The sequence below is a fragment of the Henckelia pumila genome, chromosome 2, assembly GCF_033568475.1.
Source record: "Henckelia pumila isolate YLH828 chromosome 2, ASM3356847v2, whole genome shotgun sequence".
NCBI classification, from domain to species: domain Eukaryota; kingdom Viridiplantae; phylum Streptophyta; class Magnoliopsida; order Lamiales; family Gesneriaceae; genus Henckelia; species Henckelia pumila.
Window position 1 is genome coordinate 137,760,503 of NC_133121.1, and position 72,089 is coordinate 137,832,591.

The window sequence follows — 72,089 nt, forward strand, 5'->3', positions numbered from 1 at the left end:
TTGCACAACAGATTGAGCCCTAGGCCCAAGAGATCCACTAGGCTATCCTGGCATCATCAACAGTGCCCGCCTATTGCTGTTCTCCACTTGACGGCAACGGTTCACCAAAGTCTCATAAGATGTCGGATCATCACAGACGACAACTTGTGAGTAGATATCTTGATTCAGGCCTTGCAGAAAGATATCATACTTCGATGCATCACTGTCACTGATATGAGGACTGAAAGGTAGCAGATCAAGAAATCGTTGTTGATATTGATCAATAGCCATTGATCCTTGCCTCAGAGTCAGCAACTCCATAGATCGTGCTTGACGAACAGCTGGAGGAAAATACAGTTTCTGAAACTGCTGACAGAAATCCCCCCAAGTCACCTGTCATTTCTCATTACGTGCTTGAGTAGCCTTGGCATCCCACCATAAGCGTGCTCGATCCTCTAGAACGAATTCTAGAACTTCCAGTTTTTGCTCTTTAATGCAATCAAAAGCTTGAAACGCACTCTTGAGTTTAGACATCCAGCCTCTTGCCTGTTCAGGATTCTCACCTCCCAACAAGGGTTTCGGTTCTACTTGCATGAACTTATTGATAGAGTAGCGACGTCTACCCTCATGAGGACGATGTCGATCATCCTGATGGCAATGGTGACGATGATGATGACCACCTCCCTGGCCAACACTACCATGAGTTCGTGACTCTCGTCAGCCATATCCTGAAAAAAATTGTACATTAAAATCCCAAATGCGCAAAAATTACTCAAGACTAAACTAAATCCCAAGTACTAATTCCCAAAATCTATGCATGCTCTGATACCAAAAATGTAATGACCCTGCATGGAATTACATACTAACTGGCAACTAACAACATGCATTAAACTTAATACAGCAAAATACTTAACAGAGTAAAACGTGCGGAAACATAATCCATAAATTACATATCAGAAAAATAAATTCAGGCTTAATACTGTAGTGATACAACCATATCGAAAAACTTAAAATTAAACATTATATAGCTATATCGAATTCTGCTGTATAATTAACTCCTCAAGGCTCCTACTCCCTAGTCCTGCCTTGAACTACCAGCTCCGTCCATCCTGCGACCTGCCCCGTGGAATAGGGTGTCTAAGATAACAACTAGGACGTGAGCGCTAATTCCCAGTACATAAACATGAGAAAACATATGTATATAATGCATGCAACATGATGACTAGTAAATGGTCATCCAAAAAGTAATGCTCAGTACCGGCGCCACATGAGTGCAGCCACCGCGCGGATCAACCTCTGGGTGCAACCACACTCGTCTAGTACACTAGAGTAGTCAGACATACATGTCCCCGCCATCGCGGTACTCTCAGTGACAGACTATCGAGTATAGAGCTGAGCGGCTCTATAATCAGGTATAACAAGGTATAGGCTCAACGTGTATATGCATATGACATATGAGTATGGAAAACGATAAATCATATATCATGCCATATAATAATGCCAAATAAATGCAACATATAAACATGTATACTCGCTGGCAATCTCAGTCAATGTGTACGTACCTCTAGGCTAGTTCAAGTATAGTAGATCCTAGGTTTCAAGCCTATATTCAAAAGTTCACCGTATCACTACACAAGTTCTATAAGCCTTAACTAAGCTAATAAATACTCCCAAAACTTAAATAGATTCCCGGACCATACCTTCATCCGTAGATAGCCCTATGGATTCGCTAGTCCCGAATGACTATAACCACACTATAAAATTGATCGAAGAAGGAAACTCGGAATTCGTATTTGAAAATAAACTCCGGAGACCCCTATTTATAGCCAAAATTTTCGGACACAAACATTGCGTCCGTTCAAGGTTCGTTGCGTCCGTTCCTGCATGTTTGACACTTGTTAAAACTCGTAGCTTAGTCATCAAGCCACCTCATGCCTGCCTGTATCTCAAGGAATGTTGCGTCCGTTCTGCCCCTCCATCGTTGCGTCCGATGGCCAACGGAAGCTCCGTTCGTTAAATCATCTTTTTAGTTTATTAAGCCCCAAAATTGGTTAATTACTAACTTTTAATCATGTTTATCATATTATTATCTTAAAATGGGTTCTGGATTACTACATTTAGTAAGCATGTCAGCAGGATTATCTTCAGTTGCAATTTTCTCAATTTGGACCTTTCCATGCTCCACCAGATCTCTGATAAAATGTAATCTGACATCTATATGTTTGGTCCTCTCATGATGTGCAGGATTCTTGGCCAAATGTAGGGAACTTTGGATGTCCGTATAAATCTTTACTTCAACTATCTTCCCAAGTAATTCTGAGAGAATTCCTTTGAGCCAAATCCCTTCCTTAGCTGCATCAGTAATAGCTACATACTCTGCCTCCGTGGTGGACAAAGCTACTATAGCTTGTAATGTAGCTTTCCAGCTGATTACACATCCATTGAAAGTGAAAGTGTATCCACTTATTGATCTTCTTCTATCGATATCACCTGCATAATCTGTATCGACATATCCAATCAAACCTTCCTGGTTATCCTTGGCTTTTCCATATACCAATCAAGTAGATAAACTTCCCTTCACATATCTCAATATCCACTTAACAACATTCCAATGTGCTTTTCCTGGTTTACTCATAAATCTACTCACCAAACTGGTAGCATATGCAAGATCTGGTCTAGTACAGACCATAGCATACATTAAACTCCCTGTGGCATTTGAGTAAGGTATATGATCCATATATGACTGTTCTTCAGGTTCCTTCGGACATTGATCATTTGACAACTTGAAATGAGCATCCAGAGGAGTCATAACTCATTTTGATTCCATCATATCAAATTTAGTTACAACCCTTTTAAGGTAATCAGCTTGTGAGAGATATAACATCCTCCTGTTTCTGTTCCTCACAATTTGCATCCCAAGTATCTTTTGTGCTGGACCTATATCCTTCATTTCAAACTCAGCCTTAAGTTTACCTTTGAGTTTATCTATTTCACTCATATTCTTGCATTCTATGAGCATGTCATCGACATAGAGTAGGAGGTATATTGTACAGGTATCTGAATTCATCTTATAGTAGACGCAGCTATCATACTCACTCCTCTTGAATTAATTGCATATCATGAAGCTGTCAAAACGCTTATACTATTGTCTTGATGATTGCTTCAATCCATAACGGGACTTTTGCAGCAGACATACCTTATTCTCCTGACCCTTTATCTCAAAACCTTCGGGCTGCTTCATGAATATGATTTCATCTAAATTGCCATGTAAGAATGTTGTTCTTACATCCATTTGTTCTAGTTCCATATCCATACTTGCTGCTAATGCCAGGAGAATTCTGATAGACATGTGTTTGACAACAGGTGAGAAGACCTCATTGAAGTCTATACCTTTCTTTTGTGTAAAGCCTTTGGCTACTAGCCTTGCTTTAAATCTTGTGCCTTCAATGCCCGGTATACCTTCTTTAATCTTGAATATCCATCTGCTACCTATCAACTTTCTGTCCTTAGGTAGCTCCACCAGCTTCCAAGTATCATTCTTGTGCAATGCGTTTATTTCTTCAAGCATAGCTTCTTTCCATTTTTCCGTATGCTCACAACTCACTGCTTCCTTGTAAGAGTTTGGTTCATTGTTACACAAGGTTTTTGACACATTAAATGCATATGAAATCAAGTCTGCATATCCATATCTTTCTTATGGTTTGATTTGTCTTCTCACTATATCTTTTGCAAGATTGTATTCTCTCAATCCAGAATCATCATGTGAAGGATGAGTTACTTCATCCTCTGAATTTCCAGATTGTTCAGAAGACTTTCCTTCATAGGGCTCCACCACAATGTGATCATTCTTGTTATTTTGTTCATCTGAGCTTGTCTTGGCTTCAAAAAATGTTTCCTTCAGCATTTCATCTTCATTGAAGGTAATATCTCTACTGATAACAGCCTTTCCTCGCCCATTGTCTGAGATCCACACTCAATAGCCTTTGGTACCTTTTGGATATCCAAGAAATATTGACTTCTTGGCTCTTGGTGCAAGCTTCCCTTCTGTCACATGAATATAAGTTGTGCATCCAAAAGCTCTAAGTGTGTTATAGTCTGCTGGTTTCCCTGACCATGCTTCAATGGGTGTTTTAAAGTTCAAAGCTGCTGATGGACATCTATTTACCAGATAACATGCTGTTGTAGCTGCTTCTCCCCAAAAACTTGCATCCAGTTTTGCATTTGATAGCATACACCTCACCTTTTCTAACAATGTCCTATTCATTCTCTCAGCAAGACCATTTTGTTGAGGAGTGTGTCTCATAGTTAAGTGTCTTGCTATTCCTGAATTTTTAAAAAAATCAGTAAAATCTTGACTGAGATATTCCAAACCATTATCAGTCCTTAGTCTTTTTATCTTCTTGCATGTTTGATTTTCGACCAGAACTTTCCATTCTTTGAATTTTTGTAAAGCCTCATTCTTGTGCTTCATTGTGTATAGCCATACCCTTCTAGAGTAATTATCTATGAAGGTTATGAAATACCTAGAGCCACCGTGTGTTTGAGTTCTTGCAGGCCCCCATATATCTGAATGTATGTAATCCAAAGTGCCTTTGGTTTTGTTCTTGGCCTTCTCAAACTTTACTCTGGTATGTTTTCCCAAAACACAATGTTCACAGAAGCTTAACTTGCTTATCTGGTCCTGACCAAAAAGTCCTTGTTTGTATAACTCAACCATTCCCCTTTCATTGATATGCCCCAGCCTGATATGCCAAAGTAAAGTTCTATCAAGGCTAGCTTGTGCAGTCAGTGCTTTCTTTTCAATATATGTCTGCCCCTCCAGAACATATAATCCATTATTCCTCAATCCTTTCATAACAACCATTACACCTTTAGTGACAGTGAGAACCCCATCTTTAGCCTTGAATTCATAGCGCGATTGATCTAGCATTCAAGTGATATCAAGTTCCTCTTTAATCCTGGAACAAATCTAACTTCAGATAAAGTCTTGACAGTGCCATTAACGAGCTTAAGCTTGATAGACCCTATGCCCTCAATCTGACATGCTATGTTGTTTCCCATGAGGACTTTTCCACCATCAATCTCAGTAAAAGATGTGAATCATTCCTTAAATAGACTCATATGGTAAGAACATCCTGAATCAAGGATCCATTCCTTTTCATATTTATCAGTGGTTACCAGCAACACATCAGCGCTTTCATATCCATCTTCTGCCAAGGCTGCATCCCCTGATTCTGATTCCTTTATACCTTGTTTCTTATTTCTTTCTGGTCAATCTCTTCTGAAATGTCCTTCCTTATGACAAAAGAAACATTTCCTTTTGAACTTAGTTCTGGACTTTGATCGGGACTTGTTTCTTGGCTTAAATTCTCTCTTATCAGATCTTCCTCTAACAAAAAGCCCTTCACTCTGATCATCACTTTGGTTTCCAGATTTCCTGCTTAACTCCTTAGACATTAAGGCTGCATGTACTTCTTCCAGAGTGAGGGTTTCTTTTCCATAAATCAACATATCTCTTAGATTGTCAAATACATCAGGAAGAGAACGTAATAACATCAATGCTTGATCTTCATCTTCGACTTTAATTTCTACATTCTCAATATCCAAGATTATCTTATTGAAATAATCGATATGATCTTCGATTGATTTACCAGTTGGCATCTTGAATGTATATAGCTTTTGCTTGAGGAAAAGCCTATTCGCCAGAGATTTAGTCATATAGAGGTGCTCGAGTTTCAGCCAAATTGCAGCTGCAGATGTTTCCTTTGATATTTTGCGCAATACTTTGTCTCCAAGGCTCAAGATCAAAATGCTATGAGCTTTCGCAAGGATCTCCTTCTTTTCCATTCCTTTGATCTTTTCAGGCATGTGTTCATCTCCCAAGAGTGCATCCTCCACGCCATTTTGAACCAGCAATGCCCTCATCTTCTGTCTCCAAAGACTGAAATCATTCTTTCCCGTGAATTTCTCGATATCGAATCGCGTAGTGCTCATCTTCAAACAAGGCTCTGATGCCAGTTTGTTATGCTTTAGGCGTTCAACAAGATAATCGAGAAATACAATTCCAGAAGAATCGATCGATTGCCAATCAAAACGGATCAAAGAATTCAATAAGAACACAAACGATATATAGTGGTTCGGATTAAAATCCTACATCCACTTTTCAAGGCTCAATCACTATATTGAAAGGTGTATGAGAAATCGTTTGGATTACAATCTTCAAACACTCGATCACGTATGATCTAAACAAGCACACCCTCACATGCATAAACAAAGATACAGGACTCAGAAACCCTCCTAGCTTTCAAGCAATTTCACAGTCTCTCATACAAGGAATGGATCGAAGTAACTTCTGCATGGACTTGCATCCCTTTTTATTGCTGCTTCTCAACTGCTTCTTGGTCAGTTAGGAGGTTGGTGGAGCTGTTATCTGATGCATGACCACCCTAACTGATAATGGTGTACTACCAATCACCAACCAACCGAGCTTGAACCATCATATGCAATCCAACTTAACATGCACCATTACCACCAACTATAACTTTTGGTAAAACGAGAAGCGCTCGATCCTACAAGAATAAAAATGTTTTCCTAAGTTATATAATGATCACACTTGTTTATTATCAGACTTCGAGCGAGCTACATATATATTAATTAATCACTATATATCTTAAAAAAAAAGAGCTTAATAGTGAAATCAAGTTTATATTTGGATTCACAAGTTAAAATAGTTTTTATTTTTTATTACTCAAAAAAAAAAAAGGGTAATATTTGGTTTTGCATCACGTCTAATATTTTATTTATTTTAAGTTTTAAATTGTTTGGAAAACTTTGGAGGTGGGGAATTATAAAGCCGTGCATGTTTGAAAGCGCGTTTGCTTGCGTCAACTGCTATATGTGGAGAAACAAAGCACGAGACTAGATACATTGTATACAAGATAACTTAATTCAAACATATTTGTGTTCATTAAAATATGCATATTTAACTTTGTCCTCTTCTTAAAAATAAATTAATGCTCGTACGAGTAATTAACAAATTAATTAAACCTTAATGTTCACATTTTCTTGCACTATCACATTAGTTGTATGAATCTTATATCTTGCCACCGAAACCATATCCAAACTAGCCTAAAAAAGGAACCATTCATTTACTATTTAAAGAATTAATCTTACTAATGGATCGATGTTTTCATGTGTGATTTTGCCATTTTGGCGTCATATTGTCCCTAATTATGATGCAATAAAAATTCGGGTAAATGATTATAAATTAAAATTACTTAATGGGATGGTTCAAAATCAAAGGATGCGGCTTGTCGGGGATTAATAAATTTATATAATTAGTTTTATTCATCCATTGGAATGGAATACCTCACCCACGTTCAGTGTTTTGTCATATTTTGGTCCTTTTGCCCCTTATCTTCTATTTGTTTAATATTTGAAAAGTAATTTTTTTTTGAGAGAAAAAGTAAAATTATTACTATGGTACAATTACAGCGAAAATTAAAAATTTCGAAAAATATTAAATTAATGCGAAAAAATCTTAAAGCTTTGAAAAGTTAGGGGACTCAATTTACCCACTCTCTAGTCAATGAAACTTAATTTATATTTCCTAAAAAAAAACTTAATATATATCTATGAACATCACCCTAATATTAATTATAATTTTCATGCTTAAAACCATAAACCGGTTGCGTAAATATGTAATCAGATTACATAAATAAACATAAAAGTCAACAAAGAGTGATCTTTTAGGATCCTGGTTTTGTTGAGATTATTTTGCAGTATATTTAGGGATACATGGATATATATAAAAATATTTAAGCGTCATTTTCATCACATAACAAATGTAATTATTTTAACTTAGAGAATGTACAAGCATATATGATTCTTAAATGAGTCAAGAAAATGACGTGAGTTTTTTTTTTAAAAAAAAAACAAATGAAATGATTTTTCTTTAATTTTTTTAGCTAGATATTTCAAACATGAGAAATCAGGGAAATTTCTTTAATTTACATGTCATGAAAATATAGTGTATTGTGAAAAAATAAATAATTATATATTAAATTTAACTAAATTGTTGACCAAAAAAAGGGATAATTAATTGGTCGGTGTCGATTATCAATATGAAAGTCATGAGTCATGACGGGCCAAGGTTGCTATATAACCCATTCTCTATGGCATCCCAGATCCAAATGGTTAAAAAGTGCCACATGTTTTGCATTTCAAAATTCGAAGGAAAAAAAAGAGGAAAAGATAGTTTTTTTTATTAGACAATATCAAATATTCATATTCATGAGTTAGATTGACTCGATTCAATATAATAAAACATGGGTCATTGGATGTTGTACATGGGCAGTGCCCATATGCTAGCATAGACAAAGTCGTTCCCGAATAACACTTTTCCAATTCAAATGGAAAAAATTTCCATGTATCTATAACTTAGCAAGAAAAAATAAATTATAATGTACAGAAATTTAATCACTTTCACTTTCTCATTTACAGAAATTAAGTGCCCACCTTTGTCTTCTATATTATTAATGAGCAATACTACATGTACAATAAATTTTGTATAACAAATCTTACAACACAATGTAAAAATTATATATATCAAAATCTCACGATAAATTGAATATAAAATCTCACGATAAAATAGCAAATCTCACGATATAATTGTTGTAAATATCGTTGTATACGATATTTGTTGTACCTTTAGCATTATCCATTATTAATTAGCCAGGTTCTCACAAATTGCGTGACATTTCCAAAAATTTATAACTTACGTTATTCTTTAATTAATTCAAATTCCCCTTCCAAAAAAATTAATCTATATCTCGTAATTTAGCTCACTTTTTGGACATCGTAGTAGAAGGCCGTTCCTTCATTGAGGTTTAAAAACAAATGGAAACTTATTTTTTAAAATCCAATTTACCTTAATTACTTGAGAAGCCAAATTCAAATTCGCACTTCTCTAGGACACACAATAAATGGAAATGCTAATGTCAAGGTAATAATTAAGGAAAATCTAATTGGATTTAGCCATTGACTAAGATAGAGGCAAAATTTATTTTAATCACTACATTGAAATGAGAACTATACTTAAGTTGCCAAAAAATATTGGTATATAAGTTCTCTTTGCAATGAATTTTAAAATAAGTAAACTCAATCTCTTCTATATTTAATTTAAGTTGATCTTGGATTCTTAGTTTTGAAATTTTGATTGTTTCATTATTCCCCTCCAACAATATGTATGATACCTTAATTAAAAACGTACGAGCCTATGTTTTCTCATATTTTTCACTCATATATTGCATTTGACCGTGATTACAAAAAAAAAAAAACAAATGTTGATATTTTTTGATAGATAGTGCATATTATTTAGTTTATTATAGGCTATATTGAATATAAATTTAAATGATTGCACAATAAACTGACGTAAGTAGTAACAGAAGACAAGGTTCCTAAAACGAGGGAAAATTCAATTTCTTCCTTGAGAATTCAGAGAGAGTGAGCGATGGGGTTTCCACTTTCCATGATTTATTTTAGAAAGTTTTCAAGATTCCATATCTATTTTTTTTTTATCCCTCTTCCAAAAAATATTCAAATGTGAAATGGTTTGTTTCGTGGTTTCTTGTGAGAAATTATTTTAATTTTATAGTAATATTTAAAAAAAAAAAAGCCTTTGTTTTGTTCTAAGGTTGCTGATTCTTTGTCTTTTATTAGAGTTTCCACTCTATATAAGCCTCAAATTCTTCTCACTCACAACTCCCTTTTCTACAAAAAAGATTTCCTTTATTTCTCACAACAATTCAACAACACATCATTTCTGGAAGAATGGCGATGGGAGATATGGCTAATTTATGGGGATACGAAGAGGTGAACCCCTTAAATTTATGCTTCGTTTCTTGATTTTTTTTGTCACTTTTCTGTCTGGAATTGAGCCCCATTTCCAAGTTATGGTTATGGATTTTTCTTTGTTTTTTTTGCACTAAATGAGATTTATTAGTCTGCGATTTCGGTGTCAAGAATTGGCTTCAAACTCAATAATCCTTATCGTTCCCCATTGGTGGAGAAAACCACCGGCCCTGTATTCTGTGTGAGTGTAAGTGCAGATCTTGTGGAGTTATTTCTATATATGTAGAGATTTGAATGGTTTTTTTTGGTAAAGTTGGAATCTTTTTTGACTATTTGAGACATTTGTCGATGATTCTCGGAACAAAACTCGTTATCAATTTTGGGATCCACTCCACACTTGATACTCTGTGTCTTTTATGATAGGTGTCCAATGGTCATAGTTTTTGTCGTTCCCTTGGTGAAATTTCTAGTTTATCTTGTCAGGAATGTGTTTGTTTGGGAATCACACGTTCTTTTCTTCTTTCTGACAAGAAATTCTCTTATTTATGCAGTATCACGAAGCAGAGCAACTGGGACAGAAGCTTTTTGTGACGTCCATGGAACTGGAAAAGTTGAAGGCCGAAGCCAAGGAGGAAGTAAGGAAGAACAATGAGTTAATCTACCTGCTAAACTTTGCCTTGAAAGAAAGAGATGAAGCCAAGAACCAACTCCAAAACCTGCTCAACACCACCGAAAAGAGCCTACCCACCATCCCCCATTTCCACTCCGAAAGCCCCGTGAGAAAACCTGCGGCAAAAGCCAATTCAAGCGTAACAGAATCCAATAGTCTCTCAGAAACATACAACTACCACTCACACGGTTCCTCCCCCGTCGACTGCCTTTTCGACTCCGTCCCGTCTCCGGAGTTCACAAACATCAACTTCGTTGTTAGCAACAACACCACTTTGGTCCAAGAACCGAATGTCACCAATCCCAACAGCCGTGTCACGTCCGAGGTCATGCCGAGGTTCGACGAAGGCTCGTTCGTAATAGACAATCTGGTGAGGGGGAGACCTTTGCCTCAGCAAGGGAGGTTTCTGCAGGCTGTTCTCGATGCGGGGCCACTTCTTCACACGCTTTTCATGGCCGGCCCGCTGCCTAGGTGGCGGAATCCTCCACAGCTTCAGCCTGCTCAGATCCCTCCAGTGTCCATCAAAGGATGCGACACCGATGTTTTCGCTCAGAAACCGCCGGCTACCCCGGGACTTTTGCCTCAAAGATTGCTAAATCTTCAGCCTTACGCACAGATGTCTTGTGGGTCGTCACAAGTTCTTTCGGCGCCTATGTTGAGTTTCGCTAATGTGGCGCCTGGATCATGCCTGAGTGATGGTTCTGCTATGCCTTCTGGGTTAAATGCTGGTGCCTGTGTCCCTTTTGGTAAGAGACAGAGGCTGTGTTAAGCTGGAATTCATGAAGTTCTACAACAATTTTTGTACATTTAGGTGGGGTTTTGGTGTAAATGCTGTAGTTTGATTTTGGTCTCGAGTGGACTCGGGTTTGAGATTTCATTTCCGTTAAAGGTAGTTGATTTGAATGCTTGATAAGTTAAGGCCAACTTTTTTTCATCGTATCCTCCTTTTCAATTCATTTTAGTTACAATACATTTGACGATTTACAAATATATATATATATATATATATATAGATTATAAATAACAAGAAGTAACCGTATAATAAACGAATATGATCTTCACGTTACCAACATCCTATATAACGGTACGGTTCTATAATTTGTCCCATGAGTTCGATAACATTAATTATATTTATGTGTTCAAATATGAACGGTTGGATTCATGATTTGTGTACGATTCTTATGCTAGGATCAACGTAGCCCAAGAGAGATTTCCTTCAAATGGTTGAAGTTTCCACCTCTTGAAATAAAATTGTTAAGAACTGGGCGTGACAAGTGGTGCAAACAAGGCCTGGTAGGATGAAGTGGGCTAGTCTTTTTAAATTCCCCTGCGTATAATTGGGCTGGTCTCCAACCAAATCCAAACAATGTTATTCCAATTGAATCGTATCAACTAAAGTTTTATAAAGCATTTTTTCTTATTTAGATCACTTAAAAGTTCAATAAATTCATAAATTCACTGGTTGCACCAAAAGTAACTCTAAAAGCAAGGATAATAAAGATATATATATATATATATAGTTTCTTTCAAGTGCCCACCCATTATGCTCACCACCATACCCACCAATGATGTGGCACTATTCTATTGGATGTGATAAAGATGTGATAAACTGTAGGTCCAATAGAATAGTGCCACATCATTGGTGGGCATGGTGGTGAGCACTTGAAAAAAACTCTATATATATATATGTATATATATATATATATTATTACTATATTATTAAAGTAGAGATTAACAAACTTTCAATTAATTGATGAAACTTGATTTGAAATTACCATTATCTCCTAACTTAATTTTCAATAAAACCAAATATATTGGGCAAAAGAAAATAGTCAATTTTATACAGTTTCTCTTTTTTAGCCATTAAAAGCTTACTTTGTGTCCTTTGATATTATTTTATTTACAAATATGACACTCACTTGATAAGATATATAAATTTTTTGTGAATATTTGTTTAGTAAAACGTTATATTTTTATTATTTTTTAATTTTTTAATTTATTATTTATTGTTTTATTATTTTTTAATTTTACAATTTATTATTTATTTTCTTTTTTTTAAAAAAAACAAAACATACGAGCACGCAACGCGTGCAGCGGAATATTAGTATATATATAACTAAACTCATAATAACTAAACTACTTTATTTTTAGGAAAATAACATGAAATTCATGTAACCATTATCAACATCTGCAATTAAAATTAAAATAAAAATAATTGCTCTCTCCCTTAGGTCTTTGCAGCTCGTGCATATCCCTCGATTTAACCCCACATGAGTCAATGGGTCTCTGACTCATATGGGATGGGGTCCCCTTCGGGGTCAACCCTTTTGATAAAAATAATTGCTATCGTGAGAAATAAATTTAAAATGTAGATAGTTTATATTATAATTGAGATTTTTTTCCTCTTTTGAAATTATATATGTTGTAAGTCAAATAAGTAATATAAAACTCTAGATACAAAACATTAGATAAAGATAAAAGAGTAGCGCATGCTCATATCATAATACACTCTTTTATAATGTTAGAAAAGTTATATATTACATATATTACACAAATAATTCGTAATCCGGAAACAGAATTAATGGTAAAAAAAATTTAAATATCTTTGTCAAAAGGCCAAAAAAATTTTAAATTAATTTTAAATCTAAAAAAATCAAATTAAATCTTGGAAATAAATTTTTTTAAATCTAAAAAACAAAAGCAAAAAAGGCCATAATGATTTTGATCGTGCCTCCGCAAAATGATTTAGATCGTGCACATCCCTCGATTTAACCCTGTATGAGCCAATGAGCCTTTGACTCATGTAGGATGGGGTCCCCTTCGGGGTCAACCATTTTGATAAAAATAATTGCTATCGTGAGTAATAAATTTAAAATGTAGATAGTTGATATTATAATTGAGATTTTTTTCCTCTTTTGAAATTATATATGTTGTAAGTCAAATAAGTAATATAAAACTCTAAATACAAAACATTAGATAAAGATAAAAGAGTAGCGCATGCTCATCATAATACAATCTTGGAAAAATTGCTTTTTTGGTCCTGTATGTTTGTCAATTTGCGATTTCAGTTCTTTATATTTTCAGATTTCAGTTTTAGTCCGCTATCTTTATTTTTTTGGCAATTTTAATCATTTTCCGACATGGCGCTGATGTGGCACCAATTCAGTGCTGATGTGGAGCTGACGTGTATATTGCCACGTAAGCATTTTTGAATAAAAAGGATCAAAATTGCCAAAATTCAAAACATGCATGACTAAAACTGAAATGTGAAAATATAGAGGACCAAAATCGCAAAGTGACAAACATATAGGACTAAATTTACAATTTTTCCTACAATCTTTTATAATGTTAAAAAAGTTATATATTACACATATTACACAAATAATTCGTAATCCGGAAACATAATTAATGGTAAAAAAAATTCAAATATCTTTGTCAAAAGGCCAAAAAAAATTTAAATTAATTTTAAATCTAAAAAAATCAAATTAAATCATGGAAATCAATTTTTTTAAATCTAAAAAACAAAAGTAAAAAAGGCCATAATGATTTTGATCGTGCCTCCGCAAAATGGCCACGAAGTGCACATTCTTGGAAAATTGCTCTCGAATGCATTAATTTTTCAATTATTCTATTGTTTAATATTTAAACAACAAATTTTAATATTTCAAAAGAAAATCTTTATTTTCAAATCAAAATTAAAGCATCATCAACATTAGATAAGCTTAAATCAAATATGTAGAAATCCACTTATATATTTTAATATATTTGTTTTTCGAAACGTATTCTAATATATTTCGAAATATATTAGTCCGACAATTCTTAACCAACTAAAACATTACAAGAATTAATCTTGATGTATCTCAAAGAAATAAAATAAATCTTTCTGTTACGATCTTATTATCCGCAAAATTCGAATTTGACTAGGACTGCGCCACTTCATTCCATTCACCTCTATAAATAACTACCCAAACCCATACTCCAATCCACGCTACATTACAGTTCAGATTTATTTATTTGTTATCTGCTTTCAAAAAAACAAAGAAGACATGGAGATTGATTTGTCACCAAAGTTGGCCAAGAAGGTGCACGGCGGAGACGGTGGCGCGTACTATGCGTGGTGCCCCGACGAGCTGCCGATGCTGCGCCAGGGAAACATAGGCGCCGCCAAGCTTGCTCTCGAGAAGAACGGCTTTGCCATGCCTCGCTACTCCGACTCCGCCAAGGTTGCTTATGTTCTTCAAGGTATGATCTTTAATAATCTTCAAAAAAATTTCTTAAGAAATTTGTTCGCTTTTTTGAATGCATATATGATATATTATTGTTATGTACGTGAATGAGATCATACTTTTCCGATTTAGTTTTATGAACACAATTTTTAAAAAATAATTCTTCAATTGAACCAATCAATAATCCCTAAATTTTTCTAGGTGGAGTTCTGAATTGCTTCGAATTATTTTACTCTCACTTTGTCTGTATAGCGATTTCCTTCAAACATATTTTATAACCAATGTTTGGTTTATATATTTGTAATAGTTATCGTAAAATCCCTTTCAAATCCAAATTATTTTTTTTGGTGGCCAAGTATATAGTTGATATATTATTCCCCTTGAATATGTTTATATTAAATATTAGTTGTCATCATATCTTATATATCCTATGAAATATATCTGAATCTCAATCTAAAAAATAAATCGTGACATATATATATATAATAATTAGGTAGTGGAGTGGCTGGAATAGTTCTCCCCGAAAAAGAAGAGAAAGTTGTGGCAATCAAGAAAGGCGACGCCTTAGCCCTCCCCTTCGGCGTGGTCACATGGTGGTACAACAAACAAGACCCCGAGCTCGTGATCCTTTTCCTCGGAGACACCTCCACGGCCCACAAGTCCGGCTCCTTCACCGACTTCTTCCTCACCGGCCCCAACGGCATCTTCACCGGGTTCTCCACCGAGTTCGTGGGCCGTGCATGGGACTTGGACGAAGCCACAGTCAAAACCCTAGTGGGCACACAATCTGGCAAGGGCATCGTGAAGCTCGACCCCGGATTCAAGATGCCCGAACCCAAGAAAGAACACTACAAGGGCATGGCTCTTAACTGCGAGGAAGCTCCATTGGACGTGGATATCAAGAACGGAGGCAAAGTTGTGGTGCTCAACACTAAGAACTTGCCGTTGGTCGGGGAAGTCGGGCTCGGGGCGGACCTCGTTCGTCTGAATGGAAACTCTATGTGCTCCCCAGGGTTTTCCTGTGATTCTGCGTTGCAAGTTACTTACATTGTGAGGGGAAGTGGTAGGGTTCAGGTGGTTGGAGTCGATGGGAAGAGGGTGTTGGAGACAACCATCAAAGCTGGCAATCTTTTCATTGTTCCTAGGTTCTTTGTGGTGTCCAAGATCTCTGATCCTGAGGGCATGGATTGGTTCTCCATCATAACAACTCCCAAGTAAGTGTTTGTTGAGCTACAAGTCATCGACTTTAATTATCTCGATTTGAAAGTGATATTAATGGTGTTTGAAATATATATAATTGCAGCCCGATATTCACTCATCTGGCTGGAAGGACCTCAGTTTGGAAGGCCTTGTCTCCTCAAGTGTTGCAGGCATCATTCAATGTAGGTGCGGATGTGGAACAAAAGTTTAGCTCCAAGAGAAAGGCTGAAGAGATCTTCTTCCCTCCACCAAATTAAATCCAGCCATCATTTTATTATTATTCTCGTTTTAATTTTATTAGCAATAATTGTTAGGATTTTGGAACACTTTATTTTATTTTATTTTTCCTTTCAGATCCTTTCACTTTCCGGATTTTATTTTTATTATGGTTTTTTTGGGATGTTATGAATTTTATGATAAAAATTATTTTTTCGTTATACGGACCATAATTTTTAGCGTAGTGTGCACTCTGCCTATATCTTTACAAATATATGTGTGTATATTATAATCCTTTCTCATATTATAAAAACATTAGATTTTATTTAATAAAAACAATTCATTAATACACATTTATACAAGAATATAATTCAAATCATTATTTGTAATTAATTTAAGGTAACATATACCCTGTGTGCGTAAATATGCATATGAAATTAATATAATTAAATAGTACATTGTCATTAAAAAATTACTTGTTATTTATATTATAGTTTCGAATATTTTAATGTATCAAAACTAGAATAATTTAACATGTAAATTATGAGAGTTCTTAGAAAAAAGTACAATAAATTTTAACATTTCGGATTTTTCGGCATTCATAATTATGAATGAATTTTTTCAGGGCAAAATGAACATTTATATTTTTTAATATAAAATTAAAATTATTTATAATGGATTTTAATTATCTTAATTTTTCCAGTACTCCCACGAGCAGGAAATTTGTAACATTTATTTGTAAAGATGTGAAAAATATCAGGTTAAATTTATTCAGAGAAGTTCATACTTTTATAAAACAATGATCAATTAATGAAAGGACTTTTATTTTTTTTTAAAAAAAGAGAGAAATTACAAAAAAAATTGAAAAAAAGAAAATTTGATTGATTTTAATATGCATTGTTTTCAATTATGTTGGTACAAGAATTACACACACACAAAAAAAAAAATTAAGCAAATAAAATTTACCAAAAATATTTATTTATAAAAATGTATTCGATTGATAATGCTCCATGTCAAATAGAACAGAAGGCATAACCGCATAAATACGGCCCCCTTAGATTTATTTATATTTTCAAGGAAATTATATTAATTTATATTTTCAAGGGAAAATTGTGTCTTTGGTGCAGTGTTCTAAAAAGTTTGATTAAACCTCGCTTAATTTCGCTTAAACTTGAAATTTTTCCAAAAACGCTTCGCTTCGATCAAAAGCAGTAAAAAAACAATCAGATATAGGTTGATCATGACATCATGCCAAGTGTCATTAAATACGCTTAAATGTGACTTACTAAAATTGATTAATGAGTCGAAAAATGATCATAAATTAGCGATATTATCAGTAAGTGATTGTTAACAATGTTAGAAATGTACAATATTGGATAGTTAAGTGTAGCGATGATGTGAATGCAGTATATATTGAGGGATTTTACAGCTAATTTTTTAAAGTATACCAATTAATTTAGTTTATGTTCGATGACACGTGATATGAAATGAACGATGAAATAAATTAAATTATAATCACACAAAAATTAATGCATTACACTTGAACTTATTATATCCATTCATTATTTGCTCCGTTAATTGTTTGAGATGACTAAAATTATAGTTTAAATTAAAAATATTTTTTTATGCTTAATCTCGTACTAATCACGCTTAAACTTAAAAAATTTGAAGCTTGAATATCACGTTTCGATGCGTTTCACGTTTTTCAGTATATATGTATATATTTTGGAAAACAATATTATAATATAAATATTTGGCCCCCTCAAGTACCGCGTGGCTTATTGGTAGACCATGCTTTTAACTTGATGATTGAAATGCTCAAGTTCGTATCTCTGTCCAAATTTTTTTTCCGTTTTACCTTTTTTTTATTAAAATATGTAAATTATTGTTTTCAATATATATACAATAATAATAATAAAAAAAATTTGCAAACTAATAAAAATAAAAAGAAAGAGTACTCTATTCATTCAAACTAATAATAATAAAAATAAAAAGTGAAAACCCCTACTATTTTAATTTTCTTTTTCTAAATTTCCTCTAAAATTATATAAAATAAAAAATTTCAAACTAATAAAAATAAAAATAAAATGGGTATTCATCGTGAAAAATTAAAATACATATGCTTTTCCTATAAGTTTATATATATATATAGATATAATAAAAAATTTCAAACTAATAAAAATTAAAAGGAAAGGGTTGTTCATCTTGAAAAGTGAAAAATCGTATTATTCTAATTTCCTTCTTCTTAATCAAGAGGTTTGAAAAAGTTTCACCCGCTTGCATGGCTGCACCAAGTTTTCTAAATTCTCACAAGATTTTTTTTGTATGCTAATCGTGAGTATTTTTAATTCGTTCTAACGATATGCTGATATACATGTTTTCTGCTTACTTTGTTTGGTTGAGTTATTTTAGATTTTGTTCGGTTAATGTTTTGGATTGAATTCAATTTTTTTTTTATCATTATTAGTTGCGTTCTCATTTCAATGATTTTTTTTATATTATATATATATATATATATATATATATATATTAATCAATCTTCTTTACCTGAGAACATTTTAATTATTAATATTTCCTACTCTCCAAATCAAAAATTGTCTTGATGATCAACTGCCTAGATTTAATTTATTTGTGTCAATAGTTGGTAAAGACTAAAAAAGTTGTTATACACGACCTTGTTTTTAGTGTGATAATGTTTGTGTTCGTTCCTTTAGCTTAGCTTATACAGGTACAACGGAATTGTCATTCTCAGCTATAAATGTAGTCAAAACTAGGTTTCAGCAAAATGAATGATATTTTTTTTCGAATGCATTGATGATATGTATTTATTGAAAGAGACGTTGCCAAAAATCTTTGTATTGATTTGAAGACTTTGAAAATTTTAAAGGACATTTGAATTTCTTTTAATTAAAAATATATTTGTTAAAAACAATGTAATTTTTATCTTTTTATATTTTAATATTTTGTCTATATTTTGTAAGCTGCCCCCAAAAGTCGAAATCCTAATCCGTTTTCGGTTGCTTTTGTGTTGTATATTAATTTGTTTCATTGTTTTTTTATATATTTTTTCTATTTCGATCTCTGCACTGCCTCGTTAAATTTAAATTTTAATATATTTTTTCATTTCGAAAATTTCTGTTTTTCTTGTCTGATCGAGTTGATGGATCACTGGATCAGCGACACGCCAAGGAAAAAAATTAAAATTATATAAAAAAATAGAAATAAATATAAACAATTAGTTATAAATAAAAAGGTTAAAAACCCCATAAATGGCGACTGTAAACTGGAAATACAAAAGAGATGGCACCTCTGGAAGCTCTGGCGCTTGAATATCCTCTCATTGATTCCAATTTCAGAAAATTTTGTGCTTCTCACGGCATTTTCACCGGTCCAATTTCCTTTCCTTCGTATTCTTACTTTTGATTTTGTTCAACGCCCAATTTTTTTATTTATTTATTTTTTAATATATTTTAGATGTGCAATATTATGAGAAATCAGGTGTTCAATCGGCTGTTGGAGAACCTAGTTTCTTCACCATCTCTTTTCGTTGCAATTTTATTGTTAAAAAGAATCTCGTTTTAAGAAAGCGGGGTCATTGTGTGGGCACTTTCAGCTACTTCACTTGTGCCATTTTGAATTCGAGTGTTTTCTTTCAACTTGGTAATTGCGTTTTTGCGAGGAGTATTGAGAGTTCACTTGCTCGGGATTTTCACGCATTCCATGATTCTTTATTCATTCATTATTAGGATCACTAAAAAAAAAAAACAGTGATTGTTAGCTTTTGGCTTAAAAAAATCATTTTTGTTTGTTTTTTAAACCAAGATTATGTGTTAGCTTATGCTTAAGTTAATTGAAATTCAAAAGCTAGTCATGTGGTGATTATGATTTTTAAAATTTTGATTCTAAGAAGGTTAATGTTAAAATCATTCTAATCACTTGTTTATCAAACACTACCAAACTTTGATTTTTAGATTTTAACATTTGTTTTCAAACACTACCAACTTTTGATTTTTCTTAACTTTTTTATAATCTATAAATTAATAACTTTTACAAAAACACAATCTATTGCAAACACTTTCTTATAAAATAACGACTGATTATGTTTCTTGTCATGCCGTAGTTGAAGATTTTCTCGTACATGATCTCTATGCATTAGCGGCTTTTGCAGAACAAGATTGCTCGTCGGATGAATTGAAACAGGTTAATTTAGCTCTTTAGTAACATTTTTTGTTTTTCTATGTTTTTTTCCCCCCATTTTTCTTGGCTTTTATATGCTAGTACTGGGAAGTAATTGCTCTCCCTCTCTCTGTCTCTCAATCTGTTTTGTGGAAAAGTAGGGCATCACACAGGTTTTATCCATATTAGATAATCAGCATCGACCATGGTTAAATGGTTTGGAGTTATTAGAAAACGCTGAACAAAAGAAGCATCTATCGACAGGATGTGAAAGGTACCCTCGACGTAACTATATAACAGATGAATAGGGAACAATGTGCAAATGACAGGAGAGTTGGTGTTAAATTTTGGATTAGGATTGATGTTCTTCTGCAAGGAGGATTACGTGAAGGACATGTAACAGAGCTTGTGGGACCATCATCCTCCGGTAAAACTCAAGTATGAGTGTTTTTTTTGCATGATTAATGTTGATCTCCAACTGATCACGATCAATTGGTCCATGAATTTGATGTTTTTATTTTTTTTGACCTTCAGTAATGTTTTTGTATTGTGTTGCATAGATTTGCCTGCAAGCGGCGGCAAATGTTGCTAAAAAATACGCGGGCATGGTCGTGTACCTTGACTCGGGCAACTCCTTCTCACCAAAAAGAATGGCACAGTTTCTCAGTCGGTCTTTCAATCCTGCTAATTCAGAGGTTAAAAATTTAATTTTTCAGGATTGGTTTGCTATCTCTTCAAAAATTTAAAAATTTAATTAGTAGAAGGAAATCAAAGAAATTTTTGATTGAATTGTCTAGATGCTCATTGATCTGGATTTATGTGGTCAAGATTTTTTGCTGTTGTCTTTCCATATATTCAATGACAGCATATGACTCAGTTGATAGTGAATCTAGTTTATATCCAGAGTCTAGACACAAATATGTTTGCAGAGAGTAGAATCGATATTACATGTCACAAAAACAACCAATAACCATTTCTATTTTTATTTTTATAATCATTTTGTAGGTTAACCAAATTCTTGAACGAGTAATGAGCAGCATAATGCACCACTCTGTCTTTGACATGTTTACTCTACTGGATCTGCTTCATCAGTTATTGCACGATTTTAAATCTCAGGTTTTCATGATGCAACATCGTTCTAATTTTTTTTCCATATTCTTAATTTTTTGGACTCCTGATTCTGAGCACCTGGAATCTGATTCATGGTGTATACCAAAAACTTTCATTCAGATATGTTGCCAGGTCAGGATGGTTATAATTGATTCACTTTCATCACTTATATCCCCAGTTCTTGGAGGTGGTGGTGCACATGGTATATGTTCTATAAACACCATTGGCACTTCATTATCTAGTATTGGTACAGTCTAATTTCTTGTGAATCACAATTGTGTTTCATACTTCCTGTATTTTTAGATAAACCTTTCACTGACCAACTTGGACTATTTGTGCAAATAGTCATCCGAGTAAATGCGTTATATAAATATATTTTAGGATAAAAAGGAGTATCCTTGTCTTTACCAAATAATATTGTTCAATATTTTCTGTATGTCTTAAGATTACCTTTAATTTAAGTCAGCGGAGCATGAATATGCATTTGCAGTACAATCTGTATGTGCATGTCATTTAATCATACTTGGGATATTGGTAGCGCTTAGTGGTGTCGCGCCCAAATTAACCCAACTCAGATTAAACAATGAAAAATATAGTAGTGCGAGTAGGGATCATTCCCACGAGGAAAGGTAAATTTAATTGTGTTCTTAAAATACTGAAAATAATAAAAGGGGATTTGATAATTTTAGAATTAACTACTATGCAAGAATTAAAATAAGAAAATCAAAAAAATAACGAGACTTGGTATCGGTCGACTACACCCTTGAAATCATTCACTCGATCATCGATTCCCTAAAAATAATTAATTCACATCGAATATTCATCATTGGAAATCAAATTCATGTTTCACCTTAATTTTAGTTAATTAGAAAACAGCTTTCTAAATTAACCCTTACCAATAAATTAACCCGATAAAAGCAATCTAGATTTAAACTTACGGTAGCATTCAAATGAGTAAAACTAACGAAGCTAGACAACACAAACACCAGCGGTTGTATTTAACCTAGTCAATTGTTGTTCCTACGATTTAACAAATTCAACAGCAGAAAATATCAAACGTAGTTGCTTCACAAATTAGATGATTCAAATAATTACGGATTTGAATTCTAATTTAGCGGTAGATTGTAAGAAATAATTATCAGGTGATCAATCTAATAATCAAACACACAAGCATGAAATAAACCAGAACAACTCTTGATACTCGATAAAAATCAAACAATGAAAATCTGAATCTCACAAGATAAATAAATTCAAGAGTTCTTCTTCCTCAACCAAGAATAAAAACTAAAAGAATTAAAATCTAAGAACAAGAAAGATAAAACCTAGCCGCCAGATCGTTCTTCGCGTTCCAAGCCGTCAAGAGATCTTCAGAATAATCCCTAAGACTCTAAAATTCGAGATATATATTTTAATTAAGGCTAGAGTCCTTAATAATAAAAATTCCTAAATTACAGATTTTTTCCCGAACAGCATGTCTCGCTCGATCGGCAATATGTTGCGGATCGAGCGAGCAACTTTTCCAAACTCTCTGCCCCGATTTCTTAAGTGTCCCGCTCGATCGGTAAAGAACACCCGATCGATCGGTGGAATTTATTCTTCAATTCTGCAATGCGCTATCGCGTAACAACCATCATGCGCCCTTCCCATCCGCCATTCTTCAATCCCTTGCGCGTTTGCGCTCTCCTATGCGCTAACCAAAATCCTCCAGCGCGATTGCGCTTCCTTCTTCCTTTTCTACAGCCCTTCGTTAGAGCGATAGCACTCCTTCAAGGGCTGTTCGTTAGAGCTGTTGGGTAGAGCTGTTCGTTAACAGCTCTAACGAACCGCTCTACTTTTTCATCTTCTTTATTTGCTTCTTTTCTTCAATTCTTTTGCACTCCAAACTTTCTTCATAAAATGTTTTTTCCTACACAATAAATCCGGGAGCATGTTATGTAGACATGATGCATGAAATATAAACAAAATACTTAAATTAACTAAATAAATGCATGCTAAACGACAGTAAAAATTCATTAGAATATGCAACTAAAACACACCTATCAAATACCCCCACACTTAATCCTTGCTCGCCCTCGAGCAAGTCATGCAAAAACAGAATGAAACAACAAACAAACATGTAAGTAAGGACGATCATGCATAATATAACCTCAGAGAAAACCACTTTCATCCAAAATAAGTTCATAGCTACTCTCAATCATCAATGATACACCTTCAGTCGAATGCGAACGTGCGTGTGTGCCATGTTACCCCAGTTACATGCAACTTCAAAAGAACAAAGTTTTAAGACTGTTCGCCGACCTATAACAATTCAGTGCAAGTCTCACTTCAAGTGGCCATTCCTTCCAATGACCTCTATATACATCCACCTCCCTTGAGATAATGAATTACACACCTCCGGATTTTGCACCCGGTATTGCTTTAGCCCCAATAATTACCCGCAAACTTAGCTACAACTAAGACAGGATTAGAATTTCAATCCACTCGTCTATAGCCCGGATGGAGCATCAACCCATTTTATCCGCATACTTAGCCTTGAATTTAATCTTTTAGGATTAAGATTTCAATCTTTTCTAGGCCCGGATGGAGTTGTATATAAATTTTTTTTTTTTTTTTACTAGGTGCGCCCAAGATCATAAGTGTCTTACTAGAGTTTCATCAAAATTCATAGAACACAATCAAGATCCACAAACCACCTATTGTCAAGCAATAGTCCAACAGACATCCACGATATCTAATACATCGCTACACTTCACTGGTTAAACATGCGTGTTTAAGAATATTCAACAAACAACCTACGGTTTCTCAAATCCAATCAAGAGTTAAATTTTTTCAAAAATCATCATTTTTCAACTATCTCGTCATAGGCTAGAAAGGCTAGAAATCATCCTTTACTTATGCACACAAAACACTCATGAAACAATTTACGAACTAAATGCATGTACGCAACAAACACAATGCAAAACAAACAACAAAACACTGAATGCACCCCCCCACACTTATCTAAAGCATTGCCCTCAATGCTCTAGCATTAAAAACACAACACACAACACAAATAACAAAATGATAACGAGATGCAAAATTAAAACAGAACTCCCCTGGTTCAAGTATTGACATTGTCGTCCTCTTTGGCCTCAGGTTGAATAATGAAAGACTTCTATTGAAAATTGGACGGCAGATGGGGTGGCTAGGCTCCTGAAAACAAAACAAAACAAAACAAAACAAAGCAAAAAACAAAAATGAAATAAAGGAAAAATACACTGGGTTGCCTCCCAGCCAGCGCTTGATTTTCAGTCATCGGCTTGACTCTCAGAAGCACTGCTCAAAGAGCGGCTGACGCCCAAAATAAGTGTCATATGACACCACAAATGGGTCTTGGTTCCATAAGCCCTCAAGCTTGGCCAGATATAAACAGTTAAAACTCGTCACCGCAACAACACTCCAAAGTAGCTGATAAACATGGGAAGAGAACGTCTCGGTGGGCTCTTGAAAACTAACATCTTTTGAGGCTGGTACGAATGGAAAGGAAGGATCTTGGGGATGTGTGTATGATAATACTATCGATGAGCTCATATTGATAGACTCTTGAATTCCGTCATCCTCAAACTCAAGTGGTAACATATTTCCATCATACACTATTTCTTCCAGAACATCTTCCGACTGCGGTTCAATAAGAAGAGAAGACTCAAACGCCTCTGAATCTTCAGCAGGAATTGATGCGCGCTCCCAATTCTGGTTCTCTGAGTCATCATCATTAAACCAAATTGGGTTGGTCAATGCTTGAGTATCTTGCTTCACTTCATGTTCTCGGTCTTCATGGACGAATGATCTCTTGATATTCTCCATGTGCTCCGCAAGGTCACATCTAGACTTTTTCAGAACTTCTATAGTTTCCACAGTCGATGCCACAAACTTGCTCATGATATCTTCCAGCGAATGTAAAATCAATTGCGAACAACTTCCCTCCTCTTTTTGAAGCTCAAATGGTTGGTCTGTAAAATCTGGGTATTGAGATTGTGAATACCAGTAATAGTCAAACTCTGCCATATCATCTAACAGGGGTCTCATGGTATCAGCATCTCGGCAAAATATTGATATACCGGTTGTGAAAGCTCCATCAATTACCCATCTTCTTGTCACTGCATCCAAACCACCAAGAAAATATGTTAGGAGAGAATAGTTAGAAAAATCACGATACCGGAAGATGGTTGCCAAATCCTTGAATCTCCCCCATGCTGCGTAGAATGGCTCTCCGTGTTGCTGAATAAAACTTGGGAATACTTGTTGATTTAACATCTCGAAGTATTACACCGCAATAATCCTCCTTCGCCTATGCAAAATTCTTTCTATCTCTGGGTCGTAGGGAAATTCTTTTTCTTCCGAAGATTCACCTGCACGCACGAACAAACCAGAGTAGCACTAGGAGAAATAATAATAAAAAAAAACAAAACACAAATAAATTAAACGCCTTTCCCCTGCAACGGCGCCAAAATTTGGTAGCGCTTAGTCGTATCACGCCCAAATTAACCCAACTCAGATTAACTAAATAAACATGTAGTAGCGAGAGTAGGGATCGTTCCCACGAGAAAAGTGAAATTTATTTGTGTTATTAAAAATACTAAAAATAAATAAAAGGGGATTTGGAAATTTTAGAATTAACTACTATGCAAGAATTAAAATAAGAAAATAAATAAATTAACGAAACTTGGTATCGATCGACTACACCCTTGAAATCATTCACTCGATCATTGATTCCCTAAAAATAATTAATTCACATCGAATATTCATCATTGGAAATTAAATTCCTGATTCACCTTAATTTTAGTTAATTAGAAAACAACATTCAAAATTAATCCTTACCAATGAATTAACCCGATAACAGCAATCTAGATTTAAATCCACGGTAGCATTCAAATGAGTAAAACTAATGAAGCTAGACAACACAAACACCAGCGGTTGTATTTAGCCTAGTCAATTGTTGTTCCTAAGAATTAATAAATTCAACAGCAGAAAATATTAAACGTAGTTGCTTTACAAATTAGATGATTCAAACAATTACGGATTTGAATTCTAATTTAGCGGTAGATTGTACGAAAGAATTATCAGGTGATCAATCTAATAATCAAACACACAAGCATGAAATAAACCAGAACAACTCTTGATACTCGATAAAAATCAAACAATGAAAATCTGAATTTCACAAAGTAAATAAAATCAAGGGTTTTGTCTTCCTTAACCAAGTACAAAAACTAGAAAGATTAAAATCTAAGAACAGAGAAGATAGAACCTAGCCGCCAGATGTTTCCTCTGTGTTCTTCAGCCGTCTCCAATCTCTCGTTCGATCTCTCCTTCGATCTGATAATCCCTATTTTGCGTCTAAATATCATGTATTTATATTGCTTTGAAAAGCCCACAAAATAAAGCCCGCAAAATTATATTTTAAATTTTCGAAATTCTATTTTTTTCCTCTGCGCGATATCCTGCTCGATCGGACAAAGTCAGCGGATCGAGCGAGACATTTTCCCAAACTCTCTGTCCCGATTTCTCAAGTGGCCCGCTCGATCGGACAAGTTCCGCGGATCGAGCGGATGCTTTTCTTCTCGCAAATCTGTACGCACAGATCATTAAGCGCACTTCATTCTCTTTATGCGCGATTGCGCTCAACAGCTGCGCCCTTCATCTCATTGCTGCGCGATAGCGCTCCATATTGCGCCTTTCACCAAGTATCAAGCGCGATAGCGCTTAAGACTAGCGCTAACCACAACTCCAACAGCGCATCATCCTTTCTTTCTTCCTTTTCTACAGTAAGAGCCCTTCGTTAAAGGATAGCACTCCTTCAAGGGCTGTTATTTAGAGCTGTTGGGTAGAGCTGTTCGTTAACAGCTCTAACGAACCGCTCTACTTTTTCATCTTCTTTATTTGCTTTTTTCTACAATTCTTTTGCACTCCAAACTTTCTTCATAAAATGTTGTTTCCTACACAATAAATCCGGGAGCATGTTATGTAGACATGATGCATGAAATATAAACAAAATACTTAAATCAACTAAATAAATGCATGCTAAACGACAGTAAAAATTCATTAGAATATGCAACTAAAACACACCTATCAAATACCCCCACAAGTTTGGATTAACTACTAAAAACTTTAAGCAATCAAAATTCACTAGCATGCAAAATTTAAATAAAAGGCTGGAGAAATTCAATAAGAGACGAGACTTGGTATCGGTCGACTACACCCTTGATATTCATTCATTCAATCATCGATTCTCTAAAATAATTAATCTTATTAAATATTCGTCATTGAAAATTCAATTCCTGTTTCACCGTAATATTAGTTAATTAGAAAACAACATTCTTAATTAACCCTTACCAATGGACCAACCCGATAACAGCAATCTAGATTTAAATACACGGTAGCATTCAAACTAGTAAAACTGACGAATCTAGACAATACAAACACCAGCGGTTGTATTTAGCCTAGTCAATAATTGATCCTACGAAGTAATAAATTCAACAGCAGAAATTATCACACGTAGTTGCTTCGCAAATTAGTTTATTCAAATAATTACGGATTTGAACTCTAATTTAGCTATTGCTCGCAATACAAAATCCTAAGATGGCAAATCCTAAAATCTCGCATACAAACATAAAATAAAACAGATCAAAGATTGATACTTAATAAAGATTAAACACTACAAATCAAATCTCATAAATGAAGTATACCAAGGGTTCGTCTCCCTCAACCAAGTAAAAAGAGTTTAGCTACAACGATTCATAGCAAAATTCACAAAATTCAAAGAAAAAAAGAAGAAAACTAGAATTAAGAATTCATGAAGAAAACCTAGCCTCCAATGTGTCTCCACAAGTTTGATAAAAAATCCTACTAAAACGGAATAGTAGTCTAATAAAAGCTAGGAACTAAATTAACAAAGTTTTCAAAAATATATTTTTTTCCGAAACATAACGCCCGCTCGATCTGCAGGAAATAGCGGATCGAGCGGCGTGAATATCCAACTGCTACTGCCTCGCGTAAATAGGGCTCGCTCGATCGGTAAACATCTGCGGATCGAGCGAGAGAAATTGTCCTTCCTACTGTCCTCAAAATATAAGCGCTCGCTCGATCTGCATACTCTTGCGGATCGATCGAGAGAGAATTTCCAGAAATTGTCCAGCATTTCCCTTGCTTCAAATCTCCGTTCCTCCGAGGTTCCATCTTAGTCCGCAAAATAAGTGACCTAACCACAAAAACAAGAATCCCATCATGCAAACACGGAAAATGCAATACGAACAAAATGCTAAAATAAAACATGCAACTAATGCGAAACAACAACAAAAATGATACTAACAAATGCAACAAAAACACAACTATCAAATATCCCCACACTTAATCCTTGCTCGCCCTCGAGCAAGTTATGCAAAAACAAAATGAAACAGAACAAACATCTAAGCAAGGATGAATCACACAATTCATAGCCTCAGAGAAAACCATTTTCACCTCAAAAAAATAAGTTCATAGCAACTCTCAATTATCAATGATGCACCTTCAGTCGAATGCGAACGTGTGTGTGTGTCATGTTACCCCAGTTACATGCAACTTCAAAAGAACAAAGTTTCAAGACTGTTCGCCGACCTATACCAATTCAGTGCAATCTACACCATCAAGAATTCTCCTCCCAACAATCCTTCAACACAACACAATTTTCTTGAGAATAATTACGCACCTCTGGATTTTACACCCGGTATTGCTTTAGCCCCAATAATTACCCGCAAACTTCGCTACAACTAAGACAGGATTAGGATTTCAATCCCCTCGTCTATAGCCCGGATGGAGCATCAACCCCATTTTATCCGCATACTTAGCCTTGATCTTGCTCTTTTAGGATTTCAATCATGTCAAGGCCCGGATGGAGTTATGAATTTTATTATTATTATTATTATTATTATTATTTTTTAGGTGTGCCCAAGATCATTTATGTCATATCAAAGAAATCATCAAGATTCAAACACTATCAAGTTTCACAAACACCTATTGTCGTGCAATGGTCCAACATACATCCACGATATCTAATACATCGCTACACTTCACTGGTTAAACATGCGTGCTTAAGAATATTCAACAAACAACCTACGGTTTCTCATATCCAATCGAGAGTTAAATTTTTTCAAAAATCCATTTTTCAACTATCTCGTCATAGGCTAATGATTTCATCCTCAACTCATGCATTTGGATAACTCAAACGAAAATAACAACAATAAGATGCATAAACAACACAAGAAAATGTAACGAAACAAAATGCATGTAATGTAACCCCCCACACTTAAACAACACATTGTCCTCAATGCAAAAACAAAAGAAGAACAAAACCAAACAACGAAACAAAATGAAATGCAAGAACGCAAAACGGGACTCCCCTGGTTCACAGGTCTCTGGCATCTTCCTCTTCAGCCTCCGGAGGAAGGAAAGGGGCGGCGTATTGGAATGGGAAAGGTGGTGGATACGGCAGAGCGGCTGGCACAACATTTGGATCAAGACCATGGTGGATTGTCAGATTGCGCAACAAAGAATCCAAAGCCTGCGAATTATGCGCCGCCACTATATTGTATGCATCCTGATGTTGGGCGAAGGCCGTGAGCTCGCGGATGGCATCAGCTTGAGATCGCCGAGGAGGAGGAGGTGGCCTTGGCTGGGCTTGCGGTGGTGGTTGAAAGTGACCATCCCGTATAAAATGCTTGACACGGTGCACCCTCTTAGCTTCGATGAAAGCGGAGTCGAGTGGTCGCTGAGGTGACAACCACTCTTCATCATTCCGAACTGAAATGCCGGCGCGTAAGCATAAACAGGAGATGATCATGGGGAAATAGAGACCCACGGTGACATTATGGATGGACTTTTGGATCTCGCTATGAAGAACCCGCCCCACATTAATGGGTGCTCCTACTTCCAGCGCATAAAGAATGGTGGCGCGCTCTAAACTGACGTCGCTTGAATGCAAGATCGGCATCAGACGCCGATTCACAAAAGCATACCATGTTGCAGGAATCACACGCAAGAACCGCTCCTTGAAGTTCAAAATAAAAGCTGGATTGACCCATGTAGCACCGAGGTACGCTAGTTGTTCAAGTAATTCATCCAAATGCGGGCCGTTTTGCAGGCTTTGGTAGAGTGAGTCGTCCACCTCCGGTATTTCCAATAAATCATTCAGCTCATGGGGCAGAAAAGAGATCAGTTTCCCCCGAACAAATGTCTTGCTATCTGTTCGTTCAGCTGCATTTGCATAGAATTCGCGGACAAGCGGCACTACAGCTGGCGGAGGATCATCGCAGAATTTCGTCCACCCACGCTCATGAATAGTCTGGACAATATCTGGATAGGCCAAGTTTTCTTCAAAACCACGTTCAGGGATGGGTGAACGACTTACCTTGGCTTCGAAGTACCGATGACGAGCGGCGTCATTGACAAAGTGGCCGACGAACTCGGCATAAGTACGATCAGCAGCCCGAGAAGAGGATTCGCCTTGGTGTCGGGTGCGTTTGGGACCCATGAAGAGTAGGGAGATGAGAGTAAAAGTGATAGGTGCAATTCGTCGAACACCTTGCGTGCGAATAAAAATCCTTTAACTCCTTGAAAAACACAAGATCAACAATGAAAAACTACGTCGATGCCTAAGGAGAATCAAATTAAATAACCCACGACGACAAAAAATTGAGGATGGTGACCGGCGGTGGACGTGAGGTCCGACGTGAGAGAGGCCGGAGAAGAGGGCAGAGAAGATGGCGTCCGAAGAGTTGTGGCGGAACTTTCGAGAGATTTGCCTGCGAATTAAAAGATGGAAATATAAAATTAGGGAGGAAAATTAGCTAAAAACGAAAGGTGGGGCTGTAGGGAGGCACAAGAGAGAAAAGAGAGAATAAGAAGGAAAGAAAGAAAGAAGGGGAAGGGAGTCGGCGTTTTAATTAAGGTAAAAGTACTCTCGCTCGATCCGCAAGATGTTGTGGATCGAGCGCAACAAATGTGCAAACTCACTGTCCCGACTAAAAGTGCTCTCGCTCGATCCGCAAGATGTTGCGGATCGAGCGAGACAAAAGTATAAACTTACTGTCCCGAGCAAAATAGCACTCGCTCGATCTGCAGGAAATAGCGGATCGGGCGAGACAAATTGAAATATATATATTTTTTTTTCGATTTTTCAAAAAACGAGCAGAAGTAAAAATGAAAGAAACACTGGGTTGCCTCCCAGTCAGCGCTAAATTTGCAGTCAGTCTATAGCTCGACTGCATGCCGTGATTTATTCGACATTTGGCGGGGCATCGAGAGTGATATCATGCTCTTTCACTCCGACGTTCACTTGGACTCCTTCATAATAGTGCTTAAGCTGATGGTCATTCACCTTGAATGTTTTGGATGTGTCCAAACTTTGGATTTCCACTGCACTATGAGGAAAGACATTAGTTACAACAAAAGGTCCATTCCAACGCGAACGTAACTTACCTGGAAACAACCGAAGTCGTGAATGATAGAGCAAAACTTTCTAACCGACTTCGAAGTACCGTCGGGAGATCATCTTGTCATGGAAAGCCTTTGTTTTGTCCTTGTAAATTTTAGAGCTAGCATAGGCATCATTCCGGATCTCTTCTAATTCTTGCAACTGTAGCTTCCGGTGTCGCCGCTCTCATTTGTCTGCATGTTAAAAGTTTTTATAGCCCAATAAGCTCGATGCTCCAACTCCACTGGTAAATGACATGCTTTCCCAAAAATCAACCGATATGGAGACATTCCAATCGGTGTCTTGAATGCGGTTCTGTATGCCCACAAGGCATCATCCAATCGCAAGCTCCAATCCTTTCTCGTAGGATTCACGGTCTTCTCTAGGATAGATTTGATTTCTCTGTTGGATACATCAGCTTGACCGTTGGATTGTGGATGATATGCCGTGGAAATCCTGTGCGTCACATGATATTTCTTCAGTAGACTCGTCACGGTTCGGTTGCAGAAGTGTGTGCCTCTATCACTGATGAGGGCTCTAGGAATTCCAAACCTAGAGAAAATGTGATGCTTGATAAACTCTGCAACAACTTGAGAATCGTCAGTACGGGTGGCCTTTGCTTCCACCCACTTCGAGACATAATCCACAGCAAGTAATATATAAATATAACCATGTGAATTCGGAAAGGGTCCCATGAAGTCGATGCCCCAAACATCAAAGATCTCACAAACTAGAATAGGTTGTTGGGGCATCTCCTTTCGTTGGGAGATGTTACCTGTCTTTTGGCACTGGGCGCACGACTTACAGAACAGGTAGGCGTCTCGAAATAAGGAGGGCCAGAAGAATCCGCTGTCCAACACCTTCCTTGATGTCCTTCTCGGTCCAAAGTGGCCACCACATGCATAGGAATGACAAAACGTGAGAATAGGGATTACCTCGCTCGCGGGAACGCATCGTCGTATAACTTGATCAGCGCAGTGCTTCCACAAGTATGGATCATCCCACACATAATACTTCGCATCACTTCTTACTTTGTCTTTTTGCGCTTTAGAAATTCCAGAGGGGAAACCATTAGTAACTAAATAATTCACAATATTTGCGTACCATGGTAATTCGGTGGTCGTCGAGAACAGCTGTTCATCAGGAAATTCGTCACGCAAATTCAGCTCCTCATCAATATGAACTAGACGACTCAAGTGATCAGCAACTAGATTCTCGGCCCCTCTTTTGTCTTTGATTTCTATATCGAATTCATTCAGCAGTAGTATCCATAGGATCAGCCTTGGTTTTGCCTCTTTCTTCGCCATCAGAAAACGAAGAGCTGCATGGTCAGAATAAACAATAACCTTAGCACCAAGTAAATATGAACGAAATTTTTGTAAAGCAAAAACTACTGCTAAAAGCTCCTTTTCAGTAGTGGAGTAGTTTCGTTGGGCATCGTTCAGAATGCGTGAAGCGTAGTAGATAGCATGCGATGCTTTCCCAACTTTCTGGCCTAAGACAGCGCCGACGGCATAATCACTGGCGTCACACATAATCTCAAAGGGCTTGCTCCAATCCGGTGGTTGGATTATTGGTGCAGATGTCAAGGAGTTCTTCAATTTGTCAAATGATGATTTGCATGACTCATCAAACTCAAATGACACATCTTTTTGTAATAGCCTGCACATGGGGATGCGATTTTGGCGAAATCTTGAATGTACCTCCTGTAAAAACCTGCATGGCCAACGCACTTCCCGCACGCATGTGGGGTAAGGTAGAGATTGAATGATATCAATTTTAGCTCTATCTACCTCTATTCCCTTTGATGACACAACATGACCCAAAACCACACCTTGCCCAATGACATTTTTCAGAATTCAAAACGACATTGGTTTCGACACACCTCTTATGCGCTATCGCGCAACAACCATCATCAAAGCAGCGCCCTTCCCATGCGCCATTCTTCAATCCCTTGCGCGTTTGCGCTCTCCTATGCGCTAACCAAAATCCTCCAGCGCGATTCCGCTTCCTTCTTCCTTTTCTACAAGTAAGAGCCCTTCGTTAGAGCGATAGCACTCCTTCAAGGGCTGTTCGTTAGAGCTGTTGGGTAGAGCTGTTCGTTAACAGCTCTAACGAACCGCTCTACTTTTTCATCTTCTTTATTTGCTTCTTTTCTTCAATTCTTTTGCACTCCAAACTTTCTTCATAAAATGTTGTTTCCTACACAATAAACCCGGGAGCATGTTATGTAGACATGATACATGAAATATAAACAAAATACTTAAATCAACTAAATAAATGCATGCTAAACGACAATAAAAATTCATTAGAATATGCTACTAAAACACACCTATCAGATATACAAGCTGAGGAGGGTTCAAGGGTTACAGGAGCAAAGGAAATTTTCATTACCTTTTTCATTTATGGGTAATATTGGCCTAAAAAGACTTTGGTGTTGTGGGTTTTATGCAGGGCATGCCTTAATGGTTTCTGCTGGATTCTTGTTGAAGGAGCTAGCGCATGAGCATAACCTTTCTGTTGTGGTATCTATGTATTGCTCTTGTATTTCTTTTGCTTTGCACTGTTGTGTTTTTTTCTATGCCTGAAGTTTTTCTATTTCAAATTATACTAGATATGCCATCTAACAGTTGAAGCTGACTATTGTTATTTTTATAGAAATAAATATTATAAAATTGACGGAAGAATCAACCTGGCATGGGATTGGGTTAAACTGGTGGATTGCATAAATTTCTAAGAGAAATAACCGTATTCGTCTACATAATGGTAAACTATATACTCCATATGGTCATGCGTATATTGGATAAATTAGAAAATATTAGTTGGTCGGACTAGCGTGGCAACTGGCAAGCATGCGAAGTCTTAAAAAGACGGAAAATTCGATCCTACCCATGGGGTAGTACCCCATGGGTAGTGTGGAAGTATTTGATTGGCCAAATCATGTGGGGCCCACATGATTTGGACCAATCATGGAACTCCACACTACCCATGGGTAGGATCGAAGTTTCCTTAAAAAGACCTTCATGCAGATTGCTATCCTAAACAGGGATGTTGGACAATTTAAAAATTATGTTGAACAAGCTGCCTCTAAATGCCCTGTTAATGTACATTTGCTTGTTTATGTAGTGTCTTAGGCTCATTTTTGTGTTTTTTAGTAAGTTATAATTATAATATAATCTGTCCTGAATGATTTTTGAACGTCAAAATAATTCACAAAAATGATCTCTTGCATGTTTTAATGTTAAATATTTTCTTATCTGCTATGAAATTATATCTGTTTTGATCAAATAAGTAAATGGTGATAGAAGCAAAAGAAATGACTCGTGAAAGTCAAGTACTCTGTCTGCCATAAATTAAGTAATGTAGCATCACTCAACGTACCTGGATTGATGTTTATTTCATTTGTTCAAATCATAGTTTCAAAAAAAGCCTACGCCAAGGCATAAGCAAACATCTTGGTACACCTTGAGAACCCCTTGAGTGATGAGTTTAAGTGGATTCCATATATAATAGTCATTCACATTTACTACTTGTAAAATTTTAGATTTGTTGCTCAACTGTTTGTAAATTACAGTTTTTTATGCTATGTTTCTCAATTTTCATATTACATTTCGATCATAAATATGATTGTGCTTTATTTTGAAACACATGGCTTGCCATGCGCCTTGAGCCTAAGTTTCAGCATGCTCTGCGAGTTTAATGGCTATGGTCCGAATAGGCTAATAACACAAACTGCTGCCAGGTGACAAATCATATGGTGGCTGGGGAGGCTGGTGCTTCTAAACCAGCACTGGGAGAGAGTTGGAAGAACATCCCACACGTTAGGCTTTTGCTATCCAGATACCATGTCGCTAATGCTTGCTGCATTTCAATACTTAAACATCCATACTTGGTATGTATCTTTGCTTACATCTGTTTCAAGTCTGAACGCCTATGCTGTCCGAATGGACACCTTATTAAATTATGTCCAACTTATTTTGAAAATTTGAACTTTTACGACGCATGGTCAAAGGGTTGCGATTCTTAGTGACACTCTATGTCAATGCCTTCATCCTCAGGAAACTGGAAAGACCGTGGAGTTTGTGATCACATGATTTGCGAGATTATATCAGTGTTTTGAAATGCTGTTGAGAAACTGTTTCAAGAAGTAAAGAGGTGCGACAGCAGTGCGTTTGTTTTTACTGTATATGTTCTGGAATTTATCAAGTTTGCAAGTAAGATTTTGAATCACAAGGATGACTGTATTCTTGAATTCAATGAAACTCTGACTTATTTTCGTAGAGAAGATAGCTGAGAATCTTAAAAGTAAATTTCCAAATTTCATATAGACTTACTGTATTGTTTTTAAAATTCTTGCGAGACTTCCTTTCTCCAAAAAACAATTGAGTCAAAACCCAAGTGTTTTTTTATATACATTAAAATATTCATATGGAGTTTTGAGTTACATATTTAAATATATATATGGGCGGCTTTAGCGCCTTTTCTTTCAATGATGAATTGGGAAATTTTAGCTCTCTTGAGATAACAAAGCAAAAATTTATAAGATGTATCGAGGAAATTAATTGCCTATTGTATGTTTTTTGGTTATTTATGTCTACATCCTTAAAGTTTATAATAATTACAAAAATATCTAGTTAACTTTGAAACTATATATATCTCGGAGATTTGTACTATGTTACATTTATACCCGATTTTTAAACGAGTATATATATATAGAAATTTTCAGCTGCTCAATTAATGATGTTCAACTTGTCTTCGATCATTAAAATCCGATACCGTGTTTTAGTGATGCGAAAAAAAAAAAAAACAACTAAAACCCGGTGTTGAGTTTTAGTGATCGGGGATGAGTTGATCAGGAATGATTGGGCAGCTGAAAACTTCTCATATATATATATACTTACCCACACTTATTTCTTGAGGCTGTGTTCATTTTACAAGTATTTCCTTGAATATGATGAGATAATTGTAAGTTAGCTCAAAATCTCATAAGATATGAATGCAATTTTTAATTATTAATCTTAAAATAAATAAATGTAAATTGATATAACTCTCGAGGAACGTACATATAATTTAAAGGTCAATGGGTTTTTTTAAAAGAAAATTATTATTATTGTAAACCTGAAAGAATGTATATATAATGGATCCCAATTTTTTTTATTTCAAACATTTTCCAATTTGGTGTTACGTAGCTTATGCTATGGTGCAACTTTAAAATGAAAAAAAAAAAAAAAAAAAAAAAAACAAGCATTGGTAATTTGAGGTATCAATTTGAGTCTAAGCTAGTGTTTGAGAGAGCATTTAAAAAATACTTATCAGTTTTTCCTACACAAAATTTTGCATGATTAATGTTGAAATTGGATGTCCCAATATCCAAACTCACCCATTCCACCAACTCGCAAACTCGTTAAGTAATATATTTTCAATTTGAAAAAAAAAGGTTCAAAAGCTAATAAATTCATCATAGTTAGTAGTTACATCTCAATTGATTGGTGTCAACGTACAAACCGGACAAGTCCGAGACATAACCGGTTACTAGCCCCGGACCAACTTTTGGATCTGAGTTAGTTAGTAATATAAAGAGTAATGCTATATGTACAATAAAACTTGTACAATAATTTTTATAAATTCAATACAACAAATTAATTTATCAAATTTCATTATACATTGAATATAAAATATCACGATATAATATCAAAATCTCACGATATAATAATAAAATATCACGACATAATTGTTATAAATTTCGTTGTTCGATATATTAGCTGTATCTTTAGCATTAATTTAATATAAATAACTGTGGCGGAAAATATAACTAAATGGTTGACCCAAAAAATATAAAGAAATGAGTTAGTGATTGGATAGATAACCGTATCCAAAGACATTCCTTATGGGTAATTAATTATTATTATTATTGTATAATAAAGTCAGGGAATGGAAAAAGATGGATTGTCGATTACATGCTACTTGCCAGCAAGCTAGAGCTACCAGTTTGGTGACTCTTCTACGTACTCTCTCTTTATTAATACACGATAATATAAATTATACAATTCAGGTGCTTCCAACCAACTGGGTCGTCAGATTAAAATATATATATATATATATATATTTTTTTTTTTTGTGTTCGATCTGAATTAATAGTCAGATACTTGGGACCTCTCGATCTTATAAATATTTAATACCATTCAATTGGCCGAGATTACAAACGATATACATGTTATGTTTGTGCATGATTTAATACATAAACATATATAATGTAAATATATTTATCGCAAAACTTAAAAAAAATATTATTACAGAAAAGATAATGTTCAAGTTCAGGTTTTTATGTAAATGGAATTTTGAAAACAAAATATATATATTTAGAAACAATGAAAAACTATGGAGAATAGAAAGTGGATGCTTGTTGCATGTTGAGAGACATTAAGCTTAGAATGTACGTGTTACTAATATTACAGTTTATTTTTTTGTATATTTAGGTTTTATCCATTTATAGTTTTTTTTTTTAAAAAGGTTTTATCCATTTATGCTTTCTATAGGGCTAATTGCATTCACACCCCTGTGAAAAGTCTAAAAGACATAAAACCCCCTGTGTAAGATTAATAGCATGTTAGACCCTATGTTTTAAAAAAATTAGCATAAAAACCCCTATGAGAGGGTATAAATGTGCCCGAGTTTGTATAACATAGGGGTGAAATATGCTACATTTTAAAAAACTGAGGGATGCATTAGCCTATTAATATTTCTTAGGAGGTTTTATGTCTTTTAAACTTTTCACAGGGGTGAATGCAATTAGCCCCTTTCTATATCTATATATAGATATATATACAACTATATTTTAGAGAGTGAATAACTCATATATAGTAATTACCTAATTGGTACGAATTAATACTTCAAAATTGCAAATAACAAACTTATTTTAATTGATTTACTAATTATTCTTTGTGTCATTATTTTATACAATATTTTTAATCTTATTGTTTTGAATTATTATAAATTAACACAAGATTTTAAATAAAACCAAGTACTGTATTTAGCTCTAAAAAACTATTAAATGTCGAATAGAAATGTCGCGAATATAAAAACCCATGGCATATATACTAACAATGAGTTTGCTTTTATCACAATATAAATTTGTATGTATATTCGACAGAAATTGTAGCAATTTTAAACTTCATATTTTGCAAAATTTGAAAAGTTTATTTGTTTAATCTTAAACATATGGCAAATTCTAATTTATTACGACATCTTTTCGTTTGACTTAAAATCATATAAAAATGACAATCTTTTAACGTTCAAACTCACATATTAAAATCGTTGAATTAATCTTGTAAAGTTTGAAACTCAGCCATGCACCATGCATTTTCTAGGTTGTTCTGGATCAATCGCACGCTTAGAATATATCGATGGAGATATATATATGAGAGTAGCTAGGGTAATTAGAAACTGCATGCAACGAACCGGAAGTTAGGGTTTTTCTAAGCTCCCACCCATCGTGCAGGTAAGTGACACTATTGGATTAATTGGACCACATTTCTTTAAACTTATATACATCCATTCATATATTAAATTAAAGGATTTGGACCACATCTCCCAACTTCTTTAAACCGATCATACATCCATTCATAAATTAAATTGGCATGTACGTACCCAGTTATTTTCATGTCTGAAATAATGTAGTTAGCGGCATATGCACTTTTTGTCTGCTGTAAAGTTGTTCCTTTGCATGTGATCCCCAAACCCCCCCACCCCCTCTCTCTGTTGAGTAGTTGCGGCATATTCACTTGTTGTCTGCTGTAAAATAGTTCATTTGCATGTGATTCCCGGGTTATTCTATGTTATATTGAAAGTGTTTCTTCCTTTGTTTCAATATCATTAGATCACGTGGAACCCTTATATTTTTATGGAAATTGACATGTGTATTGATGATCCAATTATTAACATTTGACCACATCATAGGAGAGAAATGCTCCAGATATATCATAGAATAATACGATGCCTCCCAACCCCACCCCACCCCATCCCATGACTCTGTTGTGTCATTTCTTTAAAGGTATTGATTAAAGCCAGAAAATATATAAAGTTGAAAATAAATTTGAGGTAATTTAATTTTTCAACAATTATAGGGAAAACTGTAATTTTGGTCCTTTATGTTTGTCATTTTGCGATTTTAATCCTCTATGTTTTTATATGTTCTGATTTTTGGCAGTTTTAGTCATTTTTCTTCGAAAATGCTTACGTGACACTATATACGTCAGCTCCACGTGGGTACTGCAATGGTGCCACATCAGCACCACATAAGAAAAAAAACTAAACTTGCCAAAAAAAAAAATAAAAATAGCGAACTAAAACTGAAACATAAAAACATAGAGGACCAAAATCGCGAAGTGACAAAACTACAAAATCAAAAATACAATATTCCCACAATTATATTTATCGGTCTATTAATTAAAAGACAACATAAGACTCCCGCGTCACCTAATTAACGCAACTTAACGAACGTGTACATGTAATTAGTATAACTCAAAAAAATAATAACATAGAACAAAATAAATTAAAAGTGGGCACCGTTGGTTCCACCAAACACAGACTTGGTATAATTAATTATTATAGATAGTATAAAAAGTGACGAGGAAGGAAATGAAAAACAAACGAAACAAGAGCATCCAAACTACCATGGATTTTACCGAAATTGGTTTCTCTGCAAAAATTATAATATTGTTCGTAGCCACACTAGTGTTAATCATCGCCATTTACAAGCAAAAAAGAAGCAATAATATTCTCCCATCCCCGCCGGGGCCATTCGCCCTCCCCATTATCGGCCATTTACATCTCCTCGGCCCAAGAATCCACCAGACTTTCCATCATCTGTCGCAGCGCTACGGCCCCTTATTCCAGCTCCGCCTCGGCTCCGTGCTCTGCGTGGTGGTCTCCACACCGGAACTCGCTAAAGAATTCCTCAAAACCCACGAGCTTGTCTTCTCTTCACGCAAGCACACCACCGCCATTGACATTGTAACCTACGAGTCTTCCTTTGCTTTCTCCCCTTACGGCCCTTACTGGAAGTATATCAAGAAACTGTGCACTTACCAACTTCTGGGCGCCAGGAATCTCGCCAACTTCGAGCCCATAAGGAAGATCGAAATAGTGGATTTCTTGAAAGTTGTGTCGGAGAAAGCGAGAGCAGGAGAAATCATTAATGTTACGGAAGAGCTGGTGAAGCTCACGAGCAATGTGATTTCTCACATGATGCTTGGTCTACGGTGTTCCGGGACGGAGGGGGAAGCGGAGGCGGCGAGAAATGTGATCCGGGATGTGACGCAGATTTTCGGGGAGTTTGATGTTTCGGATATCATATGGTTTTGCAAGAACTTTGATCTGCAAGGGATCAGGAGGAGATCGGAGGATATACAGAAGAGGTATGACTGTTTGCTGGAGAAGATCATCACCGACAGAGAGAAAATGCGACGCGCCGGAGGAGGCGGCGGCGGCGAAGCCAAGGATTTTCTTGATTTGTTGCTTGACGTCATGGAGAGTAAGAATTCGGACGTGAAATTCACCAGAGAACACCTTAAAGCTTTGATTCTGGTAAGAAAAATTCTACTCAATTTTATCATATTAATTAATTATTCTTTCCATTTTTTTTTTATGTTTAATAAATTGTTTTATATATAAAATGACACATTCATGATTAGTTATAAATGGTTTAAAAAAAAACACAGACATTCCTTGATATATAACATATAAAGTAATGTTCTTAAATAATATATTTTCCTTTTGAACTGCATTAAATTATTGAACTAAGCCACTTACGTCCATATAAAAATACAGTAATCTTATAAAATAGTAACACTAACTATTCTTTATTTGGTCAAATCAATATTATATGGATAAAGTTTAATAAATTATTGAACTAAGCAACTTACGTCCATATAAAGTTTTTTGTTATATATATATATATATATATATATATATATATATATATATGAGAAGTTTTCAGCTGTTCAACCATTCCTGCCTAACTTGTACCCGATCACTAAAATCCGGTACCGGTAATAAAAAAAACCACTAAAATACCGTACCGGATTTTAGTAGTCGGAGACGACTTGTACATCATTGGTTGGACAGTTAAAAATTTATATATATATATATATATATATTATGAACGAAAAGTGACTCGTTGTGCCACTTGGGAAGCAAGTGGTCTAGGTGTCCAAAAGCATACATGCGATAAAATATCACATGAATAATGGGGAAATACCTAATAATAATTTAATATAAATACAAATTTGAAAAAAAAAAAACATCAAAGACCAAATATGAAATATGGGGGTAAGAACATTGATTTTCAAATAATAATAATTAGGGTCGTTTGGTTGGTATACCGAAAATTTTCACTCATTACATATTATATTGAAATTTTCAATATTGAAAAAATTATATCGATTTCATATCGAAATTTTCGGATATTTTTGTAACATATCGACTGTATCGAATATTTACGATACACTGAGTTGTCGATATGATATTACGTTTTGTTGATTCCAAAACAACATGATCAGTTTATAATTATAAATATGAAAATGAGGACTAGAACATTATTTTATAAAATGAAAAATGAAGGCTAGAAAACCTTTATTTTTTAGAATAAAATTTATTTTATGTATTTGATGGTTTCACTTTCACCACCACTGCTACTAAATCTGGGCCCATGTATAAATCGCCATTAAGGATTTCTTCACTGCCGGCACGGACACAACCGCCATTGCAGTAGAATGGTCAGTGGCGGAACTCCTCCGCAACCCAAAGGTGCTCAAAAAGGCTCAGGAAGAGATCGACAGCGTCGTAGGTATGCAAAGGCTTCTGCAAGAATCCGACGCCCCTAAACTTCCCTACATCATGGCAACAATCAAAGAAACATTCCGGCTTCACCCCCCCATTCCGATGATCTCAAGAAAATCTGTTTCTGACTGCGCCATCCACGGGTGCATGATCCCTGCCCAAACTCTCTTGTTTGTCAACATTTGGTCCATCGGCCGGAATCCCAAGTACTGGGAGAACCCCATGGAGTTCCGTCCAGAGAGATTTCTGGGTCCGGGCTGCGGCTCCATCGATGTCAAAGGCCAGAATTTCGAGTTGATGCCATTTGGGACGGGCAGAAGGGGCTGCCCGGGGATGCTGCTGGCAATGCAGGAGTTGGTTTCCATACTGGGAGTTATGGTGCAGTGCTTCCATTTGGAGCTTCCCGATGGTTCGCAGGATGTCGACATGACGGAGAGGGCCGGCTTAACCGCGCCTCGGGCATACGATCTGTTGTGTCGTCTGGTGCCGAGGGTTGATGTGGGGGCGGCGGCGGCGGTGGCGGGCAACTGATGGATGCCTGAGGATATATATGTGGTGTGCATGCATGCTATTATATTTGCGTAATTTGCTGTGGTTAATTTTGTGATGTGGATATCATTTATTTCGTTTCAAATAAGCACTCAAACCCAACTATTTTATGGTATGCATTAAATATCATCTATATTGTAGGTTGCAGACAATTTTATTGTTGTATGCATTAAATATCATCTATGGCTAGATTTTTTTAAGATTAATGCTATACGTTTCAAATATTATACTCATCACGTGTTCGATCTGTGCATTTCCACATTACCGACTCATATATATATAATATGCTAAAGTAAATTTTGTTTGGAATTCAAACTTTAGAAACTATGTACGTAGTTAGTGACATGCATGCATGTATCAAAAGATTGCAATAACAATAGTTACTTGATGTAAATATAAAGACCATGCTGAACATATTTTCATAGGTTTTATATCGATTAGAGCCTTCATGCTGGTGAGAGGCGTGAAAGTATGCAGTTTTTTCAAGAATTAGAACAGTTTCAAATTGCATTGAAAGTAACATTGGCGATACGATGGGACTGTTGTCTATGCTTTTTATGCAGTATTTCTCCATCGCATCACATGGGATGAGATAGGCTCTGTAAAAATAGAAGAGAAAAAATTGTCGGATTGAATTGACGATGCCATGATGTGGTGAGGGAACAAGGGCGGATCCAAGGATTTCGATCACGGGAGCGTCTATAACATCTCATTCCCTTTCATTTATTTTAAAAATGTTATTTTATTTACTTAAAAAATATATATATGTCTAGCTTCAGATAGATTTTTTTCTGAACTCAAGTTTCAGATAGATAAATATATATATATTTCTTTTTTCACATATATTAACAATTTGTTTTGGAAATATCAATTGGTAAAAAAAACTTTCCAAGTTTTTCCTTATTTAATGATTACTTATATGGTGTCATTATTGAATGTAATTCATATATTTAATGACAAGAATAATTAAATATGAGTATATTAGTAAAAAGTGGAAAAATATTGCTAAAATTATCGTACAAATCTATTTATTTTGGGAAAAAATGAATAAAAATGATTTATATATGAGAGAAAGAGTATAATTTTAAATGATGAATTTTAAAGATCTCAATAAATATATAAATATTTTAGATATTTGGAGATATATCTTCGATTAATATGTTATCTACTTCCATTTTATTTGTTATTATATTATAATGTCATTTTATTTTATATAATTTTAGAGAATAAAATTTTAAAATAAATTATTTATCATTAATTGAACATAATAATAATTTATATATTCGGTGACATTAAAGAAGAAGAAGGAGATTAAGAAAAGAAATAAAATAGAATTCAAATGAGAGAAGGAAGAATCGAACATTCCTAGACAATAGGCATAATGAATAAATTATTAAATATAACCCAAAAAGATTCATTTTTATGACATTTTCTTTGTGGTTCTGTACCAGGATGTCAAGAACGCGTTCATGCTCTAAAATAAAGTATGGAAAATCAAATTTTTTGGATTAAGTTGGAATGGGATGAATCTTGATTCAGTTCTTTTCCACGACATCTACCATCAACTTATAGAGCGCAAATCCGCCTTGGTGACATCCAGGCATTTGCGATGAAATCTCAGCTACATCTTTCTGACAAACAAAAAACATTGTGAATGATATTTTAACAGGATGCCAGTGCGAAAATGATAGCTGCAAAAATGTTCCTGAGTTTTAATCTTTTATGATCATGTGAATGCAAAGATGGTTCAAATGGTTCTTTTCTTTGTGATCCAGCAAAAAGAGAGATACTTTTCTGATGGAAGAAACTGGAGGCCTATTTACTTTATGATTTTTATTAGATTATGCATGGATTAGCATCAATAAGGACAAAGATCTATTTTCTCCTCGTGAATGGGCTAAAGATGTTTTTCAGAGAATGTAATGAACTCCATAGTCGAAGAGTCGAGAGAAAATCATACTGACCATTGGCATAGTACAGAGCTGAGTAGACTCATATCTGTCTTGCGCGTTATAATATAGGTGTTGAATCTCCTTTGACGGAAGACTGCATTTGATGAAGAAAAATGCTGTTGGCCGAACATTCAACAGCCTCTGGGAGACACCAATAAAAACAGGATTTCCCTGCATTGTAAGGAGGAAATTTGTTTAGAAACCTGTATCCGTTTCTCCTGACAAATGTGAATATGATCTTGTAAAGGCAAAACTGCGGGTAACTTCATTGATACTTAGCATGAAGATGATAGGTTGCAAAGTATTTGTAATGGCCCGTACCACGCTAACTTTTTAGTACTACAACACCCATTTGAGAAGAAAAGGCGCAAGACAATTTGTCCCACAAGGGAGTTTCACTGGTGTTGGAAATCCATGGAAGAACTAAAAGTGAATGAGCAGCTAATCACGATCCATGGCTGGGTTTAGAACTATTAATCCTATCAGGCTTAGACGTTAATTCATATTTTTAGACCAATTATTTCTTTCTCCATCCCGTCACACGCCATAAACAAGCATGGCAACATATAGAAACTAAAAATTTTAATTCTGGCATCTAAGCTTTTCAGGCTGATTAATCTGCTGACAGAAATAAATAGTCAAAGCTGCACCCTCTACAAAGGATATGCCGCAGCGGAATGGTTAAATTTATAATTAGATGAAGAAACAAACATTTAGCTCCCCTTGAAAATAGTAATATACAGTGCGTAAACACGTGAAAAACAAATGGAAAAGGTTGAAAAGAAAATTAAGTTGAACTTTAGGAGTGAAATATGGAAGCATACTCAATATATCAAGGGGACCATTAAGCCCAAATTCAGGCACCTCTAAATTACAAACAGCAGAAAATAATTGCTACTTACTAGGGTAGCAGCTGGAACTCCAATTTCTTCAACTACTTCCCGGATGATGCTGTCAAACATTTCACGAGAAACCATGTCATTGACCATCTGTTGGCTTAATTCAGAGTTACAGTGATGGCCTGTTATTCCAACTTCTTGGGGCTGTAAAAACAATACATATGGATATATTGCTTCATGTGTTGTTAAATTCAGAATTGAGATTAAACGAATCGTGATAAAGTACTAGGAAAGATGCACTTTTGATAAATAATAAAATTATTAATGTAAGAAAGAATTGGAACATCTAATTTGACTGGTCTCTAGGAGAATAGATTAATGATAGATTGTATGTGAAGTTTCGAACACATTATATCTCTTGATATTACTTGCCTTCTGTTGGAAAAAAAGTAGTGAAATCCATGAGAATGCAGTGACTGTACCTCTGGATGGCCACCAGGGAAAACAAAATGTCCAGGAAATTCACCTACATTAGTACTTCTTTGAAGCACGACTATATCTTTTTCAACAGTCTCTACGATCGCACCATTGCCAAGAGGATTAGAGGTATGTTGGCACCGTCTCCAATCATCTAGAAACACAACCTATTAATAAAGCTGCCTAAAATATAAATTACAGTATGTCAAAATGTCAACTGGCTATTTTGTCAATTATACTCAAGTGATTTCTTTGGCTGTCAGAATTTCAGGAGCATTTCCCCCTTACAGAGAATTTTAGTGCAGGCTAGTTATTATTGTGAACCATGCTATTCCTGTCAATATGCTCCTCTAACTTCTTTGCCTACCATAATTTGTAAAATTTATCGCACCAAAGAACCATCATGTTTATGTGTGTGTGTGTAAAACAAAAAATATTCATCTCCAAAAACACCAACCATCAGCAAACTTGGAAAAATATCATGCAAAAAGTAATAAAACTTATGTTTTTATGTTCTCTTGGCTTCACCATTACAGATCATGAGAATTTCATACCTTCAGATGGAAAAAGAAATCTTTCCCATAGAGGATTCAAGTTTGTTCCCACAAATGTCCTGAATATGAAAAAGGGAGGGTAAGATAGCATAGGCTTTTGCAAACACTAATGAGCCACACTGATCTTGCAATTTATGATGGTAACGACTTCCACTTTACTCAATGAAAACTAAGAAACTAAATATAGTCCAAAACATTAGACAGAACTTTCTGCCACATATTATCATACGTTTGAGTTCATTTAGGCAACTCCTGTTGTACTTGTAACTTGTAAGCAATAAGTAACACATAATAAGCTGAGAAAGAGAGAACCTGTAATCAGTCAAACCAAGATGAAGGCACACATCAGGCTCCGGAGAGGAATCAGCCCCGCCACTAATGTTGTGTCCTCCATACTGTCAAAGTTATCAGCTGAATAAATAAGTGACCCTAGTAATATCGACGACATAAATAGCATAACCCGAAGTCTCAAATCTCGCTAAAATTACAGAAATCATACAACTCTTAAGTTTTAGGTAGTGTTTGGGAGAGCTCTCCCAAACACTTCCTTAATACCCCTTCCTGAGATAAGAAAAGAAACTATAAAAATTGCATCTTGGATGATCCTATCTAGCACACCAACAGCAAAATCTACTCGGGAAAGACATAATCCTATGAAACAGGGTACATCATTCTGAGATTTTGAAGTGTGGCGTGCAAATCAAGCAAAAAGAAGCAAACGACTATAACACAAGTCCACATACCCTGAATTTCAGTCCATTGTAGAAAGATGGGTTTTGCTGAACTCTGCGATCCCATATCTACAAATTGGATAAAATTTTCAGCCAAACATCACAAACGCGTCCAACGGGGGATAAAAATGCTGCTTCAAAGAAGCAACGTCTCACATTTTTCAACACGATTTGACAAATACCGAAAAAATTTTAATTTAAGCATTCAGATAGGAGATAAAATAAGCTTGATTCTCCACGGTTTTGACATAATATTTACCTCTGAAATGGAATTTTCCAAGGTGGCATCGGGATGAGGAATTCTATCATAGGATGGATCAAACACCACTGATAACTGGACACAAGTAGCAATAACAAAAATAGAGCTCACGTCTGAAGCGAGAAAAAGGGTAGGCAGCTTAGAGAACAAAGAAATTCACCTGAGATGGGGAGAGACCAGAGGGACACGAGACGAGAAGCTTGAATGCGGGAGGGCAGTGATCGTCGGCTTCAGAACGACTCTCCATTGCTCCCCAACTGTTAGATGAATTAACCGGGCTTCTCGTGCACACGCTGCCCCATCCATGTATTCTGAATTGATTCTTGCATCTAAATCATGGGTAGATTTAGGTATATTCCTTTTTCTTTTGTTTTTTTTTAACAGTATTCCTTTTTCTTTATATGGTTTCAACACTCCCCTTGTGATGATGATCGTGATATGATGACTGTCTTCATTACATGTTTTATACTGTCTCGTTAAAAACCTTACTAGAAAAAACCCAGTGGGATAAAAACCATAGCAAGGAAAAAAGAGTGCAGCCACGTAAACTCCCCCTCATGTAAATATGAGTGATTCTTCACATATTCCATAGATTGCGCATCCCAATGTTGTATATATGCTTTCTGAATATCGTCGTGGGAAGTGCTTTTGTGAAGATATCTGATGAGTTCTCACTTGATTGAATGTAACAAATATCAATATTTTTATTTTTCTCAAGCTCTTGAGTGTAGGCAAAGAACATTGGGGGATATGTTTGGTTCTGTCACTTTTGATGTATCCTTCTTTCATTTGAGAAATACATGCAGCATTGTCTTCATACAACGTCACAGGCTTCTTGTCTACTGATAATCCACAAGAAGTTTGGATATGTTGTGTCATTGATTTTAACCACACACATTCACGACTTGCTTCATGTAATGCAATAATCTCGGCATGATTTGATGAAGTTGTTACGAGTGTTTGTTTCTGTGAACGCCAAGAAATTGTGGTGCCTCCACGAGTAAATACATATCCGGTTTGGAAACGTGCCTTATGTGGATCAGATAAATATCCAGCATCAGCATAACCAATGATACTTTGATTGGTATCTTTTGAGTACAAAAGTCCCAAATCTGTTGTTCCTCGTAGATAACAAAATATATGTTTAATTCCGTTCCAGTGCCTCTTTGTTGGATATGAACTGAATCTTGCCAATAAATTTACAGCAAAAGATATATCAGGTCTAGTGCACTTTGCAAGATACATAAGGGCACCAATGACACTTAGATATGGTACTTCTGTACCAAGAATAACTTCATCATCTCCACATGGACGGAATGGATCCTTTTCTATGTTTAATGATCTTACAACCATTGGAGTACTTAATAAATTTGATTTATCCATATTAAAACGTTTAAGGATCTTTTCTGTATAATTTGCCTGGTGACCAAAAATTCCACATTCTTTTTGTTCAATTTGCAAACCCAGACAATACTTGGTATTTCCAAGATCCTTCATTTCGAATTCTTCCTTCAAGTACATCATAACTTCTTGAATTTCTTTATTCGTTCCAATGATGTTTAAATCATCAACATATACAGCAATAATTACACATCCGGATGTTGTTTTCTTGATGAAAACGCAAGGGCATATTGGATCATTTACATATCCATTTTTCATCAAGTGCTCACTTAGCCGATTATACCAAATTCGGCCAGATTGCTTTAACCCATATAATGATCTTTGCAATTTTACAGAATAAAATTCTCTGGGTTTTGAACTTTGTGCTTCAGGCATCTTAAATCCTTCAGGGATTTTCATGTATATATCACTATCAAGTGATCCGTATAAGTAAGCTGTAACAACATCCATAAGACACATTTCTAAATTTTCAGACACTGCCAAACTAATCAAATATCGAAACGTAATTGCATCCATAACAGGAGAATACGTTTCTTCATAATCAATTCCAGGCCTTTGAGAAAAACCTTGTGCAAAAAGTCTAGCTTTATATCTTACTATTTCATTTTTCTCATTTCGCTTTCGAATAAAAACCCATTTATATCCAACAGGTTTTACACCTTCAGGTGTGAGGACTATAGGTCCAAAAACATTACGTTTATTCAGCGAATCCAATTCAACCTGGATGACATCTTTCCATTTGGCCCAATCATGACGAGTTTTACATTCACCAAAAGATTTTGGTTCATGATCCTCATTTTCATTTATGATGTCACAAGCCACATTATAAGAAAATATCTCATCAATATCTTCTATGTCTTTTTGGTTCCATATTTTTCCAGTATTAATATAATTGATAGAGATTTCACGATTCTCGTCAGTTTGTGGTTTTGACAGAACATTTTCGTCATCAGGTGTTTCTTTTGGAACACCATTTTCTATTTTATGATCATCGTGCTTCTCTATGCCTTTTCTTTTCCGAGGATTTTTATCCTTGGAACTGACTGGCCTTCCACGCTTCAGGCGTTTAATGACATCATGAGTGTCTTCAATCTGTTTCTTTGGAATTTCAATTCGAGCTGGGGCATTTACAGCATGTATATATGATTTTGTCACCCCTTTTGTGTCTGCAAATGCATCTGGCATTTGATTTGCTATTTTTTGCAAATGTACAATTTGTTGTACATCTTTTTCACATTGTTTGGTCCTTGGATCCAAATGTAACAATGATGGTACATACCATGTGATTTCTTTTTCGATGTGTTTCTTTTCTCCCCCTAACACTGGGAATATTTCTTCATTAAAATGACAATCAGCAAAGCGTGCTGTAAACACATCGCCTGTCTGAGGCTCAAGATATCGAATGATTGATGGACTATCATAACCGATATAAATACCGATTTTTCTTTGAGGACCCATTTTTGATCGTTGAGGTGGTGCAATAGGCACATACACCATACATCCAAAAATTCTTAGATGAGAGATATTTGGTTCTTTACCAAATGCAAGTTGCAATGGGGAGAATTTATGATATGCACTTGGTCTGATGCGAATTAATGCCGCAGCATGTAAAATTGCATGTCCCCATATAGAAATAGAGAGTTTTGTTTTCATAATAATTGGTCTAGCAATCAGTTGTAGACGTTTAATCAATGATTCAGCTAATCTATTTTGCGTATGAACATGAGCTACAGGATGTTCAACAGTGATTTCCATTGACATACAATAATCATTGAAAGTTTGGGATGTAAATTCTTGCTACAACTTAAATTGTAATTCACTCAAGTGTAGGTTGTCTGCAAGTAATATACTCGTGAGTACGAGATCGATCCACGGAGAGGATGCTGTAAGTTTAATTTTAGCATGATATATTATAGATGGAAATATTATTATGAAACTTCAAATACACAAATTATAAAATTGTCAAGGTTTCAAAGGTTCATTGTTGGTTTATTTAAGATTGCTTAATAAAAATAAATAAAAGAAACTAAAATAAGAATAAACATAAAAGAACAATGAAATATTTAAACAAGTATATCATATAATATAGTTCCCACTATATTAATATCAGATTAACCGATATTTAATACATGGTACCCATAATATATATATAGATGAATAAATATAAATATAAAAAGAACAATTAAATATTTAAACAAGTATATCATATAATATAGTTCCCACTATATTAATATCAGCCGATATTTAATACATGGTACCCATAATATATATATAAATGCATAAATATAAATTGACATAAAAGTAAATGTTAGATCAAATCACAATATTTCATTTAGAACAACCGGCAGAGCCACGCTATCGTCTAAATAAAATATATGACTTTATGTTAGATGCGATAAAGTAGATGTTAGTTGCGGAAAAATAAATGTTATATGCGAGAAAGTAAATGTTAGTTGCGAAAAAGTAAATGTTAGTTGCGATAAAGTAAAAGTTAGATGCGAGAAAGTAAATGTTAGTTCAAATCACAATATATTATTTAGAACAACCGACAGTGTCACGCTATCGTCTAAATAATATATATGACTTTATTATAAATAGATACTTATATTTATAGTATATAATTATTGTAGTATTTGTTGTATCATATTTGACAACAAATCAAGGTAACCACATTCAAGGTACCAAGCATTTGATGTAAATAGATAACAACAAATCTTCCAAAATTATACCTACAAATAAGGATCAATTAGAAAAACAAAATAGAAATAGAAAAAGAGAAGAATATACAAAATATAAACAATCTTACTTGACCAACAATGAAACCTTTTTACCTTGACATAAAAATATTTAGCTTGCCATGAACATAAAACTCAAGAGTAAGGATAAAATAAATTTCATACTTGAACTTGAGAAATATGCACACTCAAACTTTTATTCTCACACACACAATATTTATTTTACAAATGAGGACTTCTCTACACTCTTGCACACTACAAAGCTTATACAACACATCTATTTATAGGCCAAATGAGAGTAAGGGTCCAAGACTCATTAAATATGGAATAGTAAAGTTGTTGGGTGCTTGTCTCCTTGAATGTCAATACATTGACCCAACTTTAATTGGCATGTTTGATGCCTTAGACTTCCGATTTTGCTTCTGCACAAAACATATAACACGTAGCTCTTTGTCTGTAGATGTGTTTTGACAACCCATTCACCCCTTTTGGATAAAATATGAAATACTTAAGATATTTTTACTCCAAGCTGGTCATAGTAAAAGTAAATCTGTCTCCATTTTGATGTTTGATTATTTTGATCATCTTAATGAAGTTTTTGGAATTTTTTGTCTTCTACAAAGTTGAAAATGCCTCTTTTGTGATTCTACAGGTTTTGAGATTACTCCATTATGACCTTTGTAGCTTGAGTAATTTTATTTTTAAAAAACCTGCGCAAATCGTAAAATACAACATTTTAGTAAAACATTTAAATATAAACACATAACACTAAAATAATACAACTTCATAATTTTAATTAAACTTAAATTTTAAAACACACTTTTTAACATATAAATAATTACAAATTTTAAGTTTCATCACACCCCCAAACTGGCTAATTAATAGTTTCTTAGTAATAAAATTTCATAAAATCACAAGTTAGATTTTTATTCCTTAATATATATATTCAAATTTGCAAACTTTGAAATTTTATAACATACTTGTAAGAATATCATATGTTTATTTATAAATCTTGATATCAACTAATATATTAATATATAATTGGATGGGGTATACATATATATTTCACACAATATCAAAATATTAAATATAAATAATTTTTTATATAAATATTTTCTAAAAACTTTGAGAATAATATAATTAAAAGGATAATAGAAATCATTTTCATAACATGTATATCATCAGGAATATTAATGTAAAAGTCTCAATTCCATATTCTCTCGGGTTAAAGTATTTCATATATAGCTGTTTTTCACTCATGGAGTTGGAAGAAAATTATACACTCATTGAAAATGGTTAATATGTAAAGCAGACAATCAAATAACCTAATATTGAAAATAAGATAGGATAATTTACAAAGAATAAACCCATTTTGTTTTTATTTTGTTTTTTTTTTATTTTTTCTATTTTTCTCTTTTTTGCTTGGATGCAAAATTGTTTTACATAACCAAATACCTCCAATAAACTTTGAAAATGTAACATATTTTTTTTTCAAAGTTTATTTATTTGTTTATTTTTTATGAGGTAAATCTATTACATTGATAATTATAGTAGAGATATTAATACTCTACATCTTTACAATCAAACTTCAAACAATCTTTGCAGCCAATTTTCATATGCACAATAAATTTTTTTTTTAAATGGGTTTAATCTAGTAATCAACCATTTCTTAATAATCAATAAAAGCTTATAAGTTGTTTTCTCAATTCTCACCTCTCACTCACAAAATTTATGTGAGTAAATATTGCACTTTTACAAATTAATTTCCTCAATTATACATGTTATTATTCATTCAATCAATATCACTTTAATTATATACTCATAAAAGTTTTAAAAAATATGTTATTTGAAAACACACAATTATATATTATTTATAACTTATATCCCATCAATTACATATTTTCTATTAAATTGATAAAAAGAAGAATAAATAAAAATCTATACAAAAAGACTTCATTTTTTTAGTAGTTTGAAATTTAAATATATACGGAATATTAAAATCTAATCTATTGTGATAATATGATAAATAAAAACTAATGCGTGTCAGGAGTTTTTGACTCCTTACTCTGCCATTGAAAAAGGAAAAATATATATTATTATAGAAATATTTTTTAAAAAAATTTTAAATTTTTTTTTTAAATAAACCCTCCCCCAAACCTGAGTATGACATTTTTTTTAAAGAAAAATAAAGAGTACATGATGAAAGAGATATCACCTAATTTATTGAAGATGAGGAACAAACACAAACTATTTCGTGACATGTTGAATCAATGATCCAGTTTTCTTTTCTTACTGGTTGGTTGAGACCAATTGATCTTTGTTATAGCCGAATCAGGTTGATGAACAAAAGCTTGGAGATCATCAATTAATTGGTCTTCATTCGAAGCAGAGATGAGCATCCTTCGTGAATTTTCTGAAATAAAATTTTGTTCCACGGCTACATCAAGAAAAGTCAACAAACCATCATAATAGTTATTGAGATTCAACAAGCCAACAGGTTTATTATGGATATTAAGTTGTGCCCAAGAAACAACATGAAAAATTTCTTCTAAAGTACCAAAACCACCAGGTTAGGCAATAAAAGCATCAGAATTTTCTATTATTTTAGTTATTCTCTCGTACATTGATGAAACTTTCAACTCTTCCCCAACCGTAACACCTGTAATATTTCCTTCAGCTAAAGCTGTAGGAATAATACCCAAAACCTGACTACCTCCAAGATGAGCTGCTATTGAAATAAATCCCATTAACCCAATATTTCCTCCTCCGTAAACCAAGTGAATTTTTCTCTCTGCTAACTTTTTTCCAAGATTAATTGCTGCATCAACAAATATTTCATTCTTTTCAGTATTAGAACCACAAAAGACACAAATATTTTTCAATTTTTGTGAAGAAGATCCAGTCATGTTTTTTTTTTCTTTTCAAAAATATAGAGAGAGTTGAGTGATTTTATAAGGAAAACAAGGAATAAGACAGAAATAGGAATACAGATGTGAACAAAATGATGAAAATAGTAAAAAACAATAATATATAATAATAACATGCATGCGTATAAACAGTGATGTGATTGTGGCTCACAGTGTTCTTTCAATATTTATGAGTTGAGGGTTGGCTTACCATCCAATTTTCTTATAAATTGGCAAATAGAATCTTTTTTAGTCAGATTTCCAAGACCATTACCATGACGCTGCGCTTGGAATAGTTTCCATAAACGGAGAAGTTGACCTTGAACATCTCCACTAGAATGTGTCTCAAGAGTCAATGAGATATCATCTAATGACTCTTTACTCAGCCCATTCTTAATGAAATCAATTTTATCTTCTCTATTTGTGGAAACATATCCCAAAGATCTGCATTGTCTATTACAAGTACATCTGGCACAATTATGACAAACATCTAACCTTTTAGCCCTTCTTTTCTTCGCATAGGTACTTTTACCTAGTCCAGACATATTTCGAACAAGTAAGAATTTTGGAACTTCACCACCTAATCGAACCTTGGCTTCAATTATAAGACGAATATCCTCCGGGATTCCTTTTTGCATAAGCATTCTCAATCTTTCACATCTGCCTTCATAAATCATTCTCAGAACTTTTTTAGAAACAGATGGAAAATATTTACCAAGTTTTTTGATAGCTTCATCCATAATATATATTTATATATATATATTCAATTATTTTGGGAAATTGAAATAAAACCGACTGAAAGTAGTCACGGAGTACCGTTATCCGCCACTTAACCGGGAAGTGAACTCAATTCTGCAAAAATAAAATAAAAATATAAGTAACAATTAAGTTGGATCATATAAAGGCATAAACTCTTCATTAAGAACTTTATTTTCTATAAACGGTTTAAGTCTTTGCTCATTAACTTTAAATACATTATTATTTTTAGGATTTTCAACATCAACAGCACCATGAGGATAGACAAATTTAACAATAAATGGTCCAGACCATCGCGATCTAAGTTTTCCTGAAAACAAATGCAAGCGAGAATTATAAAGTAAAACTTTTTGTCCGATTTCAAAAGATTTTCTCATAATATTTTTATCATGAAATGCTTTTTTTTTATCTTTATAAATCTTTGCATTTTCATATGCATCATTTCTTAATTCTTCTAGTTCATTTAATTGCAATTTTCTTAATTTAGATGCATCATCTAAATTAGTATTAAACGCTTTAATTGCCCAATAAGCTTTATGTTCAATTTCAACAGGTAGATGACAATGCTTTCCAAAAACTAATCTATATGGTGACATCCCCACTGATGTTTTAAATGCAGTTCTATATGCCCATAATGCATCACTTAATATTAAAGACCAATCTTTTCGATTTGAATTGACTGTTTTTTCCAAAATTTGTTTTATTTCTTTATTTGCAAGTTCAACCTGACCATTCGTTTGAGGGTGATATGGAGTAGAAACTTTATGTGTAATACCATATTTTTTTAACAACGAAGAAAATGATTTATTTATAAAATGACTTCCCCCATCACTTATTATAGCTCTAGGTATTCCAAATCGACTTAAAATATTTTCTTTCAAAAATTTTATCACAACTTTATGATCATTAGTTCTACATGCAATTGCTTCAATCCATTTTGAAACATAATCAACAGCCACTAAAATATAAGTGAATCCAAAAGATAATGGAAATGGACCCATAAAATCTATTCCCCAACTGTCAAATATTTCAATAATCATGATTGGATTTAAAGGCATCATGTTTCGTTTTGAAATTAAACCCATTTTCTGACAATTTTCACAAGATTTTCAAAATGAATGTGTATCTTTGAATAAAGAAGGCCAATAAAATCCACATTGAAAGATTTTTGCAGCTGTTTTCTTTGACGAAAAATGACCTCCACATGCCTCAGAATGACAAAATTTAATGACACTACTTACCTCATTGTCGGGTATGCATCGTCGAAAAATTTGATCAGGACAATACTTAAACAAATAAGTATCATCCCAATAAAATTTTTTGACCTCTTTCAAGAATTTATTTTTATCTTGTGAACTCCAATGAGAAGGCATTTTATTTGTCACAATAAAATTTACAATATTAGCAAATCAAGGCATAGTAGTAGCATAAAATAGTTGATCATCCGGAAAATTTTCATTTATTGGTATTTCATTTTGAGATGATTCAGAAATTATTCTTGATAAATGATCGGCTACTACATTTTCTTTTCCTTTTTTATCTTTTATTACAAGATCAAATTCTTGTAACAACAAAATCCATCTTATTAATCTCGGCTTAGCATTTTGTTTATTTGATAAATATTTTATGGCAGAATGATCAGTGTAAACAATAGTAGTAGAACCAATTAAATAGGATCGAAATTTATCTAATGCAAACACTACTGAAAGTAAATTCTTTTTCAGTTGTTGAATAATTGATTTGAGCACTATTTAAGGTTCTACTTGCATAATAGATCACATAAGGTTTACCTTCTTTTCTTTGTCCTAACACGGCTCCTACAGCATAATCACTTGCATCACACATTAATTCAAATGGTAAAGACCAATCAGGAGGTTGTAAAATAGGTGATGTAGTTAAAAGATTAATTATCTTTTTAAAAGCAGTTTCACATTCTTGAGTCCATTCAAATTGTGTATCTTTTGTTAAAAGATTTGAAATTGGTTTTGATATTATGCTAAAATTTTTTATAAATCTTCTATAAAATCCCGCATGACCCAAAAATGATCGAATTTCTTTGATCGTGTTTGGTGATGGTAAATTAGCAATAACATCAACCTTAGCTTTATAAACTTCAATTCCTTTTTCAGATATGACATGCCCTAACACAATTTCGGATTTAACCATGTAGTGACATTTTTCCAAATTTAAAACAAGATTTTTTTCTTCACATCTTTTTAAAACTTCTTCCAAATTTTTAAGACGGTTTTCAAATGAGTTTCCAAAAACAGTTATATCATCCATAAAAACTTCCACAAATTTTTCAATCATGTCACTAAAAGTACTTAGCATGCATCTTTGAAAAGTAGCCGGGGCATTACATAAACCAAATGGCATTCTTTTAAAAGCAAAAGTTCCGAACGGACAAGTGAAAGTAATTTTTTCTTGATCTTCTAATGATATTGGTATTTGATAATACCCCGAATACCCATCAAGAAAACAATAATAAGGATTACCTGCCACTTTCTCTAAAATTTGATCTAAAAATGGTAACGGAAAGTGATCTTTTCTAGTTGCATCATTTAATTTTCTATAATCAATGCACATACGCCAACTAGATGGAATCCTAGCTTGTAATAATTCTCCCTTTTCATTTTTTATAACAGTGATGCCTGATTTTTTTGGTACTACTTGTGTTGGACTTACCCATTTACTATCCTAGATTGGATAAATAATTCCGGCATCTAATAGTTTTAAAACTTCATTTTTAACAACTTCTTTCATGTGTGGATTTAATCTTCTTTGTGGTTGTTGATATGTTTTATCATTTTCTTCCAAGTGAATTCTATGTGTACATATTAAAGGATTTATACCTTTTATATCTTGCAAAGTCCATCCAATTGCATTTTTGTGTTTTTTAAGTAGTGTTATTAAATCTTCTTCTTGTTTTGGTAAGAGGGTAGAAGATATTACAATAGGATATGTTTGATTTTCACCAAGAAAAGCATATTTTAGTTCTATTGGTAAGGGTTTTAATTCAAGTTTTGGATGATCATTTTCTTTTACTTCTTCAAGTTCATTAATTTCTTCAAATAACTTTGATTTAAAAACATTTTTTGAATCAAAACTTTCCACTAAACAAACTTCAGATTGTTGATTTAAGTTTTCTTGGTGTATATTTTCTTCCACGATTGTTTCTATTGCATTATCATCTTCATCTTCATTAATATTTGGTTGTTTACATAAATTGAACACATTAAGTTCTAAAGTCATATTTTCAAAAGACAATTTCATTATTCCATTTCGACAATTAATTAAAGCGTTTGAAGTTGCTAGAAATGGACGTCCCAATATTACTGGAATTTCGTTATGTACTTCTATTGGTTGTGTATCCAAGACAATAAAATCCACGGGATATATGAATTTATCAACTTGAACTAATACATCTTCTACAATACCTGTAGGTATTTTGATTGACCTATCGGCTAATAAAAGAGTAACAGATGTAGGTTTTAAATCTCCCAACTTAAGCTTTTCATAAACTGAATAAGGAATTAAATTCACACTTGCTCCCAAATCTAACAAAGCTTTTTTAATTTTATTTTTTCCAATAATACATGAAATTGTTGGACAACCGGGATTTTTATATTTCAAGGTAGAATTATTTTGAATAATAGAGCTTACTTGCTCCGTTAAGAATGCTTTCTTCTTTACATGCAATTGTCTTTTCACAGTACATAAATCTTTTAAAAACTTTGCATAAGAAGGCACTTGTTTAATAGCATCTAATAATGGAATATTTATTTTTACTTGTTTAAAAACTTCATAAATATCAGAATCATTTTTTTGTTTTTTATTATTAACTAATGCATGAGGAAAAAGAACATGTTTATTTGACTCACATATTATTTCAGATAATTTATCATCAACTTTCTTAATCTTAGGACTCAAAGTATCATCTTTCTCGAAAGTATCAATATTTTCATCCTTACTCTTTGAGTTTGACTGATCTTTGTTTTCATCACTATATGGATCATTAACTATTTTACCACTTCTAAGAGTAATAACAGATTTTACTTGATCAAATTTTTCTTGATTTTGATTTTTAGGATTAGGTTGTGGTTGAGATGGAAATTTTCCTTTTTTATGAATATTAAGTGCAGATGCAAATTTTGCTAGAGTTTCTTTCAAATCATTCATAGATTGAATGTTTTGAACATTGATAGACTCTTGCTTTTGAATGCATGCATGAATTTCATCTTCAAAATATTTTCTTGGAGGTGGGATATAAGGAGCATAACCTTGATGACTTTGGTTATTGTGAAAAGGTTGTTGTGAAGGTTGTGCATTATTATCGTTCCTTCAACTAAAATTAGGATGATTTTTCCAACCAGGATTATATGTTTGTGAAAAAGGATCTAATGTTGATTTTTTAAAATTGTTAACATAATTGGCTTGTTCATGGAGACATTCTTTAAATGAAGGCAAAGTAGGACAATTTTTTGTAAGGTGATCATGTGTGTCACATATATGACAAACAATTTTTTGAACACTTTTTAATTGATCACTCTTTTTCATTTCTAATGACTCGATTTTTCTTGCTAAAGATGCAAGTTTAGCTTGAACATCTACATCATCTTTAAGATGATAAATATCACCCCCATTTGTTGAATTATTGGTTTTACTTGGTGGTTCAATTGAGCCTATATTATCCCAATTTTGAGCATTTTCTGCTAATGACTCCAAATATTCTATAGCTTCATTTGAGTTTTTATCTTCAAAAGTTCCATTACACATGAATTCTATCATTTGCCTATCTTTAGGTATTAAACCTTCATAAAAATGAGAAACTATCCTCCATATTTCAAAACCATGATGTGGGCATGTATTAAGTAACTCTTTATATCTATCCCAACATTGATAAAATGTTTTCCCTTGTTTTCGAGAAAAAGTTGTAATTTGTCTTTTAAAAGAGTTTGTTCTATGGGAAGGAAAAAACTTTTTTAGAAATTGTTGTTGCATTTCTTCCCATGATCTTATTGAACTTGATCTCAAATTTTGCAACCATGTTTTAGCTTTATCTTTTAAGGAAAAAGGAAAAAGCTTTAATCGAACAGTATCCATGCTACAATTTTGATCATTATAAGTGTTGCAAACCTCCTCAAATTCTCTTAAATGCAAATATGGATTTTCAGAATCTAAGCCATGAAAATTTGGTAAAAGTTGAATGACTTGTGGCTTAAAATTGAAATTAGATGCATCAGGAGGAAAAACTAAACAAGATGGTGTACTAGTTCTTATTGGATTCATATGGTGCCTAAGTGTTCTTGGTTGTTCATGTTCTTGATTATTATTATTATTATTATTATTATTATTATTATTATTATTATTATTATTATTATTATTATTATTATTATTATTATTATTATCTTGATTATTAGAATTATCGTCCATGTTTAAAATATTTTCAGTTACTCGAACAAGTCTACCACTTTGTTTACGACTCCAAACAATCATACAATTAAAAACAACATACTATTTACATAATAACAAAATTAAACTTAATTTATACCTCCCCGGAAACGGCGCCAAAAACTTGCTACAACTTAAATTGTAATTCACCCAAGTGTAGGTTGTCTGCAAGTAATATACTCGTGAGTACGAGATCGATCCACGGAGAGGATGCTGTAAGTTTAATTTTAGCATGATATATTATAGATGGAAATATTATTATGAAACTTCAAATACATAAATTATAAAATTGTCAAGGTTTCAAAGGTTCATTGTTGGTTTATTTAAGATTGCTTAATAAAAATAAATAAAAGAAACTAAAATAAGAATAAACATAAAAGAACAATGAAATATTTAAACAAGTATATCATATAATATAGTTCCCACTATATTAATATCAAATTAACCGATATTTAATACATGGTACCCATAATATATATATAGATGAATAAATATAAACATAAAAAGAACAATTAAATATTTAAACAAGTATATCATATAATATAGTTCCCACTATATTAATATCAGCCGATATTTAATACATGGTACCCATAATATATATATAAATGCATAAATATAAATTGACATAAAAATAAATGTTAGATCAAATCACAATATTTCATTTAGAACAACCGGCAGAGCCACACTATCGTCTAAATAAAATATATGACTTTATGTTAGATGCGATAAAGTAAATGTTAGTTGCGGAAAAATAAATGTTATATGCGAGAAAGTAAATGTTAGTTGCGAAAAAGTAAATGTTAGTTGCGATAAAGTAAAAGTTAGATGCGAGAAAGTAAATGTTAGTTCAAATCACAATATATTATTTATAACAACCGACAGTATCACGCTATCGTCTAAATAATATATATGACTTTATTATAAATAGATACTTATATTTATAGTATATAATTATTGTAGTATTTATTGTATCATATTTGACAACAAATCAAGGTAACCACATTCAAGGTACCAAGCATTTGATGTAAATAGATAATAACAAATCTTCCAAAATTATACCTACAAATAAGGATCAATTAGAAAAACAAAATAGAAATAGAAAAAGAGAAGAATATACAAAATATAAACAATCTTACTTGACCAACAATGAAACCTTTTCACCTTGACATAAAAATATTTAGCTTGCCATGAACATGAAACTCAAGAGTAAGGATAAAATAAATTTCATACTTGAACTTGAGAAATATGCACACTCAAACTTTTATTCTCACACACACAATATTTATTTTACAAATGAGGACTTCTCTACACTCTTGCACACTACAAAGCTTATACAACACATCTATTTATAGGTCAAATGAGAGTAAGGGTCCAAGAATCATTAAATATGGAATAGTAAAGTTGGTGGGTGCTTGTCTCCTTGAATGTCAATACATTGACCCAAATTTAATTGGCATGTTTGATGCCTTAGACTTCCGATTTTGCTTCTGCACAAAACATATAACACGTAGCCCTTTGTCTGTAGATGTGTTTTGACAACTCATTCACCCCTTTTGGATAAAATATGAAATACTTATGATATTTTTACTCCAAGCTGGTCATAGTAAAAGTAAATCTGTCTCCATTTTGATGTTTGATTATTTTGATCATCTTAATGAAGTTTTTGGAATTTCTTGTCTTCTAAAAAGTTGAAGCTGCCTCTTTTGTGATTCTACAAGTTTTGAGATTACTCCATTATGACCTCTGTAGCTTGAGTAATTTTATTTTTACCAAACCTGCGCAAACCGTAAAATACAACATTTTAGTAAAACATTTAAATATAAACACATAACACTAAAATAATACAACTTCATAATTTTAATTAAACTTAAATTTTAAAACACACTTTTTAACATATAAATAATTACAAATTTTAAGTTTCATCAATTCTCCAGCATTATCAAGTCTTATTTTTTTGATTGTATAATCGGGAAATTGATTTCGTAATTTTATTATTTGAGCCATCAATCTTGCAAATGCCACATTCCGAGTTGACAATAAGCATACATGTGACCATCTGCTAGAGGCATCGATCAATACCATAAAGTATCGAAATGGTCCACATAGTGGATGAATTGGCCCACAAATATCACCCTGAATACGTTCAAGAAATATGGGTGATTCAGTTTGGATTTTAGCTGGCGATGATCTTATAATAAGTTTTTCAAGAGAACATGCTTTACATTGAAACTTATTATTCTGAAAGATCTTTTGGTCTTTCAATGAATGACCATGCGTATTTTTAATAATTTTTCGCATCATTATTGAACCAGGATGTCCCAATCGATCATGCCAATTTGTTAATATTGAAGAACTATTAACCACCATATTTTATTCGATTGGCCTTATATGTGTATAATGCAATCCAGTAGGGAGCATTGATAATTTTTCAACCACATATTTCTTTCCTGATTTATATGTGGTAAGACACATATATTTCTGATTTTCATCAGTTATCGTCTGAGTATCATACCCATGAGAGTATATGTCATTAAAACTCAACAAATTTCTTTTCGATTGTGGTGAATATAAAGCATCATTTATCAGAAATTTTGTACCATTAGGTAACAAAAAATGTGCTTTTCCACAACCTTCAATCAAGTCTACAGGACCTGATATGGTATTCACCATTGTTTTTGTTGGTTTTATTTCCAAGAAATATCTTTCATCTCGCAGAATAGTGTGTGTTGTACCACTATCTGGTATGCAAATTTCCATGATATTATTTCCATGTTTGCTCATAGCATTTTCCATATCAAACTTCACAAAAAAATGCAATAGAAAAATTAAGTACAATACAAATGCAAAATATAACATGCTTTATAATACAAGAATGCATGAAAAATACAAATTTGTTACAATATAGTCCCACCAATATTTTAATCAATGTCTTCGAAATCATTCAAAAAATCTGCAGCATTGAAACTAGTTGAACCGATTAAACGGTCACTATCTTCAACAAAATTTGTCTCTTTTCCTTTCCCCTTTGTCGATTCTTTATAGAGCTTACATAGGTGCTTAGGGGTTCGACAAATATGTGACCAATGTCCTGGAGTGCCACATCTATAACAAACACTCTCAGATCTTTTTGAGTGATTTTCATTTTCACTCGTATATTCATGCTGCCTTTTTGGTGGGTGATTCGTGACGTTCTTTTGAGATGAGTTATTGAAATAACTACCTCGATTATTTTCATATCCACGGCCACGACCACGACCGCGATAATTTTTACGTCCACTCCCACGTCCTCGACCTCGTCCACGACCAAAATCTGGTCTATTCCTTTGATTTTGGTTTTCATTTTTCATTACGACATTTGCTTCAGGAAATGCCGTTGATCCAGTGGGTCGGGATTGATGATTTCTTACTAACAATTCGTTGTTCTTTTTCGCCACAAGAAGACATGCGATTAGTTCGGAATATCTCGAAAATCCACGCACTCTATACTGTTGTTGTAGAGTTATATTCGATGCATGAAAAGTGGAAAATGTTTTCTCAAGCATTTCCATCTCTGTAACTTCAAGTCCACAGAATTTTAATTGCGAGACTATTCGATACATCGCAGAATTATAATCACTGACTTTTTTAAAGTCTTGAAATCTCAACGTATTCCTTTCTTTACGGGCGAGCGAAAGTATCACTTCCTTTATATGCTCAAATCTTTCTTTCAGCCCTTTTCATAAAGTCATTGAGTCTTTTTCTGTGAGATACTCATATTTCAACCCTTCATCAAGATGTCGGCGCAAGAAAATCATAGTTTTTGCTTTATCTTGTGAGGTTGATATATTATTTTCTTTGATGCTTTCACTTAGACCCAATGACTCAAGATGCATCTCAACATCAAGAGTCCATGACATATAATTTTTTCCAGTGATATCGAGTGCAACAAATTCAAGTTTTGCCAAGTTTGACATGGTGGTACTAGAAAAATAACAATGCATTTTATTAGTTAATTTCCATTAATATGACAATACAAAATAATGGATAAACGATGAGTACAAGTAAGTGTACAAATAGAGAAAAAGCATGTGGTGGAAAATCGCTGGTGAGTACAAAACTCGTGAGCATGATGATCATAATTGTTATGAAAAATATCCTTAGAAAAGCCAAAAACTCCATCTTCTTCTTTTTCGAAAAAAACCGAGGAGAAAATGTTTGGAAATGAAGAATGAATTTTGGTGTGATTGAAAATGAGTTTGAGTGAAAATATTTATAGGCCAAAAACTAGCCTGTTGGGATCGGTTCAGAGGGTAGAGGGGGGGTGAATACACTCTGAAACTTATTTTCTTTCTTTTCAAAATGATCAAGTGAAGTTTAGTTCACTTAATCTGTTTTCTCAACTTCTAAAACGGTTTGAACAACTTAAATAGTACGGAAATAGTTCAGAGGTTTTAGTGATGCAAAGGCAAGTTATAACACGATGTATGAGCAATATATAAGATAAATATGCAGTAAAGACTAAGGCACGATTTATGGAAGTTCGAAGGCTTAATCCTTCTACGTCTCCCCTTCTTCCACTTAGGAAGGAATTCACTAGAAGACTTTGGTTATTACAACGTCTTGCAATACACCCACTTCAGACTTAGGACTTATCCAATGCCTAATCCAAAACTCCTAGATTTACACAGATAAGATTCTCAGTTTTTATCAGACTGGTGGAAGCTTTCAGAGTAGCTTCAAGTCTCTTCAATAATGAATACAGTCCGGTTGAGCTTCTCAAACTGCAGAGCGGTTGAGAGGCTTGGAAACCCTAGGATGATCCTTGAAGATCAGATATGTAAACTGTAGGCGAGGGTTTATTTGAGCAGCAAGTGAATGATCTTGTAAGTGTGCTCAAGTATTGCTTCAATATATCAGATGAGGACTTCTGATAGTATTCAAGTGATTGAATTGATTGAGATTTTTCGTGTTGCTTGTCTTCTTGTCACTTCTTGAGCAATCTTCCCTTTATATAGGTCAATCATCAACGTCTTTATTTTGAACGTTCTGATGCTGCACTGAATGCACATTTAATGCTTCATAAATGCATTGATGATTCTGCATGAAGATCGTACACTTCTTTAAATGCAGACAACTTCCAGGGTCCAAAACGGGTATAAACGGTCGAATGCTTTATCTGTAGCTATTATGCATTTTTGCCATTTTAGTGCAACCTGTTGTCTCGATGCAAGAGTCAACAGATCTTCTAATACGCCGGTTTATCTCTCGATGCAAGAGTCAACAGATCTTTTGATACGCCGGTTCTGCTTTTGATAAAAGATCTTGCAATGAACGTCTTGTCTCAAGTATTTGTCTTGAGATATCTTGATAAGAAGTTGGCATTCTACCGGTAGATAGATTTATCCTCTGCTGGTTTGAATAACCAGTCGATAGGCTTGTGACTGCAACCGGTCGAGAGACAAAGGCGGTTGACAAGCTTCCGGTAGATAACTTGAAGGGTTTAGACGGTTGTGGTAGGAGTTGTAGTAGATTCCTGAAATACAAAAGATTGGCAGCACATTCCTATATAATGAGTTATTGTTTGTTATCACCAAAATGTCGGATTCAACAATTTCCCTCTTTTTGGTGATGACAAAACTTAAGTGCTCCGAAAACAATATGAAAGCATTAAAATGAACTTCATTGAGAGAATTAATTTCATTAATTACAATAAGCATTCTTATTACACCTACTGAATAAAAACAAAATGAGATACAACTGCGATAAGTAAAGAAGAGACAAGTTGTTCATCTTTTGAACCAACTGGCTCCTCCTGACCTATCGCCTTCTCTTCTTTTTCTGTCGGCTTCTTCCTTTCTTCTGGATTATTCTTCACGTCTTCTTGCCTCTGCTGCTCTTCGTTGCTCTTCTTCCCCCTTTTTGGCATCACCTTGGTTGAGTCGAAGGACGATCTCAGTGAGTTGAGTGTCAAGGCAGGCTTGCATAGTATCAATTTTTGCATCTAGTTGAGCAATTAGAGTAGCTTGCATAGTGTCCATCCGATCATTCAACTGCCTATGAAGGCGGTTTTCGGATCTGACAACTTGTTCGGAGACGGTAGAGAGCGTTTTGATTTGAGTGCGATGATGGGCAGTGATCTCTTTGGACAGATGAGCAAGGTCTCTAGACACGGTCTCAAAATGCCGAATCATCATCGTGCGTGAATTTTCAACCCATGAGGATGTGTTTGTGATGGCTTGTGAAAAGGATCGAACTGTTTGCATGAGCTCATGAAGCCTATTTATCAATGTGTGATCCAGAGCTGCTGCCATGGCTTCAATATATGAGTCATCAGTCTGAAGCATTTGACTCTGTGTGTCATTCCTTGGTGAAGCCGGGCCAGACTCAAGATGATGTGATGCTGGTGATCTGGCTGGTGAGCTAGCTGATGTACCTTCCAATAGTGGTACAGTTGGAGATGTAGGGGTCTCGACTGCAGCCAAGATGGTTGGTGGAGTAGCAGGATCAGCACTCGGTTCATCCATTAGGAGATCTTCCACAAACTTTTCAGTAGATGGAGATGGTTGAAGTGCTGGGTCAGCATCAGTCACTGGCTGTTCTGGAGGTGCAAGTGATACAATAGTGCTTGGTATCTCTGTTGGGGGCACTACTGCTTCACTGCTGCAAGGAGCCTCTGTCACAGAGGTGACAGGAATTTCTTGTTCAATCACTTCTAAAAAATCTTGTAGATGACTGGGAGAGGTGTGAGCGGTCGCCGCTGGAGATGAGTGAGCAGTCACAGATGCTTCCGGTTGAATTACTGCTGGGACTACGGTTGAGGCGGGGTCGACCGATGAAGATGCTGCCACAATCGATCCTAGAGCGGATGACTGAAACAGGTCAGCAGTGATGAGACCGGTCAGAATCCCATCTGAAAGAGTAATAGCAGAGACGTCTTCTTCACCCTGATCTTGGGTAAGAAAAGTCTTCATCATCACCTATGCTTCCAGTCCATAAGCCTGTATACAAGCTGCTGAAGCTGTCGTCTTTACGTTGTTAAGAGCTTGGAAGTGCTGAAGTAGTTGAGTGATTTGACGTAGACTATTCTGTAGTCCAGTCAAAATCACAAAGTCATCGGTGGCGGTAGGACTCTTGGATTTGAAGTTATTGACACGCTCAGTAATCAACAGAGATAACAGGCTTCCTCGAAGCTTCAAGTCGATGAGCTGTCTTCTTTCCAGAGCCTCCACGATGTCTTCAGTGTCAGCAAAAAGAAGCATCTTCTGCTCAATAACGTTCAGAGCTTTCCACTTAGGAAATATTTGAGCAAGCGTCAGGTGAGTACGGGAATGATGCCATCTATCAAAGCGCTGTAGGTGACGCTTGACAGTGCGGAGAACGTGAGAGATGATCAAGTTGAGCTCTACAGTAGCTGCTGGTTGAGCCTTAGGTGAGTAGATCATCACACCTTTCCCTTTGTCCTTGGGATCAGCGAGAGTGACCTTTGGAGTTGATGAGGCACCTTCCATGATTATCACACCCTTGGTAGGACGTGGAGCAGTAGTAGCAGTAGTGGTAGTAGTCTCGACCGTTGGCAGAATTGGTGTTGGAACGGTAGGAGCAAGTCCAGAATGAGACTTTAACTTCTTGTGCTGCCTCTTCTTCTCGCCTGCAGGAGTGGATGGCACAGCTGCTTTGGAGACAGAAGGAGATGACTTGCTGAAGGCTTGAATCAGTGGAACGTTCTCACATGATTCTTCTTCAGAGTCAGACTCTATGATAAGTTGACGCTTGGCAGATTTCTTGGTATGGGCTGGTTTGGCCGCTACCGGGACAGTTGAAAGCGGTTGAGTGACAGCAACAACACTTGCGGTTGAAGGCAGAGTGTCGACCGCAACCTCTTTCTTGTTCAAAAACTTAAAGATTGTAGACTTGTTGAGCCATTTGGTGGGATGCAAAGGCTCAGTCTTGGAGAAGTCTACTCCAAGGACGCTCAAGGTGTGGCAAATTTGCAGAGCAAATCCCTCAGATTGCCCTTTTCCCCTGATCATTTCACATAAAGTAGTGAACAATATGTCTGACCAGTTGATGTTGATTTTGGAGGCGATACAAGCCATGTATTGGAATTTTTCCATCGTTACCTTGTCGTACGATCTAGCCTTGGCAAGAAGATTCTTGGCCACGATGTTGGTCAATAGCCTGAATGGAGCTTTAAGAGATTTCTTCTGAGCCGGCTGTTTGATCGGAGCATCAGTGGTTGAGAATTCCTTCAACCAGTATGAGCAGTTACCATCGGGAAGATCCGCGCATTTTGTCAAACCCCTGGAGGGCAGATCAAATGTGCTGGCGAAGAACTTTTGATTGAAGGAGTAGGACTCTGTCCGGATCAAGCATTTGACAGTCCCATGCTCGATTTGAGCGGTTGCAAAGAACTTCTTCAAGACAGGCAAATCGCAGATGGCGCTGCTTCCCAAAAACTTCTTCAGTCCAGAGGCTTCAAGCATGGTGAAGACCTCAATGATTCCTGCATTGTTTGCCTCAATAACGGAATCAAAGTTGATTGCAAGGCAAGTCTTCTGGATCGACATGATAGTTGTAGATAAGAACTCGAGCAGAGAGTAAGCAAAAGCTTGATAGTAATACGATAGAACTTTTAATGCAATATGAAAGCTTTAGCAATGGTGAAAGGTTGATATACGAGTGTAAAGAAGTATATATAGGAACCTATGGGCCATATGGTGATGTCATGAAAAGTATTTTTGAAATTCAAAAAATTTTGAAGAGTATAATCACCGCGCCCAATCAATGTCATTTGGTTCAAAGCACAAAGCTGCTAGTACGGAGCCTGTCAGAGACTAGCTAAAGGTGGATGATATGCCAACATTTATGGCAATGTAACAGCTAAGTTATCAAAGTCATACTAGCAATCATTCCCCCTAAAAGCATGCATACTAACTTAGAGCTACTAAGCCAAGAATATTTCGAAAGTATGAAAACTTAGCGTCCGATAAAGGCTTGGTGAATATGTCTGCTGCTTGCTGATCGGTAGAGATGTATTCCAGCCTGATTTCCTTCTTTAAGACATGATCTCGGATAAAGTGATGTCTGACATCAATGTGATTTGTCCTAGAGTCATCACTGGATTGTGAGTGATGGCTATGGCACTTGTATTGTCACAGTAGATTGGAGCTTCACTCGACCGAATTTCATAATCATTAAGCTGCTGTTGAATCCAGAGTATTTGAGCACAACAGCTGTCAGCAGCAAGGTATTCTGCTTCGGCGGTCGAGGTAGCAATTGATGTCTGCTTTTTACTTGACCACGAAATTAGTCTATCTCCAAGGAATTGACATGTGCCACTTGTACTTTTGCGATCAATTCAACAACATGCATAATCTGCATCTGAATAGCCAATAAGATTAAGATTTGAATCTTTGGGATACCAAAGACCCACATTAGTAGTTCCTTTAATATATTTAATTATTCGTTTGGCGGCAATGAAATGAGATTGCTTAGGTGCTGCTTGAAATCTAGCACATAAACAAACTGAATACATGATATCCGGTCGACTGGCAGTCAAATAAAGCAATGAGCCAATAAGGCCTCGATACATTGTTACCTCGACCGGGATTCCCCCTTCATCTTTATCAAGCTTTATTGATGCACTCATGGGGGTAGATACAGTTGAGCACTGTTCCATTCCAAACTTCTTTACCAATTCCTTGGCATACTTGGATTGATTGATAAATATTCCAGTTTCAAGTTGCTTCACTTGAAATCCAAGAAAGAATTTTAGCTCGCCCATCATGCTCATTTCAAATTTCTCCTGCATCATCTTAGAGAACTTTGAGCACAACTTGGGGTTAGTTGACCCAAATATAATGTCATCAACATAAATTTGTACTAGTAACACATGATCACCTTTTACAAATTTAAACAAGGTCTTATCGACCGTTCCAATTTGAAAATCATGTTCCAGTAAAAATTTTAGTAATGTATCATACCATGCACGCGGTGCTTGTTTTAATCCATAAAGGGCTTTGTCAAGTTTATAGATATATTGAGGATGAGTAGGATTGACAAAACCTGGTGGTTGTTCAACGTACACCTCTTCTTGAAGTAGACCATTGAGGAATGCAGACTTGACATCCATTTGATAAACTTTAAAGTCCTTGAAAGCTGCATAGGCAAGAAAGATGCGGATTGCTTCTAGTCTTGCAACTGGCGCGAAGGATACCTCAAAGTCTATGCCTTCTTCTTGTCTGAATCCTTGTGCAACAAGCCGAGCTTTGTTACGCACAACAGTGCCATGTTCATCGAGCTTGTTACGAAACACCCATCTAGTTCCAATCACATTTTGATTTTCCGGTCGAGGAACTAGATGCCAAACATTGTTGCGGGTGAATTGATTCAACTCTTCTTGCATAGCTTCAATCCAGCTGGCATCTGATAGAAATTCATCTATCTTCTTGGGCTCTACCTGAGATATGAAAGCTGCATGCAAGAATTTATTAATCATTTGACCACGTGTTTTTCGAGGAGCAGAAGGGTCACCTATGACCAACCCAGGTGGATGATCTTTGTTCCACCTAAAATAATTCCCTAAAGGGTTGTCATCAATTGGTTGACGAACGTCCTCGTTTACTGGATCATCATTGGCAGGAGGATCGTTATCAACCGGTGGATCCTCTTCTGGCCTTGTTTGATCACACACGGTAGAGGGAACTGGATCATCCTTCTTTGGAGGATATGGATCACTGTCACTCTCTT

General features: G+C 34.7%; 5 protein-coding genes across 10 annotated transcripts; 4 read left to right on the forward strand and 1 right to left on the reverse strand.

Moving 5' to 3' along the window:
* Window positions 1-9,736: 9,736 nt before the first annotated feature.
* On the forward strand, window positions 9,737-11,414 carry LOC140885101 (uncharacterized). The gene is made up of 2 exons (XM_073292031.1): window positions 9,737-9,852; window positions 10,383-11,414. Exons 1-2 carry the CDS (start codon window positions 9,811-9,813, stop codon window positions 11,268-11,270), a joined length of 930 nt encoding a protein of 309 aa, XP_073148132.1. The 5' UTR covers window positions 9,737-9,810; the 3' UTR covers window positions 11,271-11,414.
* Window positions 11,415-14,461: 3,047 nt separating this feature from the next.
* Window positions 14,462-16,364, forward strand: LOC140883903 (13S globulin seed storage protein-like). Its single transcript, XM_073290524.1, has 3 exons — window positions 14,462-14,743; window positions 15,221-15,941; window positions 16,031-16,364. The coding sequence occupies exons 1-3, from the start codon at window positions 14,548-14,550 to the stop codon at window positions 16,182-16,184; spliced, it is 1,071 nt and encodes a 356-aa protein (XP_073146625.1). The 5' UTR covers window positions 14,462-14,547; the 3' UTR covers window positions 16,185-16,364.
* Window positions 16,365-19,398: 3,034 nt separating this feature from the next.
* LOC140882223 (DNA repair protein RAD51 homolog 4) lies at window positions 19,399-36,253 on the forward strand. 6 transcript variants are annotated; one of them, XM_073288075.1, is made up of 10 exons: window positions 19,399-19,531; window positions 20,264-20,343; window positions 20,481-20,593; window positions 20,676-20,757; window positions 20,880-21,014; window positions 21,325-21,435; window positions 21,550-21,676; window positions 34,367-34,437; window positions 35,655-35,804; window positions 35,971-36,253. In XM_073288075.1, the coding sequence occupies exons 1-10, from the start codon at window positions 19,444-19,446 to the stop codon at window positions 36,004-36,006; spliced, it is 993 nt and encodes a 330-aa protein (XP_073144176.1). In that variant the 5' UTR covers window positions 19,399-19,443; the 3' UTR covers window positions 36,007-36,253. The 6 variants fall into 6 exon arrangements, with proteins under 6 accessions (XP_073144176.1, XP_073144177.1, XP_073144178.1 ...); XM_073288076.1 differs by having other exon boundaries at window positions 21,550-21,631; window positions 35,971-36,251; XM_073288077.1 differs by lacking the exon at window positions 35,971-36,253 and adding an exon at window positions 34,571-34,678 and having other exon boundaries at window positions 34,367-34,445; window positions 35,655-35,791.
* A 4,321-nt stretch (window positions 36,254-40,574) lies between these two features.
* Window positions 40,575-43,445, forward strand: LOC140884197 (cytochrome P450 93B2-like). The gene is made up of 2 exons (XM_073290876.1): window positions 40,575-41,497; window positions 42,641-43,445. The coding sequence occupies exons 1-2, from the start codon at window positions 40,586-40,588 to the stop codon at window positions 43,280-43,282; spliced, it is 1,554 nt and encodes a 517-aa protein (XP_073146977.1). The 5' UTR covers window positions 40,575-40,585; the 3' UTR covers window positions 43,283-43,445.
* A 1,225-nt stretch (window positions 43,446-44,670) lies between these two features.
* LOC140883180 (nudix hydrolase 9) lies at window positions 44,671-48,429 on the reverse strand. The gene is made up of 9 exons (XM_073289548.1): window positions 48,273-48,429; window positions 48,113-48,187; window positions 47,866-47,922; window positions 47,435-47,517; window positions 47,123-47,181; window positions 46,574-46,722; window positions 46,155-46,295; window positions 45,265-45,423; window positions 44,671-44,931 (listed from the first exon to the last, which is right to left on the reverse strand). Exons 1-9 carry the CDS (start codon window positions 48,357-48,359, stop codon window positions 44,836-44,838), a joined length of 906 nt encoding a protein of 301 aa, XP_073145649.1. The 5' UTR covers window positions 48,360-48,429; the 3' UTR covers window positions 44,671-44,835.
* Window positions 48,430-72,089: the final 23,660 nt, after the last annotated feature.

What these genes read in the sequence shown, in the direction of transcription:
- LOC140885101 (XM_073292031.1), top strand. Translation starts at nt 9,811, where the DNA reads ATGGCGATGGGAGATATGGCTAATTTATGGGGATACGAAGAG. An exon ending in ATTTATGGGGATACGAAGAG is followed by an intron (nt 9,853 to 10,382) that starts GTGAACCCCTTA and finishes TTATTTATGCAG; the next exon opens with TATCACGAAGCAGAGCAACT.
- LOC140883903 (XM_073290524.1), top strand. Translation starts at nt 14,548, where the DNA reads ATGGAGATTGATTTGTCACCAAAGTTGGCCAAGAAGGTGCACGGCGGA. An exon ending in GGTTGCTTATGTTCTTCAAG is followed by an intron (nt 14,744 to 15,220) that starts GTATGATCTTTA and finishes TATAATAATTAG; the next exon opens with GTAGTGGAGTGGCTGGAATA. An exon ending in TCCATCATAACAACTCCCAA is followed by an intron (nt 15,942 to 16,030) that starts GTAAGTGTTTGT and finishes ATATAATTGCAG; the next exon opens with CCCGATATTCACTCATCTGG.
- LOC140882223 (XM_073288075.1), top strand. Translation starts at nt 19,444, where the DNA reads ATGGCACCTCTGGAAGCTCTGGCGCTTGAATATCCTCTCATTGATTCC. An exon ending in TTCTCACGGCATTTTCACCG is followed by an intron (nt 19,532 to 20,263) that starts GTCCAATTTCCT and finishes GTCATGCCGTAG; the next exon opens with TTGAAGATTTTCTCGTACAT. An exon ending in CACTTCATTATCTAGTATTG is followed by an intron (nt 21,677 to 34,366) that starts GTACAGTCTAAT and finishes GGTTTTATGCAG; the next exon opens with GGCATGCCTTAATGGTTTCT.
- LOC140884197 (XM_073290876.1), top strand. Translation starts at nt 40,586, where the DNA reads ATGGATTTTACCGAAATTGGTTTCTCTGCAAAAATTATAATATTGTTC. An exon ending in ACCTTAAAGCTTTGATTCTG is followed by an intron (nt 41,498 to 42,640) that starts GTAAGAAAAATT and finishes ATCGCCATTAAG; the next exon opens with GATTTCTTCACTGCCGGCAC.
- LOC140883180 (XM_073289548.1), bottom strand. Translation starts at nt 48,359, where the DNA reads ATGGAGAGTCGTTCTGAAGCCGACGATCACTGCCCTCCCGCATTCAAG. An exon ending in CTGGTCTCTCCCCATCTCAG is followed by an intron (nt 48,188 to 48,272) that starts GTGAATTTCTTT and finishes ACTTGTGTCCAG; the next exon opens with TTATCAGTGGTGTTTGATCC. An exon ending in ATTTCTTTTTCCATCTGAAG is followed by an intron (nt 46,723 to 47,122) that starts GTATGAAATTCT and finishes TTGTGTTTCTAG; the next exon opens with ATGATTGGAGACGGTGCCAA.